The sequence below is a fragment of the Sodiomyces alcalophilus genome, assembly GCF_042370955.1.
Source record: "Sodiomyces alcalophilus JCM 7366 unplaced genomic scaffold ACRALscaffold_1, whole genome shotgun sequence".
Lineage (NCBI taxonomy): Eukaryota > Fungi > Ascomycota > Sordariomycetes > Glomerellales > Plectosphaerellaceae > Sodiomyces > Sodiomyces alcalophilus.
In genome coordinates this window covers 3947872-4013797 of record NW_027263532.1, presented here as the reverse complement: position 1 = coordinate 4013797, position 65926 = coordinate 3947872, and the positions used below count along the sequence as shown (strand labels likewise).

General features: G+C 53.9%; 18 protein-coding genes across 18 annotated transcripts in view; 8 read left to right on the top strand and 10 right to left on the bottom strand.

Annotated features, from left to right (window-relative positions):
* Positions 1-9847: 9847 nt before the first annotated feature.
* On the bottom strand, positions 9848-11440 carry ACRALDRAFT_1066839 (uncharacterized protein; the record flags this gene model as incomplete). The annotated part of the gene is made up of 3 exons (XM_071017395.1): positions 9848-11019; positions 11096-11179; positions 11248-11440. 3 exons carry the CDS (start codon positions 11438-11440, stop codon positions 9848-9850), a joined length of 1449 nt encoding a protein of 482 aa, XP_070879700.1.
* Positions 11441-12112: 672 nt separating this feature from the next.
* ACRALDRAFT_1053682 (uncharacterized protein) lies at positions 12113-12910 on the bottom strand (the record flags this gene model as incomplete). Its single annotated transcript, XM_071015787.1, has 3 exons — positions 12113-12196; positions 12279-12617; positions 12689-12910. The coding sequence occupies 3 exons, from the start codon at positions 12908-12910 to the stop codon at positions 12113-12115; spliced, it is 645 nt and encodes a 214-aa protein (XP_070879699.1).
* A 787-nt stretch (positions 12911-13697) lies between these two features.
* On the top strand, positions 13698-15261 carry ACRALDRAFT_2073091 (uncharacterized protein; the record flags this gene model as incomplete). Its single annotated transcript, XM_071022213.1, has 2 exons — positions 13698-15097; positions 15156-15261. Coding segments are annotated over 2 exons (1506 nt in total), but the record flags the coding sequence as incomplete, so codon positions are not given.
* Positions 15262-15294: 33 nt separating this feature from the next.
* ACRALDRAFT_1046169 (uncharacterized protein) lies at positions 15295-18961 on the bottom strand. Its single transcript, XM_071015438.1, has 2 exons — positions 18121-18961; positions 15295-18054 (listed from the first exon to the last, which is right to left on the bottom strand). The coding sequence occupies exons 1-2, from the start codon at positions 18749-18751 to the stop codon at positions 15863-15865; spliced, it is 2823 nt and encodes a 940-aa protein (XP_070879697.1). The 5' UTR covers positions 18752-18961; the 3' UTR covers positions 15295-15862.
* Positions 18962-19491: 530 nt separating this feature from the next.
* ACRALDRAFT_2031700 (uncharacterized protein) lies at positions 19492-19755 on the bottom strand. Its single transcript, XM_071020690.1, has one exon. It carries the CDS (start codon positions 19720-19722, stop codon positions 19516-19518), a length of 207 nt encoding a protein of 68 aa, XP_070879696.1. The 5' UTR covers positions 19723-19755; the 3' UTR covers positions 19492-19515.
* Positions 19756-21844: 2089 nt separating this feature from the next.
* ACRALDRAFT_2039270 (uncharacterized protein) lies at positions 21845-23435 on the top strand (the record flags this gene model as incomplete). Its single annotated transcript, XM_071020948.1, has 2 exons — positions 21845-22895; positions 23143-23435. 2 exons carry the CDS (start codon positions 21845-21847, stop codon positions 23433-23435), a joined length of 1344 nt encoding a protein of 447 aa, XP_070879695.1.
* Positions 23436-24279: 844 nt separating this feature from the next.
* Positions 24280-24791, bottom strand: ACRALDRAFT_2024611 (uncharacterized protein; the record flags this gene model as incomplete). Its single annotated transcript, XM_071020238.1, has 2 exons — positions 24280-24414; positions 24477-24791. 2 exons carry the CDS (start codon positions 24789-24791, stop codon positions 24280-24282), a joined length of 450 nt encoding a protein of 149 aa, XP_070879694.1.
* A 652-nt stretch (positions 24792-25443) lies between these two features.
* Positions 25444-27486, top strand: ACRALDRAFT_2024610 (uncharacterized protein; the record flags this gene model as incomplete). The annotated part of the gene is made up of 2 exons (XM_071020237.1): positions 25444-26480; positions 26586-27486. The coding sequence occupies 2 exons, from the start codon at positions 25444-25446 to the stop codon at positions 27484-27486; spliced, it is 1938 nt and encodes a 645-aa protein (XP_070879693.1).
* A 288-nt stretch (positions 27487-27774) lies between these two features.
* Positions 27775-30063, bottom strand: ACRALDRAFT_1059557 (uncharacterized protein). Its single transcript, XM_071016056.1, has 4 exons — positions 29824-30063; positions 29624-29671; positions 28926-29080; positions 27775-28854 (listed from the first exon to the last, which is right to left on the bottom strand). The coding sequence occupies exons 1-4, from the start codon at positions 29824-29826 to the stop codon at positions 27963-27965; spliced, it is 1098 nt and encodes a 365-aa protein (XP_070879692.1). The 5' UTR covers positions 29827-30063; the 3' UTR covers positions 27775-27962.
* A 1425-nt stretch (positions 30064-31488) lies between these two features.
* ACRALDRAFT_1059558 (uncharacterized protein) lies at positions 31489-36598 on the bottom strand. Its single transcript, XM_071016057.1, has 4 exons — positions 35275-36598; positions 34935-35173; positions 33686-34284; positions 31489-33587 (listed from the first exon to the last, which is right to left on the bottom strand). Exons 1-4 carry the CDS (start codon positions 35886-35888, stop codon positions 31935-31937), a joined length of 3105 nt encoding a protein of 1034 aa, XP_070879691.1. The 5' UTR covers positions 35889-36598; the 3' UTR covers positions 31489-31934.
* Positions 36599-37497: 899 nt separating this feature from the next.
* ACRALDRAFT_1090869 (uncharacterized protein) lies at positions 37498-40362 on the top strand (the record flags this gene model as incomplete). Its single annotated transcript, XM_071019540.1, has 16 exons — positions 37498-38240; positions 38290-38412; positions 38474-38532; positions 38601-38629; positions 38655-38684; positions 38820-38907; positions 38967-38980; positions 39070-39164; positions 39246-39356; positions 39424-39490; positions 39544-39556; positions 39598-39656; positions 39696-39743; positions 39767-39824; positions 39906-40274; positions 40338-40362. The coding sequence occupies exons 1-16, from the start codon at positions 38163-38165 to the stop codon at positions 40360-40362; spliced, it is 1266 nt and encodes a 421-aa protein (XP_070879690.1). The 5' UTR covers positions 37498-38162.
* Positions 40363-40806: 444 nt separating this feature from the next.
* Positions 40807-45323, bottom strand: ACRALDRAFT_2050861 (uncharacterized protein; the record flags this gene model as incomplete). The annotated part of the gene is made up of 2 exons (XM_071021594.1): positions 40807-44849; positions 44963-45323. 2 exons carry the CDS (start codon positions 45321-45323, stop codon positions 40807-40809), a joined length of 4404 nt encoding a protein of 1467 aa, XP_070879689.1.
* Positions 45324-45771: 448 nt separating this feature from the next.
* Positions 45772-47682, top strand: ACRALDRAFT_1073572 (uncharacterized protein). Its single transcript, XM_071018120.1, has 6 exons — positions 45772-46007; positions 46100-46531; positions 46600-46664; positions 46725-46791; positions 46850-47082; positions 47166-47682. Exons 1-6 carry the CDS (start codon positions 45887-45889, stop codon positions 47442-47444), a joined length of 1197 nt encoding a protein of 398 aa, XP_070879688.1. The 5' UTR covers positions 45772-45886; the 3' UTR covers positions 47445-47682.
* Positions 47683-47870: 188 nt separating this feature from the next.
* Positions 47871-49614, top strand: ACRALDRAFT_1059564 (uncharacterized protein). The gene has a single exon (XM_071016058.1). It carries the CDS (start codon positions 48083-48085, stop codon positions 49505-49507), a length of 1425 nt encoding a protein of 474 aa, XP_070879687.1. The 5' UTR covers positions 47871-48082; the 3' UTR covers positions 49508-49614.
* A 1244-nt stretch (positions 49615-50858) lies between these two features.
* ACRALDRAFT_2096058 (uncharacterized protein) lies at positions 50859-53810 on the top strand (the record flags this gene model as incomplete). Its single annotated transcript, XM_071022760.1, has 1 exon — positions 50859-53810. The coding sequence occupies one exon, from the start codon at positions 50859-50861 to the stop codon at positions 53808-53810; it is 2952 nt and encodes a 983-aa protein (XP_070879686.1).
* A 956-nt stretch (positions 53811-54766) lies between these two features.
* On the bottom strand, positions 54767-56900 carry ACRALDRAFT_2095126 (uncharacterized protein; the record flags this gene model as incomplete). Its single annotated transcript, XM_071022708.1, has 4 exons — positions 54767-55670; positions 55735-56060; positions 56133-56563; positions 56759-56900. 4 exons carry the CDS (start codon positions 56898-56900, stop codon positions 54767-54769), a joined length of 1803 nt encoding a protein of 600 aa, XP_070879685.1.
* Positions 56901-61600: 4700 nt separating this feature from the next.
* Positions 61601-64655, top strand: ACRALDRAFT_1046183 (uncharacterized protein). Its single transcript, XM_071015439.1, has 4 exons — positions 61601-61818; positions 61902-62414; positions 62510-63859; positions 63978-64655. Exons 1-4 carry the CDS (start codon positions 61708-61710, stop codon positions 64134-64136), a joined length of 2133 nt encoding a protein of 710 aa, XP_070879684.1. The 5' UTR covers positions 61601-61707; the 3' UTR covers positions 64137-64655.
* The window catches only part of ACRALDRAFT_205421 (uncharacterized protein), a gene marked incomplete at both ends in the record, with an annotated part of 3143 nt that continues 1581 nt past the window's right edge, over positions 64365-65926 (bottom strand). The window contains 3 exons of the mRNA XM_071021699.1: positions 64365-64449; positions 64508-64650; positions 64698-65926. The exon at positions 64698-65926 is cut by the window's right edge and continues 495 nt beyond it. Of these exons, the coding sequence (XP_070879683.1) occupies positions 64365-64449; positions 64508-64650; positions 64698-65926 (1457 nt within the window). The remainder of the gene's footprint in view (positions 64450-64507; positions 64651-64697) is intronic.

The following is a 65926-nucleotide window of genomic DNA, read 5'->3' as shown; positions in this document are numbered from 1 at the left end:
ACTATATACCGGGTAATAACTAGGGGGTTATTAGTTTTAGGGACTACCTCTCTTTTAACGATAATAAGGGCACTTAAGCTAGTATTATCCGGTTAGGCGAATAAGACGGTGTATCCCTTTAACGAAGGTGGAGGAGGGGGTATACTAGGGAGACCTTATCTATTAAGGAAGAAGGCTTTATTAGCGGTTAAACGAATAATCTTATACTATAGTTAACTAGTCTTAGCGGCGTATATCCTTTTATTATTTCTTAGCTTTATATCCGGGTCGGTAAGAAAATAGTACTAGACAGGAACCTTTATATAGAGGTCTCTGATTTGCCTATCTAGGTCTAATCAAGCTTACTTTATATTATAAGGCTAATCCGTAGAGTAGCTAGGCTTATATTTATTAATAGTTTTTAGTTGCTATTACTTATGCTATATTAGCGCTTCGTCTATATCTACTTTTTTATTAACGGTCTCCGCTATAAATAGAGTCGGGACCCGGTAGCCTAGACTAGGGTTTAACTTCTGCGGGCGTTATTTAATAACTTAATTAAGGAAACGGATAGCTTTAGGAGTGGCTTTAACGACTCTCCCGCTCCTAGTCGTGTAATAAGGTTACGAGGGGGGCTGCTTTTTCTAAGCATCCTTCGACGCGGTATAAATATCCGCCTATTAATAATCGGATATAATAGATATAAAATTAATACTAAAGCTTATTACGGGAGCCTTAGCCTTCGCTTTTTCCTCCTTTAGCCTAGTATAATATTCTAATATTACTTTTATAACGTCTTCTATCTTAACAGGGAGGCTTCCGGAATTAGTGCTAACATAGTAGGCTTTAGCTAGGTCTTTGTATTTCCCTTAAAGGCGCGTGCTAAGCTAGTAGAGGATAGACCGCCGGTACGGCTAGTCTTATTGCTTAAGGTATATATCCTGGGGGCAGGGCTATTACTCGTTATTCTGGTCTAAGGCGAGGTAGTCGGGATACCTAAACCTAACTAGGTGCTGGGTCTTATCTAGCTATAGTACCGCGCACTGCTTATAGCGGTAACGCTCTTATCTATAATAAAAGTAATAGAGGGGTAGTTTATTAATAGGGTGGTATTATAATAGGCCGCCGGAACGGGGGTAGGAATTCCTATTCTTATACCGCGGTGGCCCTCGCCTATACTATATATTATCCTTATATATACCGATATTAGTCTAATTAGGGGTAATATAATAAGCTACCGGAACGGTATCCTGCCTTTCCAAAGTAGATTACTTTACGGCGGCGTAGAATAGGGTCTTTAGGTAAGGGTTAGCAGTAAGGATCGCGTTAACCTTATCGGCTCCTACTCGACGCGAGAGGGCCACGACTTAGGGAACCGTGTTCCTAATAACGCCTATACCGTTATATACTATAAAGATAGCGTACTTCTTTAAAAGCTCCGTTAACTTATCTATATCGCTCCTTATCTATATAGCCGGCTTAGGTATTATAGTAGGCCTCCGTAAAATAGTCGGCGTATATATTATCGGGTTAGCCTAATTAGGCTAAGGCGTAACGGCTAGTACTAGTTTAGTGGTTAGCGTAGGAGTAGGAATATCTATAATATTTATTATTTTATTAATAGGCCGCCTATCGGCTACCTAGACGTCTTCTGCCTACTCTTTTAGTATATCCGATAGGTCGTAATACCTATATAGCCGGTTCTTTAGGTTAATAAACTTATACTTTATCCGATTTACGAGTTATATATTAATATCTTAGTATAGGATAGCGAGGAAGATATTATAAAGCTTATAGTCCTCGACGAAGGTGCTATTAACTTCGTTAGCTCTTAACTTCTATATCGTAACGCTTATTAATAGCCGTTTAATTTATTAGACTATCTTAACCTTTTTATACTTATAAGTAAGTTATAGTTAGTGTACTTTATCGGATAGGTCGAGCTGCTAGTCGGGGTCTAGGTAGGAGTATTTATTAATAAGCCGCTACTTTAGGTTTTTTTATTAGCCGCCGGATACTTTAATTAGTCGGATTATTTTATTAACCGTAGGATAGATATTAGCCTCCGTGAATAGGCTAATATAGGAGATTTTATCGGCCTCGCTAAGGCGGTTAAGCTTAGCGTAGTCTTAATAATCCCTAAGGAAGGTGGATAGGGCCGTCCTATTAAAGCGAGGGGCTCCCTTAGTAAAGGGGTTTAGGGGCGCGCGAGATATAATAGTAGCTTTATCCCTTTTATTATTATATAGGCTGATATACTAGTAGATAGCCGTGAGCGTCTTTATAGTAAGGTTCGCCTTAAAGTTCTTTAGGATATTATTAGGGGGCGCGACCTTTATACTAGGAGCGTAGGCTTACTAGGGAGCGCTTAGTCCGGGGGAAACGGGGGGAATTAGCCCGCCGCTAGGGTTCGGGTTACCCTGACTAGGCGAAGGGGAAGCCGATACGGCTCCGTAGCCGGACGCCGGGGCGCCCTAACCGTAAAAGATAGTCGTTAACGGGCCGATACCGGGGTCTATGTCCCCTTACCTAAGTAAGGCGGTCGCGAGAGGAGGGTTAGCCGTAGGAGCGGCGTTACCCTGATTAGGCGTAACTATAGTTACTAGGGTTAGGATAGCCGCGTATATGCTATTATTATTAGGCTTAGAGTCGCTATAGACTATAACCGTAAGGAGGGGGTTATAATAATCGGTCCACTATAAGGCCGTTATATTATTAAAAGGGGGGGGTTAATCTATTATAGTTACTGGTTTAAGTAGATTAGGGGAATTAGGGTCTTTAAGAAAGAAAGGGTTAAGAAATAAGAAGTAGTCGTGTATTAAGTCTATAAGTCTAAGGATAATTCTATTTAGTGATAGGGGGTAGGAGGAGCCCTTTTTTTAGGGGCCTTAAAGGATATAATATAAGTATTCTCCGCTAAGGCTTAGGAGGGAACCTACTATAGTTAGACTAACGGAGATACTTATAAGGAATAAGATAAGGTATCGCTAGCTATTATAAGAGATTAGTTTAAATCGTATCCGGGATCTATTAGCAGGTTTACTTAACCGCCGGGTCTATAAGGGCGCGGTATCTCGGGGCTCCTTAATAGGTTCTTTTAATTATCGGGGCCTTATATAACTAGATTTTCTTAAAATTCTTAGGGCTAAGGACTTACCGCCGTTTATATAGGCCTTTATTACCCTGATTATAGTAAGGTTAACCCTATACTATTATCGTTTTATACTTAGTGGGTTATAGTAAAAGATTTTTTTATATCTAGGCTCTATGGCCCCTAATAATCTATATCCGTAGCTTTTCTTATTCCGGTAAGGGAGCGCGCCCTCCGTATCTATATCTATACTATATCCGGAATCTGTTTTATAGTTAATCTATTCTTTATTCTATTTATTATACCTTTTTCTTAGCTATCTCTTGCTTTTCCGTTTACCTTTATTTTATCGGCGGTAAGGGCCTATCTCTCCGTCTATAGCTCTTATCTTATTTTTAGTAAGGAGGATCCGTCCCCGTTTTCTAGTTATTAGGTTTTATTAAGGCTACTTAGGGGGCAGGTTTCCTAGGCTATTATCGTAATCTCCGTTCTAATTTTAAATATTAATGCTTTATTTTTAATCTCGGCCTCCTAGCCGTATACTTCCCTCTTTACTTCCGTAATTAACGTGTAGTTTATTTAGGTAGGCCGGAACTCCCTTTAAGTGCTTTCGGTTACCCTAATTAAACGATTAGGACTTCCTAGGCACCGAATAGATCCGCCTCTAAGCACTAATTAAAGAAAGGCGAAGCCGTTACTATATAGAACGGCTCGGGCAGTATGATCTCGGATAAGTCTTCGATAACAGGAGTGCTTAAGACCACGAAGTGTATATAACTAAAACAATATATATAATAAGGAGACCTTTAGAAAAGGTTCCTAGGAGTGCGCGCTGCTCTGATTAGGGTAACGTAGCTTAAACGAAGTGAATATAATAAACATAGCAAAACTTAGGGTTAAAAGGATAATAATTATATAGGATAATAAGCATCCTCTGTGTCTGGGTGGCGTCGCCATGTATATATAATATATAAGATAAATAAAAAAGATGCGCGCGTCCTATAACGTTACGTGATGTCCTAACGATATAGCACTGGGTCTCCGATCCACCCCTCTATAATAACCGCCGCTTAACGCTTAGGAGGCTATATAGGGTGGTCTAGAACTTACTAGTAAATAAGGACCCTTAGTCCGAAATAATACTATTAGGTAGGCCGTAGATACTAAAAATATATACTTATAGGATACTAGTAAGACCCTTAGCTATTAAAGAGCTACTATAGGGGATATAGATCGCGTACTTAGTATATCGATACACTATAACTAGGATAGAATCCCTTTTCTTTCCTTATAAGGTTATAGGGGGGAGGCCTATCACGAAGTCTATTAAGATCTCTTAGAACGGCTATTCGGGTACGGGCAGAGGTGCTAGGTACCTAAAGGGCTTATACTAGCGCGGCTTAGTCCTTTAATAGATACTATATATAGGCATAAACTTCTTAATATCTCGCGAGAGGTATTCCTAGTAGTAGGACTCGGAAATCCTCTTAATTATCTGACCTAACCCATAGTGGCCCGTAGTAGGCGTATTATAAAATGCTTAGAGGACCTTATCGCGTAAACCTAACTAGTTTGGTATAAAGAGACGGTCCCTAAAGTAGACCGTACCCTAACCGTTATAGGACTATAGGTCCGCTAAGTTATCTTTTAATACTAAGGAGATATAAAAGGGATCGTCCTTCTAGGTAAAGATAATCTTATCCTTTAGGCTAGATAGACCCGAGGGCTTAGGTATACCTTAGGCCCTTATAAGGCTAATAATAAACTTCTTAGTAAATCCCTTAACGGGTTTCTGCCGCTCCGCTTCGAGATCTACCTAATCTATAGTAAGCTATGGCTTCCGTAAAAGCCTATCTACGGGGTTCTAAACGCCCGGGTAGTAACGGATCTTAAAATCAAAGCTTAATAGCTCCTTTAGCTAATAGGCGTATTAAGGTTTAATTCGAGGCTTATTTAGTAGATACCGGTGGTTTAAGTGGTTAGTTAGCACCTTTACTAAGGTCTAAGTATATACTAAATAATAACGCTATTACCGGAACACTTTAATAATCGCTATTAACTTAGTATTTAGCGTTAGATAGTTTAGTTCGGGTCCCCTTAGCTTCCTAGATAAGAACGCTATAGGTTACTAGGTTCGGTCCTTATACTAGCTAATTATAGCGCTTAGTACGAAGTTAGACGCGTCGGGTTCTACACGAATAGGCAGGGCTAGGTTAAAATACTATAGCATAGGTACCGACTAGAATAACAATCGTAACTTCTTAAAAGCGGCCCTCTCTATATCCCCTAACTAAAACATACTTAGTCTACCCCCTAACCTTAATAGGTCCGTAAAAGGGGTAGTAACCTTAGAGTAGCCTTTAATAAAACGTTAGTAGAAACCGGTAAAACGCAGGAAGACTTAAATCTTTTTAACGGAAATAGGTTCCTCCTAATCCTTAATAGCCTTAACCCTCTTCGGGTCTATAAAGACCCTATTAGGGCTATATATAAAGCCTAAGAACTCGACCTCTTATATCTTAAACACGCACTTCTAAGGGTTTACGGATAGGGACTATTCCCTTAGGCGTATAAGGATCTCCTTAATATATACGCGATAGGTATTAAGGTCCTTGCTATAGATTAGGATATCGTCTAGATATATAACGTAGATAGTATCGATAAGACCCTTTAAGGCTTTATTAATATAACGCTAAAAACTAGTAGGGGTATTATATAGACTAAAGGGTATTACTAAGTACTTAAAGTATCCGTACTTAGTTCTAAAAGCCGTCTTCTACTTATCCCCTTCTCGAATTCTTAAGCGATAATAGGCGTCCTTAAGGTCTAACTTAGTATAAACCATAGAGGATATAAGGCGGTTAAGGATCTTATATATTAGGGGGAGCGGGGTTCGGTCTTTACGGGTAACCTTATTAAGACCTTAATAGTCTATATATAGATATAGCTATCCACCCTTCTTTAATATAAACAGGATTAGGGCGCCCGCGGAGCTTATTAATAGTCGAATCCACCCTTTAGCTATAGCCTCCTTAATATATTCTCGTAGGATAGCTAGTTCTTACTCGGCTAGGGGGTAAATAGGGCCGAATAGGGGTAACTTACCTTCCTTTATCTCGATTATATAATCCTAACGCTAATAGGCGGGTAGACGGCCGGCCTTTATAATATCGAAAATATCTAAAAACTCTTAATAATACTTAGGGATAATATTCCCTAACTCGTCCTTATCTAGTAACTCTTAATACGGCCCGGGATTAAGATATTCCAGGATCCCTTTATTTAGTTAGGTCGGGTCAGGGGGTATAGGGGGTATAGGTTACAACGGGTTTAATTAGATAATAGGGATTAAAGGACTATTAGGTAATATATCCTCTTCTTCCTTAGTAGTATTCCACTTTATACCGATAACTTAGCTAATATAGGGGGCACCGGACCTTATAAGGCGGATAATAAGCTATATATACTCCTTCGCCTTCTTTAACTCTCTTTAACCCGGGATACCTTAAAGGTCCTCTCGCTAGAGTCGATATATCTATTCGCCGGACTAGAAAAAGGTAATAGGGTTATATTCCACTAACTAGGGTATACCGAGGATAACTTAGGACCTATCGGGGTCTATATCTAACACCTCGAACTTAATCGGATATATCCGGGTCCGGTTCTAACTATCCGTGACCTTAATATACGTCTTAAAGGACCCGATAGACTATATATTAACCCTAGGGATAACCTATCTAAATCGCTTTAATAGTCCTAGGGGACTATAGTCGGGAGGCAGGGCTTTTTAGTCGATTAAGTTAACCTCGGCGCCTCTATTAAGCTTAGCGCTCCGGCGGCCCTATCCGCTACTTAACCGTAACTCTAACTTCGCCTTAATCGCGCCCTTATTAGTAAAGAACGGCTAAGACGGCGGCCCTTCCTAGGCCTAAGCCTGCCTAATAACAGGGTGCCTTATATTAACCGGTAGGTTATTCGGGTTCTAACTAATAGAGTATCCTAACGACTAACCTGATTTAGGGGGTTCCTTCGGGTATTCGTTCCGGTAATAACCCTTTTTATTATAGCCAAAGTATATAACACCGCTATTATTATATTTATTAGGGGGCCCGGGGGCTTCTATATTATTTACTTTAATTAATTCCACGAAACCTTAGGGAGGTATAAAGGGCCGAATAGTTATAGTATAGGCCTTATTAGGGGCCTTATTATGCCCACGCTTCTCGCCGCGGGGCTGCCTTAGGCGATTATTCCGGGGCATCTCTTTTTATTTTTACGTAAAAGAGTAATCTCTGCCTATCGGGCTATAACACCTAACGCCTTATTATCGGTAAGGATACCGGCGGCTATAATCTAGTTACGTAGCGGTTTATTAAGCTTCGTTAAGATTAACTATATACGCTACTTATCGGGGAAGGGTAGGGATACCTTGTTAAATAACGAGTCTAGCCTATTAATAAACTTAGCGTAAGTCTAATTAGGTTTTTATATAATCTAGTCTAAGAATAGCTTCTTAGTTATAAATATTTTACGGGTTTTATTATTAACTAATTACTTAGTTAGGAAGGTCTTAAGGTCCTCCTAGGTAGCACCTCTAGTCTTCTTATAAACGCGCCTATAATAGGCACGCTATCGGGATTTTATAATCTTCGGTAATAGGGTAAAGGCAAGATAGATCTTCTCTGCTTTAGACGGCTTAACCTTATTAAGTATAAAGCGCTCCTCGATTTCTTCGATAAATATCTAGAACTAGTTATAGGACTGCCCGTCCTATTCGGGGAGCTTCTATAGGACCTTATACTAGCTTTTATAGGAGTCCCCTCTAGGGATACGCTCGGAGGTATCGGGGTCCTTCCCTTATTAAAGGGTAAGGAGGCGCTTCTCCTTCTTTTTATAGGCTCGGCGGTCCTTATAGTGCTTAATTAGGAAATCGAGTTCCGCTGATAATAAAGTGCCGGGGGGGCGGCTCTTAAGGTCTTTAATATCGAATTAGGGTCCTGTCCGGATAACTTAGGGGGTCCCTTAGTCGAGTAATAGTCCTATTATAGGATTATAAGTATCCGGGTTAGCTTATCCGCGAATTTCGAATTCGGGGTTACTATCTTTATCCTTTAACTCGGGTATAAGGGATTACTCGTAATCGGCGCCTAATAGCCCGGCTTTAGCTCCTTTAGTAGCGGGGGAAGTATCCCGGGTACGAATAGTAATAGTACGCTTAGGGGGTATCTTAGGTATTAGTTAGGGGTAATAGTAGGATTTAAAAAATAACTAGTCTTTCGAACTCTTAATAGTCGTTATACCTATAAACGGTTAGAACGAATAAAATATTATAGGTTTTATATAAGGAGTAAAGAGAGTCGTTAAGACTATAATAAGAATAGGTTATAAAGCTAACCTTAGGGGGGGAATAATTATAAGATTATTCGTTAAGCCCTTTTAACTCAGGACTTAATAGGAAACACCCTATTTAAGGACTAGTGACTATCCTCCCTAGGATCGGTATATAATAACCTAAGGCTCTAAGACCATAGGTCTTAGGCTAGCTTAATAATCCTAAACATAACTCGGTCCTAGATATCCCTAGGGTTAACCTTAGGACCGGTTCCGGGCTCTTAACGCATTCCTTAACGCCTCTAAGTCCTATCCGATTCCCTCGAATAGAATATCCCTGACATTATAATAGTCTTAATATATTAGGGGACGTAACCTAACTAGTCCTAATATTATATAGTTAGCCTAGGGGAAATACTATAGTAACTTATAGGACCGACTATAATAACTTCTAAATATAGTAATAGTCGACTACTATATATACGCCGACTATAAATTTAGTAACCCTTATATACTGTATTTTATAGTATTATAGAGAATAGTTAGTTAATGGTTTTAATCGAAACTGCTAGATGCATAGCGCCCACGTATCGTCGTTACGATTAATTAAGTGTATCGTCGCTACGATTAATTAAATGTATCGTCGCTACGATTAATTAAATGTATCGTCGCTACGATTAATTAAATGTATCGTCGCTACGATTAATTAAATGTATCGTCGCGTCGCTACGATTAATTAAGTGTATCGTCCCTATAATCAATTGAATATATCGTCGCTACGATTAATTGAATATATCGTCGCTACGATTAATTGAGTGTATCGTCGCTACGATTAATTGAATGTATCGTCGCTACGATCAATTGAATGTATCGTCGCTACGATTAATTGAGTGTATCGTCGCTACGATCAATTGAATGTATCGTCGCTACGATTAATTAAGTGTATCGTCGCTACGATTAATTGAGTGTATCGTCGCTACGATTAATTACAACGTAAGTGTATCGTATCGTCGTTATAATCAATTAAGTGTATCGTCGCTACGATCGATTAAGCGGATATCTTATACGTTATATAGATATAAGTGCGTATAATGCTGTTTAGGCGTATACTTTTAAATTCGACGGTGTGAATCTACTAAAATTTTATGGGTTTTGCTAAGTTGTTACAGTCGGTCCTGTGAGTTGCCGTAAATACTGTCCAGACCCCACCCCACCCCGGGTAGGTACCTATATTGGCTACCTAAGGTAGGTAGGTACCTAGAAGTCTCGATCGTCCCTATAAGCTGCCACCACAATGTCAGGAATAAATCTCGCTGTGACGCACCCAACCCGTCTTGAGAGAGTGCGTGTCTCCCTTGGTCTACTTCGGAGTGATCCTCAAAATCATCTCGTCCGACAAAATTGGCCGGGGGGCGCTAGCAAATCAAACAAAAGTCGGTCCAACCCTTAGGGAGTCGCATCAGAAGAAGGAACCGAAACAGAGGATCGGTCGCCATCATAGTCCGTGACCTCCGTAACCTCCGTGTCCTCATCGCACGTCGTGTCGGTCGCAGTGCTGTCGTCCCGCTGGACATTCTGAGTGTCGCAGCCCTGTTCCTCAGGGACCTGGACGGGCCCAACCTCCCGACAATGGACGGGAAGGTGAGCGACCTTGGAGTAAGCGTGGAGAGACATTGGCATTTGCGCCTCGCGCCACGGAGGAGGGCAGTGTGCCGGGTAGCCATGGTGCGATGGACCGCCGGCGTGCGGGATCTCGGGCGATTGGATCATGGCCCTTTCACGAGGAGCCTGGGAGGCGATCCTCAGGAGGTGACTGAGAGGAGGCAGACACAGTTCGGAGCGAGGTCCGTGGCGGCTTTCGACGCTGCAACTGTTCTCAAGGTACGCTCGGGGGTCTTGCTGACAAGACGATGGATAGTAGGGGACATGTTGTTGATATTCCCGGATATAAATGCGCGGCTGGGAGACTTCGTAGCCGTCATGCAGATGAGAAGGAGCGGGAAGAGCGCCACTCATTTCGTATCTCCCATCCAAATGGGGGGTTGCATAGGACGAGGCGCGATAAGTCTTGTCTGGACAGATTCCCTGGTAGTGCGTCGGGCCAAGGCCACGGCGATATGGAGGTCCGTAGTCCTCCTGGCCGGCGTGAAAGGGATGGTCGCTGGCACGGTGGGCAAGGCATTGCGTCTCGCCATGATGCGCGCCATTTCGGTCAAGATAATGGCGATGCGCAGCATCTTCGCTTCTGTCGCGAGAATAATAAGCCCGCCTTTCGCCGGGGTGCTTTCCGTCCCATTGTTGAGATGGGTGGTAGGGCTCCGAATCGGTCCTCTGCACGGGAGCGCGGCCACGGGGGTTTACCGGACGAAAGGGATGGTGTCGGCTCTCTCTGTTGCGAGCTGATGTGCGGACGACCCTGGCGACAGGAGTCTTGGGCGCGGTAGAGCCCTCGCGGCCTGGCGTAGCTTGGTCGTCGTCGACGGAGGGCGAATTGGTGGCATTGTCGGGAGAGACTGCGGGCTTCTTGTTATTGGCGGGAGCCGACTCCGGACCAGGGTCCACATCGTCGGGTCCGGTCTTCTCTACATTCTCACCCTTCTCATTATGTTTAACAAGGTCTTGGACATAGTTAGTATACACCTTGCTTCGCAGAAAACCATCATCGCCATCCACACTGGAGCGGTCTAAACTCACCACGCTGTCTCAGGTAGTGTTGCGCAAAGCGACGAGCATTGGGGGAAAAGCGGCGTTGGTCGACGTTGAGGAAGAAGTGCTCGACTATTCAGCGATCAGTAACGAAAACGGCGGGGAGGGCAGAGAGGCATTGGCAGGGGAATCGAGCGTACAGAGACTGAGACCAGTATACTGTCTCCGAGGGGGTTGGTTTCTGGCAGACATTTCGGCTTCCATGACGCCGACGAGCTTGTGCCAGCTCATCGGCGGAACGGATGGGTCGCTAACGATACGCTTGACGGACTGAGGAACGATGCATGTCCAGAAGATCTCCTCCTCTTGGAGGGACCAGTGTTTGCCCCCCATGTTGATCGGGAGATGGTGAGCGACGGCGGAAGATGAGGTTGGAAGACGAATGTAGGTAGGATGAGGATGCTACTGTGCAGTGAGGGAGAAGTAAATGCCCGTGGATGTAGCGAACTGAGCTGCGGATGTTGTGGTTTTCAACGGAGCCAGATATGCAAGTAGGATTTATAAATGTCGCAACGGGAAGAGGTCGCGTGAATCAGGAAAAAGGCTGCAGCGAAGCAGGTGATGCGATGTTGTGAGAGAGCCTGAGAGGTAGAGAGCAAATCATCTATCGTGTAGTTGTTTTGAGTGAATGAAGTTGGTAACAATAGGGTGGAAACACAAGAAAAGAAAACAATAGGTGGCATGAAAACAACAATGGTGAAGAGCACTTTCCCAATAGAAAGAAAACAATAAGCCATGAGATAGCATGTTCCGTGATTAGACGCCTGTTCAAGGATGCATTAACGCAGGTCCTTCCACCACGGCCTCGAGTAAGGCATGCATGGAGGGAAACCATGCACTTCGTCATAAGAATGAAGTTATTCAGGTTGGTTTCTGCAGAAGGTGCGTGATTCCCTGGCCACCAGCACAACGAACTGTATTACACGCTACCGAAGAGGGTGGATGATGCTGCGACTGGGTCGGCTGATCGGCATAGGTTTGCTAATCAGGTTGAAAAGTGGTGGCTTATTCGAACGGGCTCCTAGGGTCCTGAGACCGGTAACCCCAAGCCGTAAGGGACGCGGCGACCCTCCACTCCAACCTCGAGAACTGGTAATTCAATCAGTATGGCTGATACCAAAGAGAGGCAGACAGGCGACTGAATATGCAAAAGTCCAACACGTATACTCACGATACTCTTCTCATGAGGAGCCACCACTCCATCCTTCACCCAGAAGCCCCAGCTTCCCATCATGTTGGCCATCATCACGTCAGTGGCCAGTCGATCGCCCACAATGGCAATCTGCGAGGGATGCGATACACCCGTCTCTGGATGCTGCCGGAAGTACTCCATAATGTCCGACCCGCAGCCCGGCTTCTTCGTGGCGTGAGACAGAACCGTCAACCCAGTGGCCCCTTCGAGCTCCTGGGCGAGAGCGAGAGACTTGTCGTAGCTGGTGGCGCCAGCCGTGTTGGACACGATCAGGAGACGACGTCCCGGGTACGCAGCCCTGAGCTCCTCAAACCGCTCCTGTCACGGCATTAGTACTACTGTTGTGTTTTCCGCAAAGGGCCGAGAAGTTTGGAGACGTCAGGCGATACCTTGTACGGACGATGGACCTCGTTTGTGTGGGGTTTCGCGAAGCAGTCGTCCTTATCGAGCACGACAGCCCTGATGTCTGCCTTTCTGTTCTGGCCCTCAAAGGCCCTGTTCAGGGGGATGGGAAGGTCATTGAAGGTGGGGACGGTGTGGTGAGGGAGGCAGAGTGAAGGTCGGGCGATGAGTTTGAAGATGTTCAGGGTCCCTGACAGATTCAAGTTCATGGTACAGACGATTAAATGGTAGTGTAAAAAGAGGGGACGAGGGATTAATAAATTAATAAAAAATGAGACGAAACGACGGAAGAGATGAATGAAGCATGACATTCATGATCATGGTCCGGGTCTGCTTGATGCTACCGTCTCTGGAGAGTGACGTTGGTGAGAAAAGTAATCACGCGCTTCGTGGCGTTTAGCGGCGTCTCGGCGGCAATTACAATGTGCCTGTGCTCGGACCACCTTCAGGTACCAAGTACAAAACGAAGTAGCTAAGTATTACTAATCATTATTTTTTGAATTGACTGTCGCGTCTCCCGCGTCGAATTTACGTCTCTGGACCACCAGCCTACAGCCTACAGCCTACCACATCTCCTCGACTAGACGGATGCTGTCTTATGAGAGAACAGCTTCTTCAGTTTGATGCTACGTCGCTAGTATGGCGCGCAAATCCGAAATTGAAGAGACTACCGAGTCTCCAAGTGTCCAGTCCCGACGCAAACGAGCTCGCGACCCAGACGTCGAAGAAGCACAGCACGATACCCCTACCAAGAGGAAACGCACCTCGGCGCGGGCCCTGAATAACCAATGGGATCTATACGACGTACCAGAGGAAGACGAGTCGGCTACCGCCCTAGAGCCTAACCCCGTGACAGAGACGCCCAAGAGGAAACGAGGAAGACCGCCGAAGAACAAGACCGTACTACCGACAGCCTCTGCAGCTGCCCCGACTCGTGCCGTTGGAGATTCCAGCGGCGTGGCAGCCGATACTGCTTCTGCCACCGCTTCCGTGGTAGAGACACCCAAGAGGAAGCGAGGCAGACCGCCAAAGAACAAAGACGTGTCGACACCCACCGCCAGCGCCGCGACGCCGTCCAAGCTCCGATTCGAAACCCCTTCCAAGGCCACAGGTCCCAATGCCTTCACGCCGCGAAGACGAGCGGCCGTCGACCGATCCGCCAAGCGTAAAAGCGCAAGGGCCCTCATCGAGCGAGTTCTCAGGGACGACGTGAGCGACGACGAAGACGAGGACGGGCTCGTGCGACAAATCTACGAATCGAGCGAGGACGAGGACGAAAACGAAAGCGAAGGACAACTCACCGAAGCCCAAACCCCGTCCAAAACACCCTCGCGCCGTAGCAGGAAACCCAAGGCCCGATCGCCCACACCGCCCCGCGACCTACCCCCCCATGAGCTCTACTTCCTACACAACAAGCCCGGCCGTCCCAAAACGTCCAACAACACCCTGGGCTCCCTCGACCTCCTGACGCACGAGGAGTACTTCTCGCTGCTGCGGGCCCATCAGGACCACCACGACGATGACCTCGCCTTCCTCCAGTCCCTCCACGAGGCCTCCTTCCCGCAGTGGTCCTTCGAGCTCTCCCAGGGCTTCAGCCTCTGCCTCTACGGCCAAGGCTCCAAGCGAGCCCTCCTCACCCGCTTCGCCGAACACACCTACGCCTCCATCCACGACCGCGACCGGAACCGCCACAAGCTCGTCATCATCAACGGCTACGTCCGCTCCCTCACCCTCCGCGACATCCTCGTCACCATAGCCGCCGCCATCGATCCCGACCCGGAAGAAGCCTCCTCCGCCGCCCACCCCGACGCCGCCGTCCCCGCCGTGAAACTCCCCGCCCAACCCCACGCGCTGCTCCACGCCCTCTCCGCCCGCCTGACCGCCACCCGCACAACCCTCACCCTCATGGTCAACTCGATGGACGCGGCCCCCCTCCGCCGCCCGGCCCTCCAGCACGCCCTCGCCCACCTGGCCTCCCACCCCTCCGTCCGCCTCGTCTGCACCGTCGACACGCCCGATTTCCCGCTCCTGTGGGACGCCGCGCTCCGCGCCGCCTTCAACTTCCTCTTCCACGACGCCACCACCCTCCGCCCGCCCGACGTCGAGCTCGACCCCGTCGACGACGTCCACGACCTCCTCGGCCGCCGCGCCCGCACCGTCAACGGGAAAGACGGCGTCATCTTTGTGCTCCGCAGCTTACCCGAGAACGCGAAGAACTTGTTCCGCCTCCTCGTCACCGAGGTGCTCGTCGCCATGGACGATGATGGGGACGGGAACCCTTCTCACCTGCGCAGCGATGCGGAAAACCCCGGCGTGGAGTATAGGATGGTCTACAACAAGGCTGTTGAGGAGTTTATCTGCAGTTCCGAGATGGCTTTCCGGACGTTGCTGAAAGAGTGCGTTTTCCCTCGTCTTCTCGTTTGCGTAAGGACTGCCCCTGACCTTTCTGTATAGATTCCATGACCATCAGATCATCACGAGTAAGAAGGACGCCATTGGCACAGAGCTCCTTAGCGTTCCCCTGCGGAAGGAGGAGCTGGAGGCCATATTAGAAGAACTGATGGCTTGATGCCTGAAGGTTGAGTGTCAAGTCACCCGACTGTTGGAGTGTTTGATTTGCAAGTGGATTACTACCGTCCAGTCTGATGATGCTTTACACGGCTGACTGCGATCCTCGTCATAGCACTCGACATAGCGAAGGGGTATATATCTAGATGCCGAGTGAACATAGAGATAGACAAAACTTGCCTTGTATGTATGTCAACTACATATAACGGAGGAATGGAAGCCCACGGGCGTACAGACTGCAATCAACTTCAACTCGGCGGGAAGATAAGCGCAAGTTGATCACCGGGAGACAAACATACTAACCATACAATAAATCATGGTTCATCATGTTGATTCCCAATACGGATCATCTCTTCATGAGATATGTCTTAGCTGAGCCCTCTATATACTCAAGGATAACGCCCCCCTCAAGGTGAATTATATCACCGGATGTCCATTCATGCATTAAGCCATCCGTCTCTCGAGCTCTAAGTAAAGTAGCAAAAACAGCCAAAGATGATCGTTCCCTGGTAACTGACCCTGAACGCCGTTCCGTGTCATTGACTAGAAACCAACAAACCCTTCCAACCCAGCCAAAAGTCGACCACGAATTACTACACCCCCAAACTTTTGACGCACGTCCACAGAACAACAGGCACAACCACATTGTCATTCCCCCCCGTCAGGACCGTCTCCGTCAAGCTCGCCATACCAGCGCACAAGCCCGCGTTGCGCGCCGAAACCGGCCACGAGACGTCCTGGTCGGGCGACACAGCCCATCCGCCGACGCGCAACCACGCCGCGGCCGCCATCAAACCCGCAAAGACAGCGACCGCGAAAGCCGCGCTACCCTCGATGCTCTTCCCGCCGCCCCAGAGCCACTTCCGGTGCCCGTAGCGGCGGCCGATCAGCGAGGCAGCCGCGTCGCCGAGCCCGACGCAGACGACGCCCGAGACCATGCTCACCTCGCGCGTCGCCACTTCCCAGCCGTAGAGGGGGTCGTCGCGCTCGCCGCCCGGAACTGTCCTCGTCCCAGCCCCCGTCCCCGTCCCCGTCCGAGGCAGGGTGCCGAGGGTGAGCCACAGCGGGATGGCGCATCCGATGAGGAGAAAAATGTGCGAGATGACGACGGGGCCCTTGTAGTCGCGGCCGTCGACGTAGGGGGTGAGGAAGAAGGCAATGGGCCGCGAGAGCGGGGGCAGCTGGCTGGCGCGGAGGAGGTCGAGGGTGAGGAAGATGGCGAGGGCGAAGGAGAGCGCCAGGGCCGCGAAGATGGGGTCGACGTAGGTCGCCGGGAGGAACATGGCGACCATCATGAAATGGAACACCTTGCGCCGCGTGTCCACCTCGTACTTGGGGTCCAGCCGCACCACCACCACGAGGCCGAAGACGATGACGGCGAACCAGTAGGCGCTGATGAGGAGCCTGGTGTTGGCTTCCCCAAAGTCGGCGTGCCGGATGTGCTGGACCCATCCCAGGTGGCACGTCTCGCGGAGGTCCCCGTGGTTGGAGGGGAGGCAGATCCAGCGCTCCAAGTCGGCCCAGACCACCCGGAAGCGGAACCAAGGGATGTTACCAAACATGTACCCCAGGGCCCAGCCGACCGCCTCGTAATCATGCAAGGCATACCGGCCGATGGATCCCCGGACCAGTTTCAGGATGATGAAGACGATGGCAAGATGCACATAGGTCGAGTACAGCCACTTCCGAACTTTGGCCTCGGTCTCGGTGAACTTGAAGAACGAGCGCACGGTAATGGACGGCTCCCGTTTCCGCCTACCGGAGAAAGTATGGGTGGCAGATCGCCTGGGTCGGTTGACGGCGGCACGCGGGAACGTACTTGTCCTGGTGAAGGGCGAACCATTGGGAGACGGGGCCCAGTCGGCCTTGGCGGTAGAGGGTCGGCCGAGGGCGTCGTGCTCCGGGGATCGAATTCGGTCAGGGCCAAAGGTGTGCACCCTCGACGGCCGAGAGAAGGCACCGCGGGTGTCCATCTCGTCTTCCGAGTCCAGGAGTTCCGACGCGCTGTCGTCGGCGAAGGACCGGAGGGACCCGCTCCTCGACCGCCGTCGGAGTAACAACGCCTCACTGACCAAGGTGAACCAGGATTTCCTCGGCACGGGCATGGCCTGCTGGAAGCGCAGCCTTGGGACCCTAGCCAAGGCGATGCCCCACCGTATGACCGGGCCGCAGAGGACGAGGACGGACACGCCGCCGACCCAGAGCAGGACGCGCAAGACGACGGCTTGGGGGGAGTAGGTGAGGAGCAGCAGGTTTATGAGGCCAATGGAGAGCAGTTGGAGTTCTGCGGGGAGCAGGCTCGTCGTGGTGAGGTAGTGTAAAACGGCCAGGAGGGTCTGGTGGAGGGGATATAGAAGAACAGCCATCTCGGAGTTCAAGGCGGGCCTGCCGGTAGAGGGTGTCGGGGTGTACTGCGTCTGGGCCTGCGCCATGGCCGCGAACATCTTTGGTTGGGACGAGGCCCAGTACAGGGGCAAGCATGAGATGGCCCAATGGACGGTATTGATAAGCTCTGAGGAACGAGCGGTCGGGATGAGAAGCCTGGGGATGGAGCTAATGCTGAGAACGAGGTTTGGTAGAATGACGGCCGAGTTGTCGGCAGATAAGAGTAATGACACCAGCATTGTCACGGCGGGTGGATAGAGGACTGGTGCCGGGTCGAAGACGGTGGGGATGGTGATGGGTATCTTTTTGGAAGGCTTTCGGTGTCGGTACGTCCATGAGACGAGGCGGAGGGGGTAAAGGAGCATCAATGATGCGATCAAGGCGGCGACGAGTCGCAGTTCTACAACATATGAATCAGTACGTAAATACGGCGACGAGGGAGAAGAAACTCCCAAGAGCCGCTCACCTGTAGTCCAGGCTCTGACGATGGTCTTGACGGTGTGGTTCGACTGCAGAATCACAAACAAGGTCGCGACGATGGCAAACTCCAATATGCGGCGCATCAGCTCCTTGAACCGGCGGTAGTTGTGCTTCTCCCAGAAACTGTCCCTGAATTCCCAACGCCCATCCTCACGGAGAGACGAGCCGGGTTCTAGAGGCGACGGAGGATGTGTGGGCGACGAAGTCCCCGACAGAACCTCGTTCCGGCCGCGCAGGCCCTTGTGCAGGCGCGCCTTGGGGGCGGGGAGGCCCTTGAGGAAGTGTTCATCGTCGGCTTCGGTACCGCTGTCGCTAGGCGGGGTAGATTCTTTCGCGAACGAAGGAAAGGACGAGCGAATCTCGCCGCTCCCGTCCGACTTTGGCGCTGTCGTCGCGGTGTCTGTTTCTGTCGAGTCGAACGTGGCAGTCGGTGAGGTGGATGCGGCGGACGGGGTGGATGCGGATCGGTAGAGGGAGAGGCGATGGGCGGCGTGGGCCAGGTCGCGGTTGAGGTGGTGGTAGGGATGTGGCGAGCGGTTCAGAGACCTCAGTTGGCCGGCTTCATCGGCCTCGGGACCGGGGTCGGACACGGATTCGGGGCTCAGGTGGCTGGGCATGATTCGAAACTGGCATTGACGAAGGACGGGGAGAATGAATGGGTGGTTGTGTGGTTGTGAAAAGGGAGAGAAGGCGGGTTGACGAGTCACGCGTCATCAGGTCATGATCATGATCGGGATGACATGGGTAGCGTCTGTTGTCGAATGGCTGTTGTCGAGGGTTGAAGAAAGGCGTGGCAGAGAAAGGAAGACGGAGGTGTTTGCGAGGTGGTTTGTGAAGACGATGAATTGGCAAGAATTACGGAGTGGTGTTGACCGTGGCGTTGCGTTGGCGTTGACCGCATCACATGCATGGAGCTTGGTGGTACGTACTCTGTACATACACGTGCAGCAGTTGAGGCCACGATGATAAGGGATTGGGCCTTATTAGGGAAACTTGTGGGTCATCAAGTCGAGCTCACGTATCGTAAGCCAAGAATGACACCTGAGGCAAGTACAGTCTTGTTGTATCTCGATTCTCTCTTGGTCACTTTGTTTCGTACGAATAAACTTGAGATGCGCATTGGACGCAAGCTGTCGTCTTCCAATTGCACGATATGGTGCACATATATTTCCAATCTCATACTTCGTACGTCTGCCAAGTGGCTAAAATCTGCCTCTGCTATACACAATGGATAGTGCGGCGATACATATTATAAGTACTCAACACAGCAAGATACAATGGATCGCTGATCAATTGGTACCTGGTGGTTCGGTATCTTATTCAAGCGACCGAAAGACTTTGACAAATCATCCTAGGTACGATATTCATATGTATAACGTACCTACTTATTGACGGTCCATTGTGGTTGTCGGGAATAGCTACCAGCAACTCTTGTCAATCGAACACCAAATTCATCCACCGCGCACCTAATCTTCCACTCTCCCTTTCCAAGTCGACCGCGACACGACAACAATCCAGGATTCACCAAGGAACAACACTTCTGGCATGCTAAATGATTACTCGGAAGTGAAATGCATTCCATGGTCATCTTATTCTCAATAAGAGGCGCCAATAAGTGAATATATACGTTGTTAGGCGGGGTTCCTATTCGAGGTTCTTATCATTTCGTGGCTAATGGTCTCAGTACGTGTTCATTTGTCCTGGAATGAACATTTTTACCACGGAATCCATTGGGCGTTAACCCGTCGCATTACTCTACGAATACGTGACTAGATATTCCCTGATCCTTGAATGGCCACGGCGTAGTGTTGCAATGGAAAATGCTCATCTATCCCGAGGTAGAAGATGTGTGGTACAGGTCGATTTCTTATTTTATGCACCTTACCTCGAAGATATCGACATCAAGCCTTTTCCTTTCCGGTAGAGAGCGGCACCCATAGCTGCTTGGACAGGAAATGGTTCGTCGTTCCTAAAGGGCATCTCCGGTCAAAAGTAGATGTACCTCGGACAGTCCTACAACGTATCGACCTGCCTGGGACCATGAAACATGTATCAGGAAGACGCAAGAGTCTGAGGTCTGGGACTACGAGACGAAAGACGGAACACGGAACCTGAGGCAGCCGACACATGGTCTCTCACCAAGATGGCGTTTGCATACGAAGTACTATTACTTCGTAGTCTAGCCCAGTTCCAGCCCCAAAGTTCAGCTCCCTCCACGTCCAAGCCCCACCTTTCGTACCTCTAGTTGGTGGATCCAATGGGCCGGTTTACAGGGGCATCGGCGTCTGTAGCTAGCCGACATGAGGATGTGGCGCGCAAAGTCGCATTTCGCCCTCTCTCACTCTCACCCAGCAGCTCCGACAGCCGAACTCGAAATTCCAAAGAGAACAGAATATGACTATTCACGATTGATCATCCCCATAGTCTTGGTTCCTGGTCTTGACTTTGTACACTACGAGTACGGCAGAACCAAACAAGCCGGTTATGGGGCGAGGCATAAGGACCCACACTCTCAACAGGAACCCGGTTCAACGTCTGATCATGACGTCGTTAAATTTCTCATTAAAAATTCCCTTCCACCACAAGGAATGTTTCATAGAGTACCGTACCGTACCGGTACACTCAATACCTCAATATCATCGAACCGTGCCAGCTCGTATCAAGACTGCCACTTTAGTCCCACCCACCATCTCCCCCTTCCTCGAACAGCCGCGCGCCCTAACATGGTCGCCGTTGCGTTCCTAGTCTGGACACTAGTTGTACGTTGTAATCACCATTTTAGCTTGGGCTCAACTTGGCAGCATCGTGCGTATCGTTTCGGAGGACGGTCTACCTTCCGAACCGTGCACGATTGGCTGCGAGCGTCCCGCGGCGGTGTGACCTGCCGCCCATGTAACCCCCAGCCCCTTTCCAGCCCGCTGTCTCAGCCTCTCAGCCTCTCAGCCACTCAACCCTACTGTTGGCATTGGCAATGGCCTATGACTGCTTACCAGCGTGCCACGTCTGTCTACATATCATCTATTCTGCATCTATAGCGCGTCGCCATGATGAGTACCTACACACGTTATAGCGTACTTGCAACGTACTACCTTAGTGTTCCTAGGCTAACTTGGTGGTCAGATCATGCTAATACCGTTGGCTAGTTCTGGTACATTACCTAGTACATCTAGGCAGGTACAAGGTACGTTGTACTTCGCGTTCCAATCACCCCCACCCCCCACCCCGGCAAGCCACCAGCAAGCCCCACTTCTGATCATCGACATTCTGCAAGCAGAAATCGGACCTAGGACTTTTATACCTTCTATTTCCTTCTCCTCCGTACTCAGGTACATTCCAAACCTTTCTCCTCGTCCCTTTTTCCTCCGTCTAGCCTCATCCGACCATCCTCTCGGGCAATCCATTCATCTTTCCTTCGTTGCACTTGGGCCACTGACACCCAACCGCCAAGGGAAAAGAAAGGAACCACAGGCAGCGGGACTCTTACATACGCCCGTCTCTCGTCCTTTTGCCCCATCCTGAACACCACCATATGATGCAATACCGACGTTATCTCTAAAGACTCTCCTCCGCATCCTCCCACCCGACTCCGCTCCCTTAGCCAGGGGAGAAAACAAGCTTCGTTTGGCCTGTGGCCTTTTTTCGTCGTTTTCGTCTCAAAACACAAACGGGAGCTCCTCTCCTTGCTAGCTCGTGTTTCTTGGCCTCTCGCCATGGCTCTCCGAAACCTCGACCACGAGAACTCTCATCTAGAGAAGGGACTCGCCACCGGACCGACCGATGAGAAGGGGGCTCTGCTGACTGACGACACGAACACGACCCGGTCTGATCTCGAATACTCGCTTCCTTCACCCCGGAGATCCACCGCGGCAAAGATAGCGTCGGCCTGCCGCTTCGTCACTACCTTTCTGGTCTGCTTCCTCCTGGCCTTTGGCCTCACAACCGCAGCCCTACCCCCATACGCCGGCCGCGGGGGGCAGCATCACCCTCATGATGGGCGGGCCGGTGCCCAGCAACAAGACGACGTCGGCGTCCACCCGTTGATGGGTTCATGCCAGCCCAATCTCCTTCACAGACTGCTACATGCCTACCTCCCCGAGAGGTTCCGGGATGGCGCCTATCCTTCGGACGAGGATGCCCTCTCGGCCGTCGGTGCCCATGACCCGGAACTGGCCACCAAACTTGCCCAGCTAGCCAAACGGCAAGATGGCGGCGGTGGCGGCAACGAGACGGATGCTGCGTCTGACGTCTCTTCTCCCTCTGTCCCTGTCCCGTCACCTACCGACTCTGACCCTCCCGTCGTGACGGCGACATCCGAGGAGCCTACGTCTGCGTCTCCAACAGACGACGACGACTCTACGACTCCACAGCCTCCGTCTACACCAACAACCACTGCCACACCTGCACCTCCTCCTCCTCCTTCTTCTCCTCCGCCTCCTCCCTCGTCTATTTCATCCCCGCCGTCTCCGCCGCCGCCCTCTTCCTCGGATGACGATGATGACGAACCCACCACATCTACCACGACCGATGCACGGCCCTCGCCCACCTCAGCGTCGACATCAGCAGAGCCCTCTGAGTCCGGTACGTCTTCGTCGGAAGAGTCTTCTACCTCTTTTCCGTCTTCGTCCCCCCAGCCTTCCACTCCTTCCTCTCTTACATCGATTACGACGCGTACGTCCGAAATTTCTCCATTATCCCCCTCTCCTACGCCCTCTCCTCCTCCCACTACCACTACCACTCTAATCTCGAGTGAATCTACGTCACGTATGTATGGCCTGTCGTGGCATTATGTTTCGCGTGGATTTTGTGTTTCTGCACGTTTCTGAGCCGACCTGGCACCATTTTTCTTTTCGTGAGGGTCCAGTATCCGCAGCTGGGAGGGAGAAAAGAGGCCTGTCCTGCTGCGTGACGGAGGCTCGCCCTGAAACATTGGATATCCGGATGCATTTATTTCTTTTCATTATATATGGCATTTCCCGAACTTGGATTGCAGGCGCTGACTTAGATACAGAAGACTCAGAGACAAGCTCCAACGCCTCCGATCCGCCGACGACAACCTCTACCCCGAGAACGACGAGGACACCCACTTCCAGCAGCGAAGTCGTGTCCACCTCGACGTCGACCGATGCCGATGGCGGCCTCGTCTTGGTGACACACACGTCATATGTGGGCGTCGAGCCGTCAGCCGATGTCCCTGACGCGGCCCAGACGGCGGATGGGGACCTTCAAGACGACGCGTCGCGCCCGCGGGCCACCGTGCTGACCTGGCTGGTGGTTGCCGCGGTCGGAATGGCACTTCTTTGAGCCGATCGCTCTTTCAAAGGTGCGACTTGCGGCGCTCGGATGTCACGCGGCGTTGGCATTCGACGACGCAAGGCACGCACTTGTGTATCAGCAAAAGTTTTACGACATGACGACGTTTTTGGTTTATTTTGATTTTTTTCACTCCTTGCATCAAACAAATGGCGTCAAGCAACATAGAAGGCCGGGTTGGCTAGCGAGAAAAATATCGCCATACGCTTTGGGCGTATTCTGGACAAGACTGGAACGGGTTGGGTGGGAACATACATAAAGCAGCTCTGGCATGGTGGATAAATATTAGAAACGGAAAGTTGTGATATACGACGTGGCATGGTATGAATAGATGGGAAAAGATAATTATGACTCAATTCTATATAAACCCATCCTCAACTATGGCGATGCTGCATAAACTCGTAATGTTGGTCCAAAAAATGAGCGAAAGACGGGTAAAGAGTAAGAAGCCGCCTTCGCGTACCTACGGACCAGAGTTCCTCTTGGGCACGTTTTGCGTTCTCCCACATGCATGCGCTGCGGGTAACGCTTAAGTGATGCCCGTGTAGTCCAGGTGAGATCACCCGAAACCGCGTCAACAAGTTGTTTCGACGAGAGGTAGTGTGGCGTGCACACGTAGATGACCCGGGAAAACAGCACGGGAAATAACATGATGGAAAATGGAAAATAGAAGATATTCGGCCGATCAAACCTGAGGTATGTAACCACTGACGCCAATCCACCAACGCCCATGTTCCCCATCCCTTGTTGATATCCAACGTTGCGCCTGTCGATAAAGCAGAAGAGATGCTCGAAACCACCGGTGGCATACTCGTACAACGGCTCGAGCTGGAGCTCAACCGGGACCAATCTTGGGCATATCGTGGTGTTCACTCAACTTGGAGAGGTAGGTGTTGAGTTCCTCCACGCGCTCCTTGTGCGTCTTGAGCAGTTCGGGGCGCTTCGTTGGCGAGTGAGACAATTCGAGGAGCTGCCATTCTGAAGTTAGTTTGTGTCAAAGGTTGAAGCACAGAAAAGACAATTGGAACATACCCTCTTGCGCCTCCTCTCCTCAAACCGCTTCTCCGCCTCGGTCTTTCGCGAACCGCCATCCTCGTCCTCCTCAGCTTCCTCCGGGCCTTCTTTCCTCCTTGCCACGTCCACGTCCTTGTTTTCATCGTCCCCCGGGTCTTTCGAGGAACTGCGTCTGGTGAGAGAGGTGGACGAGGAGGTCGGTTCGCCGGTAGAAAGGTTCTTTTCCAAGTCTGACTGTCTGTCCTTTCTCTTCTTCTTTTTGGACTTTGTTACTTTGGCGCCTTTTAGCTTGAGGCCGCCGCCGCCCACGAATGCGTACTCGTCTGAGACCATGGTCGGCGTGTCAGGGACGGAATGTCATGAGGTACTCGTGGGAGATTGGTGTTGCTTTGAATTCGAGGTGCTAGGTGGTTATGTCGTGGTAAAAGAAGGTACCTACGAAGTACGCTGTATGAGGGATGACTAAGATGCTTATTTATTTATCCTGGTGACGTAGCCAGCCAATCCGAAATTAATCCGGCTTCTTGTGACAAGGCTGGAGGTGGCCCCTGCGGCCCAGCCATTTGACAAAGGCCAGAGACGATTGACCGCAAAGAGATTTCGACCAAACCAAACTCCCAACGCCTCCATCTGCTTCACTTGCTACTAGACTTCAAGACATAACACTTCTAATACACACACGGCGGACTCTTTTTTCACTTTCTTCGAGAGAATCCTGACTTAGACAACTTGTCATTACGAACGAAACTTGGTTACGAACCTCGATCCCACGACGTCGTCACATCAACCCCAAGACTCGAAGACAAAGAACGAGACTGAAAGAACAAACACGTGTGCTTTCATACCCAGCATCGAGTTTCATACAGTCGGGAGGCATTTGCACGCCCTGCAACATGAGATAACGCCGGCTTCTGAAAAATAATACACACTTTCTTTCGTCTGTCAAGAAAAGGGGCAAGAAAAGGGGGAATGCGCCCACTTGACCATGCCGTCCCAATACTATAACCACCCTTCCTCCTCCTTCGCCCAGACACGCGACTCCCTCGAGCTCGCCTCCCTCGCCTCCTCCTCCCACGGGCCCGACACCACTTTCAACTACGACGACGACGACGCCACCCCCTCCTCACGCCCCTCCCTCTCCTCCTCCCGCAAACTCTCCTTCGACAACGAAGACCCCTTCGACGAAGCCAACCCCGCCGCCTCAGCACGCAATGGAGCCCGCCCGCCAGGCCGCCACGCCCGCTCCTTCTCCGTCTCGTCCGCCTTCGACTTTGCCCCCAACCTCTTCCCCCTGAGCTCCACCGCCGGCGTGGCAGGCTACACCCCCCTCGGCGCGCCCCTCTCGTCGACCGCCCTCCACGCCGCCGGCGGCCTGGGCGGCGGCTCCCTCGAGAAGCACAAGTCGCTCACCTTCCTCAACGGCCTCAGCCTCATCATCGGCCTCATCATCGGCTCCGGCATCTTCAGCAGCCCCAGCCAGGTCAGCGCCAACGTCGGCTCCCCCGGCGCCGCCCTCATCGTCTGGGTCATCGCCGGCCTCCTCGCCTGGACCGGCGCCGCCAGCTACGCAGAGCTCGGCGGCGCCATCCCCCTCAACGGCGGCTCGCAGGTCTACCTCGCCAAGATCATGGGCGAGCTCGCCGGCTTCCTCTTCACCTGGGTCGCCGTCCTCGTCCTCAAGCCGGGCAGTGCCGCCATCATCGCCATCATCATGGGCGAGTACCTCGTCCGTGCCGTCTACGGCGCCGATGCCGCCGAGATCAACCCCTGGGTCAACAAGTCCGTCGCCCTCGTCGGCGTGGCCCTCGTCACCTTTCTCAACTGCGTCTCCACCAGGGTCGGCACCAAGGTCAACGACTTGCTCATGTTCCTCAAGTTTGTCGCCCTGATCGCCGTCACCGTCACGGGCGTCGTCGTCGCCACCACGGGCTACGCCTTTAATGGCGACCCCAGCACCGACTGGAAGACCAACGACTGGTTCGCCGACACCTCCACCGACCTCTCGGCCTGGGCCGTCGCTCTGTACGCCGGTCTCTGGGCCTATGATGGTTGGGATAACGTGAGTCCGCTTCACCCCCCTGTTCATACTCTCCCCCCCCCCCCCAGCACTTGATTAACTCCCGCTAGACCAACTACGTCGTGGGGGAGTTCCGCAACCCCCTCGCGTGACCTCCCCCGCGTCATCCACACCGCCATGCCCCTCGTCATCGTCTCCTACGTCCTCGCCAACGTAGCCTACTTCCTCGTCCTCCCCCTCGCCACCGTCTACGCATCCAATACCATCGCCGTCATGTTCGGCGCCAAGGTCTTCGGCCCCGTCGGCTCCCTCGTCTTCGCCCTCGTCGTCTCCGCCTCGTGCTTCGGCGCCCTCAACTCCTCCACCTTCACCTCCTCCCGCCTCATCTACGTCGCCGGAAAGGAGGGCTACATCCCCTCCCTCTTCGGCCGCCTCGGCCTCCGCTCCTCCGCCTCCCACCACGCCTCCTCCACCACCACCCTCTCCACCCACCTCCCCCTCCAGCGCTCCCGTGGTCGCGCCGCCTCCCTCGCCCGCCGCCTCCTCGCCGACCCGGAAACCGGCATCTTCTACACCCCCATCGCCGCCCTCCTCCTCAACGCCGCCCTGACCGCCGCCTACATCGCCGTCGGCGAGTTCGCCACCCTCATCACCTTTTACGGCGTCGCCGGCTACACCTTTTACTTCCTCACCGTCCTCGGCCTCATCATCCTCCGCGTCAAGGAACCCGCCCTCGAGCGCCCCTACCGCACCTGGATCACCACCCCCGTCATCTTCTGCTGCGTCTCCATCTTCCTCCTCTCCCGTGCCGTCTTCGCCCAGCCCTTCCAGACCCTCACCGTCATCCTCTTCGTCATCGCCGGCGTCCCCGTCTACTTTTGGCGCATCCGCGGCCGCGACCAAGTCGTCAAGCGCGAGCGCCCCGGCGGCCTGCCCGGCGGCGGGGATCTTGGCGCTGGTATCGACGAGCGGAAAAGGCCATGGTGGCGATTCTGGCGGCGTGAGGGTTGACATTAGCTCGTCTGGGTTTCGCTTCGCTTTCGTTGTCTTTTTATGTTATTGGAAAAGGCATGGCCGGCTGGATTTTTCTGTAACCCTTCTTTTTTATCGACAGGATCCCCAAGCGAAGCGAGGTTGCTACCGAAGTGAGACGATGCAGCTGAGGGGATACAGAGTAACTACCACTACCATGTCGGAGAGCCATAGAAGGAAACCGAGCCTACTACTCTTAGACTACTTTAATTACCTTGAACGACTCTAGCATGATAGTTATCACGAGGTCTGGACTCTTATGCTTGTGGACTTTATGCTTCTGATTCCATTTCGCTTGGATAAATCATTTCATGGAAGACCTAAGAAAACTACCGCATGTACTATCATGATGCATCAAGATGGCTAAACCTGTTACCCCGTTGGGGTGACCAAAGATAGGAATGACGACAAATCTCTCGTGCTACACCACAACGCCTAGCCCTAGACCAAACCCTTTACGCCTTGTTCCGCTCGCCGTACGCCTTGGTGGCGTAGTCGCCCTGGTGGACGATGAGGTCTTCCGGGCGGTAGTCTAGTTTGCCGCTGAAGTAGGTGGTCAGGATGGACTTGACACCGTCGGCATAGCGCTTTTGGGCATCGATGGAGGTTCCGGACACGTGAGGCACCATGGCGTTGCCGCCGCCAAAAGGGTTCTTGGCATAGCGAAGGACGTGATCCTTGGGGGCGGGCTGGGGGTACCACACGTCGCCGCCGTATCCGGCGAGGTGGCCCGACTTGAGGGCTTCGGCGACATCCTCCTTGACGACGATGGCACCGCGGGCCGTGTTGATGAGGTAGCTGCCCTTCTTCATCTTGGAGATGAGATCCTTGTTGAAGAGACCCCATGTCGACTCGTGCAGAGGGCAGTTGATGGTGACAATGTCGCACTGGGCGACCATCTCCTCGAGGTTCTCGACGCGACGGCAGCCAATCTCCTTCTCCTTCTCTGGGCTCAGGGGCTGGTAGTCGTAGTAGAGAAGTTCCTTGCAGTCAAAGGGCTTGAGGCGACGGAGCACACGCTCGCCGATGCGGCCGACGGCGACGGTACCGACGACTTTGCCCTCGAGGTCGTACTCCTGCTTGGCGGCGGCGGCAACGTCCCACTCGCCGCGCTCAATCATTTCGTGGGCGGGGTTGTAGTTGCGCACGAGGAGCAGAATGGTCATGATGACGTGCTCGGCGACGGAAACAACGTTGGAGCCCGTCACCTCGGCGACGGTGATGCCGCCATTGGTCTTGTTTGCCGCGTTTAGGTCGACGTGGTCCGAGCCGATGCCGGCGGTGACGGCGAGCTTGAGCTTCTTGGCCTTTGCCAATCGCTCGGCGGTGAGATAACCGGGGTGGAAGCTGTTCCGAGGCTGTCAGTTTACCTGGTTCAACCAAAGTGAGCTTCGAGGCTGAAACGGGAGGAGACGCACGGTGTGGTGATGATGACTTCAGCGTCCACGAGTTCTCGCTCAAAGGTAGAGTCCTCCCCCTCCTTATCGGATGTGGTCACAAGGGTGTGACCTTGGTCCTCGAGCCATTTCCGGAGGCCAAGCTCATTTTCGGTGGTTCCAAGAAGCTCCGGGACCTGGTCGCATGTCAGTCGACGATCTCATTCAAAACGGCAATAAAGCTCAAAATAGTCAAAAGGTGCTTCCAGAGAGCTCAGCCATGCATCTACCCCACTATAGCTGCAGCTCCAGGTCCCAGGGCATTGGGTGGGTGGGGATGCCGACTTATCTCCAGCACGGCACGGGCTTTTCCCGAGGCCCCGCTAGGACCGACCCACACAACAAGCAGGCCACCGCAAGCATAACTACCGCAAGCACAACCACAGCTGCACCGAATAGGATGAACACGAAGTTTGGACGGTGTGGTTGGCCAGGCCATGAATTCATGCATTAGTGCGATATCGAGCCAGGATAAGGGGGAAGAGAGGGAAAGGCCTGCCATCCTGAAAGGAACGATGCGAGATCTCATCATCGTTCACCCCAAAGGGTTGATAAGAGGACCGTGGCATACTGCCATGTGTATTCTTCCACTCTGGGGTGACTGGCAAACCCGGGAGCGGAACGACAGGTGACCATGGAGGCAGGAAACAACAATGAACAAACGCAAAAAGTCCACTTACATCTTTGGCATGCTGGCCACCGTCGTAGAGGACAGCGAGGACTTTGACCTTTTCGCGAGTGGTTAGCTATCGTACAGAATTGCCGAGTCTACCATGTCCTGACGCGAGCATGGGACGTTGAGGAGGGTCGCTCGAAAGTGCGGGTTCTTGACCGGACGCAAGGACAGCTCGAGGGATGGGGCAAGGGCAATGGGCAATACCATTTTGACGGGATATAAGAGTGGCTTTGCTTCAATGACTGACAAGAAGCCGACGGCGTTGACCTTTTGCTAGCTTGGTAGCAGCTAGGAGTAGTGGTGAGATGGAGGTCTTGGTCGAGTCGAGGGGCAGACTGGGAGAAGGGTATTGAAAGCGGAGTGAAGAGAAAGACCAGATGTTCAGATGAAAGGGGATCGGATTGTAGGGAAGACGGCGGCTTATGTAGCGATAACCTGTCGGCGACTCGCTGGGCAATTGGAGAAAGAGCAACCCTGGAGGAGCTCCTTCTGTTGTCCATCCTGTTCTTCCCCTCACCGTTGTACGAAGTAAGCTTGGGTACATGGTCACTACGATGATACATAGGCAGATACATGGGATACGATGGCTCCTGGTAGGCGAACCCCGCAAAACCAGCGGCCCGACCGAGTAGCTCGCTATCTCCTGTAGGTATCCTTGTTCATCGCAGCTGCCGAGTTGGGAGATGTTCTGATGTTCTGATGCAACAGACCGTCACTCAAGGTGGATACCTAGGTACGCTAGGGTAGCTTCGGCGGTAGAACCCCGCTCCCATGCATCCAGCATCGCGGTAGCGACTCCCCGCAACGATCTCCATGGGGAACGTACGGAGTAGCTCTACGTGTCTCACCTTGTGGGTGTCCCTTCCTTCCCTTTCTTCTTCTCTAAACAGTATAATTATACCTCAGGTACCTGTACTTAGGGCGGTTGGAGCTCGAGCTCCTGGACACACACGTACGAAGCCTCCAGTTTTCCTCACTCTCTCCACCTCCCCGAGATTCCGTTGTCGCCAGCCAATGTCAGTACGGCGTCTAGTCGCTCCATGACCACCAAACTGCTCCCCTCTGCGACGAACCACGCGTCTCGTCAGGGCCAATCGACCCCTGCGACTCGCCTCTTCCTTTACGCTTACCCTCCCGAACTCCGTCGAATCCCGAGACTTAGGTGACACCAACGGCACTTCTCGCCAGGATCGACAACGAGGGAATTTGAACCTAGTGTAATACGCCGCACCGTCTGTTCCGCAGAATCTACTTAAAGGGTGAGGCAACTTTCCTGTGAGAGCGGGGAAAGGAGGGGCATTGTGGCACGTTGTCGTTCGGGGATCTCTCGGCATATCATATCGGTGTCGTGTGAGACAAGCACCATCCCTAACTCCACACCGATGAACCAACCTACCTATCTACCTTGATACTCTCGATTCATCTCTGAAACTGAGTGCATAGGTCAGACAGGATCCATCATGTCTTAACCACGTGTGTCCACTCCAGCTGGCCAAATACGAATGGAGGAATACGGAGAGAGCCATCCCAGCTCCTTATACATACGACTGCATCTCACAAGTTCCTCGACGAGACTTGGAGACCAGCCTGGTTGAAGATGATCGACGACCCCCGCTCAAAGCTGTCCTTGTAGCTAGCATCGTCGATGCGCTGGATCTACCGAAGAATAGATCCTTCGAGTAAGCGTAGGACAGACCAGTCGCATTGGGAGGAGAAACATCAGCAGGATATTCATGTTCGACCGATTAATATGCGCACTGAGAGTCGGCGACAGTGACTGACGAGCATCCATTTCCTTCAAGCCAGGGACTACTGGATGCCCCGACAAACAAGCAAGACTCAACAAGGCACGTTCCACTGGCTTCAACTCAATGGCTTAGACCAGACGACTTGAAACAAACGGGCAAATCTCATTAATCTACTAATATCCTCGACGCATCATTCCGTCCATGTCCACATGAGCCACATACATCCACTCCATGACCGCCGAGCCGCGGTGGGTTCCCCCTTTCCCCCCACAAGACATGAAGCTTGACATCCATTTGACATAATCCCAAGAAAGACGTAGGTTCCAGGTTATATATAACTCAAAACGCCCCGAGGCGCGTAGGCCTCTTCCCACTAGTCAACTTTTCAAGTCCATAATATACCCCAACTCCGTCAACGATACATCGTCGTCTCGTTCCCATCCGAGACGTATCAAGGAAACACTGAATAAGTAGATGATCCATGGAAAAGAAAGGGGATAAAACCCCGTAGCCCCAGTAGGAAGGGACAAGAAAATGGTGGAAAAATAAAAAAGAGACGTCAGACAATCAAGCCGGCATAGCGAGCGTGGTCTGTCCGTCTCCCGTCAACCCCTGCGGCGCGGTCAAACCCATGCCGTCCGTCGCCCAATTGGCCGCCTCTTGCATCCCCTCGTCGCTGAACATGTTGGCCATGAGGCCCTCGTCCGTATTGTTCATGCCCTCGGGCGGGAACTGCAGCCACTGGTCCACGTCAAAGTCGGTCCCCGCCACGGCGTTCCAGTCGAGCTCCGGCTGGCCCTGCAGGAAATTCATATCCAGCGGCTCCGGCTCGGGCGCCTCGGATCCACCGCTGGTGCTGGGCGTCGGACCGCCCATCGCCGACTCGAGGTCCCTGTCCGTCGACGGCGGGCTGGCCGCGAGACCCGCCGGGCCCGTCACAGACAGGTCCAGCGCCGCCGCGTTGATGGTCTGCGGCAGATGGCTGGACGGATGGTGCATGGCGCCCGTCTTCGCGTTGAAGAGGGCTTCGGACGAGGTCATGTACGGCGCGTTCTCCGGCGGCGGCGTCTGCGCGCTGAGACTCGAGTCGGCAAACTTGAGGTTCTGCTGCGTGACGGCCACGGCCGGGGTGTTGTTGATGTCGATGGCCGCCTTGTTCAGCGCAGCCTCCAAAAAGCCCGTCGCGTAGTCGGCGGCGGCGTAAATCTCGCGGAGCTTCTGCATGACGCGCATGCACTGGCGGAAGCCACGCGTGGCGCGATCGCGGGACTGGGGGGCCGGGTTCTTCATCTCGAGGAGGTGGATGATCATGGCGGGGAGAATGACGGTGACGCCTGTGGTGGGAAGGTACTTCTCCAATCGCAGCTGGTGGAGCTCCGTCGCCATGCGAGTGATGTGCATGGCAGCATCCCGGACCCTCAGCCGCGACATCTCCTGGACCTGACGGGATGTCGTCGGGGCTTGGTGAGGAGACGACGGAAGGAAGAGCGGCCGGTGCAGAGCCGAAACGGTGGTGTAGTAGACCATGTGCAGCAGGGTGCGCTGGACCGCGAGCGTGGACCTCCCATTCTTGACATCGAGCGGCGTTAGGGGCCGGTACTGACACACGGGCGGCAGGGTTTCGGCCCAGTCCATCAGCTCGAGATCGACCGTCGTCACGCACTCAAAGTTGTCGAGCTTCTTGTTGGGGAAGAGCATCATGGTGCTGTTGACCGTATTATCCGGCCGCACCTTGTCTCGGACAAGGACCGAGTATTGCGCCTTGAGCATGCTGCTGATGCAGATACACAGCTTGGCCTTGGCCACACACATGGTGGCCAGCTCTTGCTGCATGGAGAGGTCGCGGACGAGGGTGCACTCGGGAGGCACAATCGTGTTATCATCGGGAAGCATCTCGATCTCAAAGTCGGCCTCGGTGAGCATGGGTACATCGTAATCCTCATCCTTGATGCGGGTCGGCCGGCGCATGCCCAGGGCGACGAGGCGGTCGCGCATGAAGCAAGACCACCAGATGCGCTTCCACAGCTTTTGCTTGCGAAGGGTCATGGTCGTACTCGCCGGATCGCGGTGGAGGCCAATGGTGTGGGCCAGGGAGATGGCGACGCCCATCCAGTGCCAGGTGTCCTTCTGATCATCGGGCGTCTCGTACCAATATGTCATGAGGAGGAGTGCCTGAACGAGGACGAGGCGGTCCGACTCGTAGTCGAAATCGTAGAGTAACTAGGAAGTCGACATGTGAATATTCCGGTTCTTTCCCTAGGCAACCCACTGCCAGACGACATTTGTCCATCAGAGGAAAAGAAAGAACCAAGACTTACCCTCGTCTTCTGGAAAAAGGATCTCCTGGCCACTTTCCGCGTAGCGTAGCCAGCGTCGCGGAGCGATTTCATATCGACAAAGGCCGTGGCAGCAAACATGACAGCCTGGTAGAGGAAAAGGCTGACCTGCCCACACAGGCCATCGCGGGAGTTGACGATGGAGAGGAACTCGGACAGGTCAATAAGTGGCATGTACGGGTGGACGTATTCGATGTAGGCCTGGATGAGGGCATTCTGGAGCGGCAGATCCGGGAGCGACAGCGCGCCCTTGACGTGAAGGAACTTGACGTCCTCCGAGGCGATGCGCGCCGGAAGCGGCCTGACAAAGGCGGGCAGCTGAGCATGAGCATGCAGATCTGGGTCCTCGAGGGACGCGAGGAACTGAGTGGTGCGCAGGTTGCCGAAGGAGGAGGCCGGCGCTGACGCGGGAGCAGGCGGGTTCGTCGTAGCGGCATTGGTGCCGGGGGGCGCGCCCTGGGCCTGAGCGAGGAGGTTGGCAAGCAGGCGACGGGCGTTCGAGTCGGGGGAGGCCGAGGCGGCGGCCTGCAGCCTGTTCAAGAAGGAGGCTGAGGCGTCCTGTTGATAACCAGAGCGTTGGTCTGCACATGATAATCGGGTGGTCAGTCACATGCACTATTTTTCTCAACAAAAAGAAACAAACTAGTGACATGAACCCTGGCGACGATGACACGCGCCGAGCGGCAGCGCGGGGGAGGGTCGTGTGGGGGATAGCAGGAAGGTTGAGTGTCTCTGCTATTGACATGTGAAAGTGGAACACGTGCTTGTTCTTGTTCCCCAGAGCCACACCGGCGGTGAAGGGGATCGCGACTTTCGGGAGATTGCCCAAAGCGGACAGCTCCGTCAAGAGGTACGTACCCCCTCACCCCTCCTTTTTTCTCCCCAACTTTTCCCCACAACGGCACCACACAAATGTGCACCAAAATAGTAAGTGTAGCGAATGAACCCGTTCGCATGAGGGGTTCAATTAAACAAAAAAGGAAAATTGGAGAAGCTTGCGACAAAACAAGCCGAGGTCGAAATAACGGGGAGGAAAACGCTCGGCTATTTTTGAACTGTGGCGCTTGGCTGATTGTTTCGATAGAATAGAATAGCGCAATGAAAAAGACAAGTGGGGAGCGTGCAAATGGCTAAAATGTGAAAGTAGAGTACGAGGCAATTCAAAGAAAAGCAAAATGAGAGGTAACACGGGGATGCATCCAAGAAGAGAGAAATAAAAATAAAAACTTACACAGCATATGAGGCACGTGGCCATCGATTGTCCCATCTGGCTGAAAGGCATCGTTGCCATTTACAGCCATGGAAGGGGCAGCAGAGCTCTGGGCAGGACGCAAAAGGTCGGCGCTGCTCTGGATATGCACTGGATTGTTGCCTCCATTCATGCCAGGACCCTTGGCACGTAGCTGCTGCTGTTGCTGTTGCGCATCCGATGCAGCGGCCGAGGCATTGCTCGCCGTCAACAGTGCTTTTCTGTAGATTGCGTGTACTCGGTCAGTGTCTGCCCTTAAAGGCGGCGAAGCGAAATGCGACGGAGGGATAAAAGCCAACTCGATGGGGGCAAAATGACGTACTTCCTTCGCCGACTCTCTTGCACGATGCATTGGACGTTATCCCATCGGCAGTTCCCGCACGGCGCGCCCTCGACCACGTCGCACCGGACCTTGCGTGCCCGGCAGCTCACGCACGCCCGGGCCGCCCGCCTCTTCAATACCTTGGATGGGGGCCCGTTGCTGTCGTCGGCCTTTTTTGTGCCGGATGCAGGAGCCGGGCGCTTCTTGTTGTTCGATCTCTGTGGCGGCGACTCTTGTTGTTGCGGGTTGGTTGCAGGGCCTGGGGTAGTTGTTGAATTTGAATTGCCGTTGCTGTTTGCGCTGGCGGTCGCGTTATTCTCGGACTGCTCCCTGCTGGCAGCCTCGTCGTCCGTGTTGCTCTGCGAGGCCGAGCTGCCGTTCCGCGGCTCCACGGCAGCGACGGCTGGTTCGGTATTAGTAGTGGTGGCCATGGTGGCGGGAGTATCGGTGGTGTTGGTGCTGGTAGATACGATGCTATCATCGGCGGCGAGACTGTCGGCAACAGCCCGCAGCGCCGATGCATCTGCGGACGAGTCGAGCTGTAGGTCTAGATCCATGTTCAAATCGAGCTCCGGATCGGAACCCGGCGACATGCTGATGGAGGCGGCGCTCATGGTTTCTAGCTTCTAATCCAATTGGGTTCAAAGAAACTCTGTAGTTCTTGCTGCCGCTGAAACTCTTAAACCTATTCGTGCTTCGCGCAAGTTGATCATGCAATTAACGATGACTGATAAAGATGTGAAAGAGCCGATAGAGCAGGTCGAATCGATCAATCGGGACAGTCCTGACGTATTGCTGTCGACGTCGTTTCGATTCGAACAAGACCGGGTGTTCCTGACCGGCGATGGTAACTGAGATGTACGTTGCTCAATGGCGACGGGCTCAAGGGAGGGTTCCTTGAGTGTTTTGTGTGGATAGGACCACAAACAGCTAGTCGAATGCGTCAAAGTAGTCTGTTTCTCTTTACGGTATGAGGGGCATCCACCCTCGTGTCTCAGCTGACAACAGACGCAAACAGGAGAGGGAAGCCTGTGACGTGGGCATTGGACGTGTCTCGGTCTAACTAGGAGAATCTCGCCAATGCTGTTCAGCTGGGATGAGTCTTGTCGGGGGGAATGCTAAACCTGTTCCCAACGTAGTGGAGAGGCTGAAGTGAGGGCTCAAGTGAGGTGGGCGTCGTTGAGCCCGTCTCTATTCAAGAGGGATGAATGACTTTGTTGTGGTATGGTATCGTTCAGGTTGATCCGATATCCAGACGAGGAGACAACTGACCCAGACTGATGGTTATGGGGATGAAAAAAAGTATTGAGTAGAGGGGCTCCTTGTGTGCTTTGAATGTGGGGAGTCACCAAGTGTTATATTCGACCTTGTTGACCAACGTTGCATTAATTGTATCCGCACCTACCTTCCCTATCCAGTCCGTAGTATCCGTCTCGTGGAGCCGGCGCTATTAGCCCCATGTAAGGTACCTAAGTACCGAAGCTGATAGGAGGTTGAAAGCTTCCTTGGAAGGTGTGACGCTATTATCTTTTGCAAGACTGGGGACAGACGAGACCTCGTGTGGCATTGGCAGAGGTTAGCAAGGGGTGAAATCGAGAAGGTGGGTCCCAGAAAAGAGTACAACGAGTGTACATTACGAAGGCGGCGGCGAAAAAGGAGACAGGGGTCCACCAAGTGGAGTCTTGGCTGGTAGGTACAATGTACAAAGTAGGATTCGAGGTTGTTTCCGTGCGTCCCTGACGCGCATGTGATGTGATTGGACTGGAGATTGAATGCATACGAAGTACACACAAAGAATCAAAGAATTCGCATCATCTGGCACGAGTACTGAAGCTTGAGATTGTACTTACTAAATGCTCAATATCTGCGATTGACCTGTCTGGGGAAGCTCAAGAAGAGAAATGCCATACCAGAATAGCATTCCTCGAAGAATTCAGATAAAATGGTATAATAAAGGTAAACCCGTGCTATGTCCATTCCCATACCTAAGCCTCAAATCAAATGGCAAGCCCACGTTTATTTTTCAGTACTAGTGACTAGCCAAGACGAAGGTCTGGCCACATTTCTCGACGATCAGCCACGGGATATCTCCGTCACCAGGTAGCTATGATGTTTTGTTCAACGCCACTATTCTATTTGATATACCATCTACGTAGTGTATTATTGAAAGGTTATTTGGCGGGTTTCGTTTCTTCTTCTTCGCTCCGAGAGTACGGACAAAACATTCAAATATGCGAGTGTGTCGAAGGTTCGTTGCCCACAAACCTTCCCTTCAAGCTTCCCCGGTTCGCCCGGAATGAGGTCTGACGTCGACGTTGGCTCTCCCCACAACTCAGAAAATCGAGGGGTGAAGGGGGTGTGGCGTTGAGTGAACAGGGGGTGCACGAATAAATACATACAACGTACATGTACGTTGTACAACGGTATGGACAAGATTGGAAATGCGCGCGAATCCAAATGGCTGCCGTTTTCACATGCCGCTTCATCATATCATTGCGGAACAGTCCCCAGACCCTCGTGACAAGATCAAGTTGGCCAAACCAACAATGACCTGAAGTGCATGAAATTGGCATTTCATGGGACGGAAGAGGTGTGGTCACTAATATCACGAGGGAGGCATTGCCTGCAGGCAATATCTCTCGCACTATTTATTCCATCTCATATGCAAGGTCAGCGAAAAAAAAGTCAATAACGCTTTTCTTTCTAGTCCGTGATATAGTGGCACACAGAACCCCAAAATGCCACTGCTGGTCCGCTGAGTAACCAATCAGAGGTGTCTAGAGGTACATGTTACGAGTCAGTGGGGACTATCGGCCGGCCGGGTTCAGGGATAATGATGATCCTCATGATGGACAGGTGTCTTGGGATTGTACTTCGTACTACAACGTATGAAGGTTGATGTTGTTGGGCAAGGTAAAGTTCATGTGCTTACGAAGTTACGTTGTATGCAAGGCATCAAGACGATTGTCATGGTTTAAGGTAGGCCCGAGTAATATCGATCCGACACATCTCAAGTCTTTTACAATTACGATCACGGCGTTGGCTGTGTTTGACGTCTCCATCGAGAACCAAAAGCAACAGACAGAACAGGAGACGGGCATAATGCAGGATTCCGGTGCCTTCCTTCGCTGCCTTGCAGTGCTTTACAACGTAATGAATTGTATAAAATCCGAAAAGGCCACCTGAACTCAACGTGCAGAATGCTCTCCACTCCTATCCACAGCCACTACGCCCACCAGCCATGGCGCAACAAGTTTGGTCGTCCCTCACCGCGACACGGACCAATTAAATGATTCTCCGCAAGGTGAATGACCCACAACGGTCAGTCAGCAGGTCCAGCAAGGGCAGCAAGGGGGTCTGTTGATTCATCATGTGTTCAGTGAGCATCGAGGTCAGGACGGACGATGGGCGTCGGTAAGAGTCGCGGATGTTTTCTAGGGTGTTGATTAGGGTTCACTTGTTGGGCAGCTAATATTTCTTTTCCGCGATTTTTTTTTTGTTTCCTTTCTTTCTTCTTTTCCGTCTTTCCCTTGAACAAACGGCAGCTCATCAAAAGGCGGTATTTTTCTCAGCCTTGCATCCTTATTCCGTCCATGCCGCGAAACCTGCTGGTTGGCCTCAAAAAAATCAAAAGTGACGGCGGTTGGATTTTTTTCTTGGCCTAGGGGGCCGCCTCCATTGTCAAATGTCAGGGTGTCGCAGCCGCGTGAGTCAGAATGCAGGATGAAATTACGAACATTTCCTGCCGCCGGGGAGTTTCATCTACGTTGTAGTGCGAACTGATAAACTCTTCAGTCATCGACTTTGATTCGTGTCGATTGCATGGTCTTTTGGCCCTGGTTCCTGTCGCATCCGAGAACTTGGAACAAGTCCTGTCTAACAGCAGTTTTGTTCTCTTACCTCTCCAAGAATTCATCATCATAAAACCGCCTTTTATTACTGCTGGTGTACAATGTACAATTCAATGAAAGAAGGATCGTGTGCATTTCCACTTTAGGCCTGGCTCCGTTCACCCGGCAAATCGACTAAAAGGCCTGGACCGAGGTCAGCCGGCCCTTGGCAGCAGGTACAAGTGGTACAACGTACTGTGTAGTAATCCAAAACAGTCCAATGCCGCGGCTCCATGCCGTCCTTACTGACTAAGGAAAGTACACCGACCTGCTGGTGACGATCAAGCCGTGCGCATCGAACCGCGTGCGGGGATTGACACCCCCTCGTGGCCTAAAGGGTTTTATAGTCCGACCCCTTGCCTCTCACTGGCTGTTTGAGCCTCGTACGCTGAGTAGCTTCCTTTAATTGAACCCCGCATTACTTGCGTGACAGGGACATGACAGCGGACACGAGTCAAGATTCCAACGCGTTTCCGTCTGCGTTTAGAACCTGTCCATCTAAATAAGCGTCGATCACGATGGCAGAAACAGTCAACTGGGTCTCGCCCCCCGTGAAAGACAAGAAACTTGCCGTCTACAGTAACTGCCGCCCAACCACTCAGCGCTTCCCCATATTCTCCCCATATTCTTCCCCGTATTTGAATTCACCATGACACCGACGTAAACGGCAAAGAGGCAAGAGATGCGGATACATCGTCACCATACGGACCTTTAGCTTCATGTAGTTCATTCCCCTGGCAGGACTTCTTCATATACAGACTCCACCGCCATCCCTAGCACTATGAACACACCAAAAAAAATGCAATATCTACCTAGTCCACATTGGTCTCCCAGTATCACAACACATGCAACGTACCAAGCCATTCAACTACACGCACATTTACTCTCCAATAAGCAACCATCCCCTTGCACGATCGTTCCGTGTAATCCTCGTGTCATCTTGATTCACGGATATGCCCCGCTTCTGTCCGTCTTCTCCCTTCAGGCCCCCAATCTCGGGTCCGCCTGTCAGTCACTCGTGCGAGAAGAGATGGGAGGGAAATCAAATCATGTGAAACCCACTCTGCGGTCCCAACTTCTTGGACCCGACTCAGCAGTGACGGCGGCTTGGTACTTAACCTGCCCCGCTAGCTGCCCGCAATCTCTCGTCCCGTGTCAGATCACACTTTTTAGCACCAAAGCTATCGAGACGAGCTAATTGGAATGTCATACGAAGTACACTAATAAAATAGGGGAGGAAGGGTACATGATAAACGGGCGACTCATCGGAAAATTAACCTACAAGGTATTACTTAATGTGTTACTAAATTCCCCGGTCTACTCCGTTAACCCCAGATTCAGCTCCGAGAATCTCGTCTCGGTGCTCCGAGCCCGTCCGAGAATTCGTACTCAGTACCATGCCCTTGTCACGTTCTTAGGTAAGCAGACTGTCACCGGACTCTCCCCTTTTTTCCCTCGTGATTCTCCGAGAAATTCCGGGTCTCCATGGCTTGACACCGTTCGTCCACTTTGACGGAGAAGAAACACATGCTCGGACACCTCACCTCGGTGTGCATTGTACGTGTGTATCAACAGTAAATAATTCAACAAATACCCAAAACAACCAATAGCTCGCTCTGCATAGAACAACAATCCTGGCCCATCACGCCCTTTCTCCCTCTGCCGTGCCAGCTCCCGTCGTCCCCTGAACCTTCTCATTCACCTTCCTCAGCTTGGCCATGCTCGCCTCGTCCAAGTTCTCGTACCACGTCCTGAGCAGCGCCCCGAACGTCTTCTCGCCCTTGGAGAGCTCCATCGGCGGGCCCCGGATCTGCGGCGGCATCTCCTCCTCCTCCCCGCTCTCAAACACGGCCCAGCTCGACCCGTCGTTAGCCCGGAGCCCGAAGCCCCGGCCCTGCATGGCCGCCACCGTGAACTGCCGGAGGAGCACGGCATCGCCCGGGTGCACGATCGGCAGGGCCGTCTTATCCGCCCGGAAGATGTGCACCAGCGTGACCTGCGTCGGCGCCACCGAGTGGTCGGTGATGTTGAACGCCAACATCATCCCCCGCGGGCCTCCCTTGGCGCGTTTCGGCTCCGGCGGTTCCGTCGTCACGATGCCCATCACGTCCACCGTTCGGCCCGGATTGTACCGCAGCATCCTCAACGTGACGCAGTCGGGCACATCAACCCGCATGGATTTCACCAGCTGGACCTTGCTCGCGGCCGATGACGACGAACTCTCCTCGGACGCTTTCCCCCGCTTCGCCCGTGACGGCGACTTCAATGCCTCTTTTGCTAGCTGAACGCTCGTGTCCTCGTCCAGGTCCGCAGATATGCTCCGGTGATGGTTGTGTGATGCCGCGCGCGTAATGCGAACGTTCTCCGGCGGGGTCTGGTCGGGGACATGGGTCGATCGTCGGGATGCGATGGACGCCCGTGCCAATTGAACACTGGGATCTAGCTCCTTCGACCCAGCCCGGCTTTTTCCCTGTCCTCGCCTCCTTGTCGAGCGGGGTTTGGCCGCAGCTGTTTCATCAATGCCTCGGTCGTCACGGGAGAATGACGTCGTCGCTTCTGATAGAGGTGGTGATGAGCCGTTAGACTTGCGTCCCTCACGTTGCGAAGGAGGTGGACTGGGAGTGTTCGCGCGCCGGTCAATGTCTCGCTCGGGGGTCTTCGCCTCCTGAATCTCTTCGGGCGCAGGAGGCTTCGGCACATCAGCTCGTGCAGCCTCGGGGTTCTGCGAGTTGCCATCACTGCGATTGGGCAGATCATCTTCGGCTGCTTTGCCCGAATCTTGCCCGTCGGTGCCATTACTGACATCAGCTTCGCCGTGAGAGATCGTGCTCTCGTGTACTGGCTGAGTGGCCACAGGAGTAGGCAAGTGCGCTTTCTCGTCCTTGTCGCTGACTTTGCTTTTCTCTTCCACTTCCCGCGTCGATTTGTCTGTAGTAGTATCCATTGCCGCATCTTGCTTATGCTGGGATGGTGGCGGTGTGGCATGCTCCGTTGGAGAGTTGCTTCGGCTCTTGGTCTGGTCGCCCTCGTCGGCATCTTTCATCTCAATGTCCTCCTGGGTCGCCTCCCCTTCTCGCACTTGAAGACCAGGCATGTCCCTGGAGTAGACCGTGTCGCTTTCCGCAAGTAGTTGGGCATTAACAGCGTCCATCTCATCGACTTGCGATGCTGCGGAGGCCTCAGAAGCCATGCGAGTCTCCTTTACCACGACCTCCGAGGCCTCCTCCACCACAGAGACTGCCGCTATGGCGTCGGTGTAACGTGTCGTAACAGTATGGCTGGACTGTCTCATCGAGACATCAGAATCTGTTGCTGGTGCGCTAGTGGTTGATGCCACAGTCAGATGCTCTTCCGTTCGGATCAACTTCAAGGCTTGCGAGGGCTGGATGGGGCTCATGATTTCGAGGTGCTCGTCCTGCCGCGGTGAACTTTCGGCGGTATGAAACGCCGTCGTCTCTGGGCGCGGGCTGGGCTCTCGCGGTTGAGCTGGCGACGGACTTTGGTCCACATTTTCGCTGCTCCCTTGTCTGGCCCTCTCAATTGAAGCCTCTGAGGTGACAACCGTAGGTTCGTCCGGTTTATCCGCAGAGCCGGCATCTTCTACAGCCTCGCCGACTTGGTGTTCGTCGGCTCTCTGCTCGTCGGTTCTCTGCTCGTCGGTTCTCTGCTCGTCGGCTCTCTGCTCGTCGGCTCTCTGCTCGTCGGCTCTTTTCTCGTCGACTGCTCTCTGCTCCCTGGTTTCCTCAGCCGGGAGTCCCTCTTTTCTGCCACTCACTTCTTCCGCCTCAAGTTCTTCCTCGTCGACTTGCTCCCCACCGTGATCTGCTTCACCCTCTTCGACTTCTTCACCCTCTGTCCCCTCAGACTCCCCAGCTCTTTCGGGGACGGAGTCTCGAATGTCGTCGGACGACCCGTCAAACTGGGAAAAGCGGGGGTCTCTCGTCGGTGCAGCTACCCTCGGAGCTGGAGGCTCTTCGTCTTCATCCTCCGAATCGGACAAGAGACTGATAACCTGAGGAGGTCCCCTGGCTGCGGGCGCCGGAGCAGCGGCAGCGCCATCTTCCTCCTCGCTCTCGTCCTCATAATAGCTCTCGTAGTCTTCGTAACCACCCTCGTCCTCTCCAGACCCGTCCCCAAACTGCTCCACGTCCTCGTCAATCTGGTCGTCTTCATTGCCCCGGCCATAGGGGTCAAAAATGTGTCCCTCATCCTGTTGGCTGTAATCACTCTCAACGTCGGAGCCGTCGTCGTCATCCTGGACATTGCTCAGATTAGAGTAGTGTGTGATATCGTAATCTCCGCCGGCGTCACGCCTGGCATCCTCCACGAACACGTCGGCTCCGGCGGGCACAGTCATGTGCTCGCCATCGCCGGACACAGTCTGATTGATGTCGCCGGTCAGGAAACGCTTCTCGGCATAGGTCTGAGAGCCAAAATTTTCTTCTGGGCCGCCTCGGTCCTCGGGTATCTCGTCGCCTTCAAGTGCCGCATCAGCTGGTTCGGAAACGCTTTCATCATGTTCGCTGGAGGATTGTTCGTCCACGACTTCTGGAATGTCCCCTTCATTCACGGGCAAAGCGCCATCTTCCTGGGGTGATCGGATTGGTGTCTCAATAGGCTTGGCTTCTTTGGGGATGTTTGAGTCTGCAAATGAAGCCGAGACCTGGCCCCAAGACGGCTGTTCCGGTTCAGCGATGTGATCAACCAATATCGTATGTCGGCGTCCGTGTTGGATGTTCTGCTCGCTTTGGGGTTGCCGGTCCGCCAATGACATGTCCTCGGATAGCGGTAGCTGGTTGGAGGGCGTAAAGGCTTGCGAGCTGAAATGAGAAGTGCCAAAACCAATGGAAGGAGAGTGGCCAGTATGTTGAGGCTCATGATGCGGCATCGACGCCAAGTGATTCTGGGCCTCGTTGGTGGAGCGAGGGGCCTGTGGCGACTGCTCAGAGTGGACCGACGAAAGCCGACTCGAAGGCTTCGCGAACGCTGGTACCAGGAAAGATTGCGAAGCTGCCGACTCAACCGGCGCCTCGTTCGGCGCTCTCCCGCTAAAGACTTGAGGAGAATCGAATGGCGTCACAGCATGCCGAGACGTGAAAGCATCGTTGGACGGTTGCTTGCTTGGTGTATGGAAGACGGAAAGTGAAGGGTGAGAAAATCGCGCCTCGGCAGCTACTGACACCTGCCTGGGGGGCGTGAAATCGAGTTCATCGGTCTGACAGCCGCCGTCAACCATGGCAGGTCGCAGTCGTGGCGAAGGCACGGAAGTGCCATCATCGACCATGGACACGTCACCTCCGTCGCGGGTGGACGGTCTTTCAGGGCTAGGACTCGGTGACCGGCTCGTATACCTCCAAGATGTGCTGAATCGTGGGCGTTTTCTCTCTCTACCCGTACCCGCCATGTCCTCCTCGAACGTATCCATGCCACCTTCAAACAGCGACCCGTAGGACACGCGTGCTCTTTTCAGAAAGGCGGGCGAGGCGTACTCTGACGATTCTAGAAGGGTGTCGTTGGCCGGCCTCTTCGCCGGCGTGAGCCCAACGGACAAAAAGTCCCCATTGGTGGCAGCGGTGGTTTCGGGCAAGGGAGTAGTATCCTTGGGGTCGGAGGCTGGTGTTGGAGGTGCAGGCGTGGGTTCGGGTTCTGGGAGCGCTGGGGGATCCGAGTCGCTGACGTCAATGTCTATGAGTTTCGTTTCGCTCGAGTCCAGCTTCACCTGCACGAGAATTAGCCATGGCGAGTCAATGTAAGTGACCGTGTCAGGGTACATGCTGCTTGAAACAGGAGCTTGTTACGAAACTTGAGCTGCCAGTCGAGTTGTTCACCCGACAGGGGCGCTCGCGGATCCTTGTCGGCCCATTCAACACCATTGAGGCTCAGGGTAATCTCGTCGCCACTGTTCAGCCCGGCATCGGCTATAGCCTTTGCGGCCGGGCCGCTGAATTCGACTCGAACTTGGCCCTTGTCGCGCCGAAGCTTAAAGTCGATCTCGGCAAGGACAAAGGCGGCAACATTGCGGTAGGAGCTAAACGGCCAAGTGATTGTGATTGCGCCGCGAATGACGCGCGAATTGATATCGCTCAATTCAGGATTCAGCTGTGCGATGGAGGTGGTCACCCCGGATTGGAGCTGGGAGCTTGGACCTTGCGCAGACATTGCGCCATGGGTTCCGGGAAGTGTCAAGCTCGAGCAGTTCCGTGGTCGCCCTGAATGAAATAGCCGTCTCTAAGCCAACATGTATTTGTTTTGGGAAGACAAGTCGAAGGGAAGGCCGGATAACTTCGCGAGGTAGCCAGAGAGGATGGCGCTGAGCAGGAGAGTCGAGAGCTGGAGACGTCGGCGCTCTCACATTTGACTCGCGTAATTACAAAGTAATAATTAGACCACAGCTTCTTTCAAGTGACGGAATCCTGGACGCTAACTCTATCACGTGAAAAGTCCAAACCTTGTCTCCGATAAGATAAGAGATATCCAAGTCACGTGACTCGCGCGATTCCGATAAGAACTGCAATGTGGAGACCCGGCGGATGGTGGGGTCGCGGGGCAGGAACTCCGTTGCCCATATTATGGTCGACGGAAACCCCGCGGTCCTGAAATGTGAGTCAGGGCAGTGATTCCAGGGGATTGAACCAGCGTAACGCGTCCACCGAGAGCGATTCTTTACAAAGTTTTACCAGCGTACACACGATTCTCGAGGACAACCGAGTCGCCCCTTCACCATGGCACCGCAGACCAAAGAGGAGAGGCTCGCTCTCATTAACGAGAACCTCGAGGAGGTCCTCGACCCGCAGATTATTGAAGAGGTCTTGGATTCGGGTCGCAACCCGAAAATCTACTGGGGTACGCTTCTCACGCTCTTCCCTCTTTTTACTCTTTCGTTTTTATCTTTTTTTTCGGCGTCATAATACTTACTAGAAACGTCAACCCTGCAGGAACCGCCACGACGGGAAGACCTCACTGCGGATACTTCGTCCCTGCCACCAAGATTGCGCAATTCCTTGCAGCGGGGTGCGAAGTCACGATCCTGCTCGCCGACATTCACGCGTTCCTCGACAACCTCAAGGCGCCGATCGAGCTCGTGAACCAGCGTGCCAAGTACTATGAATTCGTCATTACGGAGATGCTCAAGGCCGTGGGCGTGGCGACAGAACAGCTCAAGTTCATCCATGGAAGCTCGTTCCAGAAGAGCCCCGAATACGTGATGGACGTCTACCGGCTGAGCTCGGTGGTGTCAGAGCATGACGCGAAACGCGCCGGCGCCGAGACGGTCAAACAGTCGAACAATGCGCCGCTGAGCGGTCTTCTCTACCCGATTCTCCAGATCCTGGATGAGGAATACCTGGATGTCGATATTCAGTTTGGAGGTGGGTGTGCACTCGTGTCTCTCGCTAGAAGTGGCCTTGGACGCTAAAAAGAAGAAACCTCTGGCTAGGTCGCGATCAAAGGAAGCTGTTTGTAGCAGCCAAGGATTGGCTTCCCAAGCTGGGATACCGCGAGGTGTGTAGTCTCGAGGCGCGCGCCGTGTCCAGGAAGCGACTGCTAACATCAGTGTCCCAGCGTGCTCATTTGATCAACCCGATGGTGCCAGGCCTCCAGGGGGGCAAGATGAGCTCAAGTGACGAGGGTAAGTTCCTTTTTGTTTTCCCTTTGTCCTCACAACAGTAAACTTACAACGGCGACAGACAGCAAGATTGATCTCCTCGATTCCCCCGAAACCATCACCAAAAAGGTCCGCAAAGCCGAAGCAGCGCCCCGGGTCACCGAAGGCAACGGGCTTTTGGCCTTTGTCGAATACGTGCTACTACCCACGTCGGCGCTTCTCGGCCAAAAAGAGTTCCGTGTAGAGCGACATGAGCAAGAGCCGCTCGTTTACACAGAACCGAAGCAGATGTACGAGGACTACGCGAACGAAGTGGTAAGTTGGGTCGAAAATAGAATTTTTCTCTCATCATTTGCCCGTGCTGACGCTCTCTTCTCTTCTCTTTTCCCCTTTTTCAGCTCACGCCCCAACTGCTCAAGCCGGCCCTGTCCAAGGCACTCATCGCGTTGACCGCGCCGATCCGAGCGGCGTTCGAGGCCTCGCCCGAGTGGCAAGAGGTGACAACAAAGGCGTACCCGCCACCTGAGGAGAAGAAGAAGAAGGTCAAGAAGGTCAAGAATAAGGGCACACACTACCCCGTTCGGAAGAAGGATGGCCAGGGCCAGGATGGGGTACCGGCGGCAGAACAGCAAGCAGCGCAGAATCAAGAGGCAGGGTCGGAAACGCAGGCTGCATGATCTTGTATGTGATCGTAAGAATAGAAAAGGCGTCAAGGTAGAGAATTCGCTTTATGGTCTGGGTCGAGGTCAGGGAAATGTAAAGGTGGACGCTCCACTGCATATGCCGTGCTTGTTGGTCCGGGATGATGTTCTGTTCCTTGATACCTTGTGCCTCCGTTGGGGTTAGTGTCACCAGAAACAATACCAATGGACATGATGTTAACGGCACGAATTGATTTGGGAGACCGATTTTCCGTAATTTGCTTGACTCGTCAATCACCAAGGGATCGACTCATGGTATTACTTCGTACCTACCTATTCGTACACGTGTACCTACGAAGTACTTCGCAGAGTACATCATTGCCTTCCTTAGTCAGCAGGCCGAATTTCAAGTCCCGGTCACCAAGGGCGGGGATCACCGTGTCCAGCTCATCACACGACTAACAGCCTGAGAATTCGTGGAATTTCGCCGTTAGACTAATTCATCATCACATTGAATAGATATTAGACAGGCGAGAAGGAGAATATCGGGCGACTGGTTCTATATATTTGCCTTGACTGAAGCGCGAGACACGTCACCCATTTCTGGGCTCAGGCGACTCATTCTTCACCCCTCACGGCCTCACCGGGGCATATGGCGCTCATATCGCCCGAAAATGGGATCGTCTATCGGTAGAGATGTCGCTGTCAAGACCATCGCCATCATCGGAGCCGGGCCCTGTGGCCTCTCGACAGCCAAGTACCTGTTAGCTCGGGGCTGCTTCCAGTCCATCGTCATCTTCGAACAACAGGCCGAAGTGGGCGGCACATGGCGCTATAGCCGGGAGACTCCCAGGCCGTCCCCGGTCCCCCAGACCGACCCGTTCTACGCCCCAGATCCACCTCTGCCGCCGGAGAACGACGGGAAAGCGCCCAGGTACACGACGTCCATGTACGAGAGACTGCACGCCAACATCCCCAAGACGCTGATGCAGTACCACGACCAACCGTTCCCGGAGGATTCGTGGATATTTCCATCCCGGCAAGACATATTGCAGTACGTGGTGAGGTACGCCGAGGACATCCGACACCTCGTCAAGTTTTGTTTCCGAGTCGACAAGGTCTCCCTGCGGCAGGAAGACGGACGAGACCAATGGGACGTCCAGGCCGCCTCGACCATGACGGACGAGACGTTTACGGGGACCTTTGACGCCGTTGTGGTCGCCAACGGGCACTACTCCACCCCGTTCATCCCCGAGGTCGAGGGCATCGAGGCCTTCAATGCTGCCCACCCGGGCGTCATCATGCACTCGAAGAATTACAGGGTCGCCGACCAGTTTGCAGGGAAGAAGGTGGTAGTGGTGGGCAACGGGCCGTCTGGGCTCGATGTGGCGCGGCAGATCAGCGAAGTGGCGGCACGGACCCTATTGTCGGTCCGGAGCCCGACGCCGGCCGAGAAGCTAGCGCACGTCCGAGCGGGCGAGGTGGCGGAGATTGACGCGTTCTTGCCCGACAAAGACGGCGACGGCGACAGCGACAGGCGGGCCATCCGGCTCAAGGACGGAAAGGTGGAGGAAGGGGTGGACGCGGTGGTCTACTGCACGGGGTTCCTCTTCAGCTACCCTTTCCTGCCGGATCTCGCGCCGGGGTTGCTGACGAGCGGCCGCGGCGTGCACGGGCTCTACCAGCACGTGTTCCTGAGGCGGCACCCGACGCTGGCGTTCGTGGGGCTCCTGATCAAGGCGGTGCCGTTCCAGGTTTCCGAGGCGCAGGCGGCCGCGGTGGCGGCGGTGTGGGCTGGCGCGTTGCGGCTGCCTCCGGTGGAGGAGATGGAGGCGTGGGAGAGGCGGCTGGCGGAGGTAAAGGGGGAAGCGCTGCATACGTTTGCGAAACAAGGGGATGATGGGTTCTACATCAATGAGCTGCACGATTGGGTGATGACGGCGTCGTCGCGGGGGCGGAAGCCTCCGTATTGGGGGGAAGAGACCATGTGGCAACGGAGCATCATAGCAGATGCCAAGATGCGATTCGAACGGGAAGGGGTTACAGCGAGGACTCTGGCGGAGCTTGGATATGTGTTTCCAGGGCGTTCTCCGACTTGATGGGCTGATAGACGAGACAGATATTCGGACATCTAGACGTATAGACTCCATTGAATCAGGTGTTTTGTAGATATCTTCCCAGTGGATATTGTCTAATGAGAGGCGACGTACCTTGGAACTCCGTACTTCGTACCTCACCAAGAAGAGCTACGAATATGTACCTAGGTACGTGCTTCTAGATCCACGATACCATCATGCACGTCGTTGTACCTGAATGACGTACCTATACACCCGAGGTCTATCCAGCTCTTGTTGCGTACCGAGTTGGTAATCGAACAGGGGCCCCTGGTAAAGCCGAACCGATAGGCCAACCAGAGTTCTTCCCCAAGAAGATCCCGCCCGGTTTCTATGGCGGCGCAATATTAACTACAAGTATATGTACATGGCAACCGCCATTTCAGATTAATAACACAGCAAAACACCATTCGCTGCCGCTGGGTAGCAACTTCCCACCTTTGACCTACCACCTCGTTTCTTCTTACCTACTCTTCCATTCCTTCACCAGCTATTTTTTCCGATTCTTTTCCCCTCCCCCTCCCGTTTATCGTGTCTTAATTTTGTCTTGCCCTTGTCTTGCTCTTTGTCTCCCTTTTGTTTGAAATCTTGTTTGAAATCAGAGACGCCGCATCGTCATTCATTCGCTCGTTCGTCAAGGATCCCCCTCTTTCTATCCTTCCATCGCGTACCATTTCGCATTCGAGCTCTTTCAACCTCATCGTCATCGTCATCGCATCCTCATTCTTGTTGCGGCCTTGGATCACAGACCGGCTCAAACAGGATCGTCTCTTTGGTAGCCGTTACCTCCCGACCAAACAGTCTATTCTTCCACCTCGGCGAGATCCGCGTCAATCGACACAGCCAAAGCTATCGACCTGGGTCCTGCGACTACCCGACATCGCCGGATCGTTCCTTGTCCTTTCATCTCTTGCCCTTGCTCAACCAAGGGTCCGTCATCACCTTGGTCACACGACGTCGGGGACCTGCATATGCACAACACCACTTCAAAGTCGGAATCTTGACAATCCGACCTCTTCATTTTCTACGTCCTCTCCTCGTTGTGCCCGGGCATCCATATAGAGCGTCATCCCCGTCAGCAAATCGCAAACCCTACCATAATGACGGCCACTCCAGACCTGTCACCTCCGTTTGTAACTTGAACGTCTGCGTCTGTGACAGCCAGCGGTCGTTGTTGCCCGCTCGCATCTCCACTTGAGCTCGACACAGAAGAAGCATGGCTCTGGTCCCGTTCACGCCTTGACAAGCCTCTTCATCGGCCGAATCATGCCTCCTCATTCTTCCGCAGAGACCATCAATCAGCCTTACTAACGTACAGCAAAAAGAAAATCTCGCCATGTCCGATCACGCATCTACCTCTATCCTCCCCGGCCCGGGGCACAAGCTTAAGCCTTCCTCCAAACGCCAATACCGCCTCTCCAGCGAGCACTCCCCCACACGAACCCGCATCCACGACGACCTCCTAAGCCACCTGACCCCCATGTCTTCAGTCGATATTCTGCAATACCCCACCCCGTCACTCAAGGCTTGCCTCGACGCATCCACCGCCAACGAACAAGAATTTGCTATGCGGACGGCCGTAGCCAGCCAAAAGATATATGAGTGGCTCGACGAGATCTCCGAGTGGCCTTGGCCCGCCATCGGTGGCGCGGCCGGCTTCGAGACGCCTGTGGCCAGGAAATTGAAGCTGTCACTGAAGAGGCACGACCCGGAGCCAGTCGACGGAGACCAGGACCAGGAATACTCGGGTTGTCTCCCCACCCGGGACGTCATGCAATACAAGCGCAGGCTGGACGAGATCTCCCAGGGCCTGGAAGAGCTGGAAGTCGACGAGATCAAGACCCACATCCTGCACAATCATATCCTCCCGCTTTCCAGGCCCGGCACCCCCATGTCCGACTGCAATCGCTCCGTCGTATCGCTCTCCGCATACAACCACCTAGACGACCTGACTGCCGTCATCACCGCTATCATCGTCCAGGCCCTGCCTAACCTTGCCCGGATCACCCGGCTATTGTCCGTCTGGCAAATCCGTCTTGACGTCCTGCAAGGAATTCCGTCGCTACTCTCCGCCCTATCCGACGCCGAGGTCGCACTGCAGTCGGGATGGAACGTCATTTCTGCGCCCGCAAAGAGGCACTCCATAGCAGTAACCGGAGGTCCAGGCGCCTCTGGGCACCCGGGGACCCCTGCCGCTTTGACCGAGAAAGACTTTGCAGTCATGAAGGCTGTGCTACAAAAGACCATCGCCACGGCCGCTCGGATCATGGATGCCATGCTTGACAGCCTCGAAGGCGTGCCAGACACTCTCCCGGACTCATGGGTAACCCGCATGGACAACCTAGAGCATGGTTACGCTGCTTGGCATGCCGCTTGCGAGGCGAAGATCCGTGGCACGGTGTGGCTTACTACCGCGCAAATCGAAGAGGTGAAGAAGACGAGGCCCATTGCGCCTGTTCCCATCTCCATCGCACCGCCAGCCGAAGACACAGCCGAAGGCCAAAGCGATGGCGCGCCGCTACCGAAGACGCCTGTCAGGAATCGCGAGCTCGGTACCGATACTGATACTGACGCCGTTGTCGAGTCGGGAGCCCACACGCGGACACATTCGCTCTCCATCCCAGCGCCGTCAGAGTCGCGGCCGGCACATTCCCGTCTCCATACCCCGGTGTCTTTCCACAGGGGGGAAGCCTCTGCATCCGAGGACATGGATCCCGTCAAAGGCCATGTGCCGGCACCGGCGGTGGTTACCGACTCAGACGCCGATCCCCCGATCCAACCTGGCTCGTCGCCTGTCGACGACTTCGATGATGATAGCCCTCACAGCGGAGCAGACTCTGATGATGAACCCGAACTCCCACCTCTGATACACGGGAGTCGCCGGTTTAGCGGATCGTCATACTCCTCGACCGTCATTCACGGTCAGACAAGCCCGATCGCCACCAGTGATATGCCGGAAATCTCAGCATCCCCGCCTCTACCACGCGACAAGTTCGACCCCACTAGGGCTGCCGGCGTCTCTCTCCTGCCTCGACTGCGCATCGCATTAGGCCAGGACGAAGTAGAAGCCGAGCCCGAACTCGCCCGCCGCAAAAACGACTCGGAGATGGGGAGCCCTGCCAGCCCTGGGAGCTCACCCCCTACGTCGTTCCGATTCCGGGAGGATAGTGCCCACCCACCAGACGATTCTGCCCTAGAAGCAGATGACCTGACCTTCAACTCCCTCCTAGACCCGCCATCGTTCATCGAAGAGGACCTGGGCGAGTCGTCTACCATTCTGGAGGGCTCGTCCATGATGGAGGGTTCATCCATGGTTTCGGACATGGACGGGGATGATCAGTTCCAACAGCAGATTAGCCACGTTCTGGATTCCATCCCAGCCAACATCAAGCTGGCCGCATCGCCAGCCAAAGTCAACCTCAACCCCCCGCCTCCCGACTTGCCTGCCCTCAGGATCAAGAAGGGGCCCAAGGAACCCGCCCGCCGTAGTGCGTCTGGGCTCTCGTCCCGTTCTTCCACCCGCGCGTCCACCCCGGCCTTTCTTCTCGCCCCTGCGTACGGCAGGAGCCGGCGGCCTCGGCGCAAGGGCCAACAGGAAACCAAAGTCTACCACCTGTCCCGCACCACCGGCGAAGCGCCCATCAAGCTCCTCATCCGCTGCGTCGGCGAACACGGCGAACGTGTCATGGTCCGCGTCGGGGGCGGCTGGGCCGACTTGGGCGAGTACCTGAAAGAGTACGCCTCCCACCACGGTCGCCGGTCGGCCAACTTGGACTCGGCCAAGATCGAAGTCCGCGACCTACCCCGCGTAGCCAACTCGGGCCGCGCCGCCACGGCCAGCCCGCCCGCTCGTCCCGCCTCGGCCTTGGACCGCTCGCCCATGACGCCGCTCAACGTCCGGAAGACTAGGAGGTCGTTCGGTACCACCGGCCCCGGGGAAGATTCCGCTCTCGCCGGCACTTCGGCCTTGCGGCCTTCGGCTTTCCCCCGGACGCCCGCCTGGCCGCAGCCGCGGCACGATGGCAAGGGCAACGAGGCGCCCCTGTCGGACGAGCAGGGCAGGTCCATGTCCAGTTCCCGCATCAGCTGGGGCGAGGACGACGACAGCTTGCTGGGCCTGGCGGGGCCGACGGGCCGCAAGGTGGAGATGAGCGAGGAGAGCCGCGCCTGGGTCGAGAGCGTCAAGGAGAAGGTGCGGCTCGCCAGCGGGGAGCGCAAGCCCGAGGAGGCGAGGTTTGGCGAATTGGGCCGCGTGGGCGCCACCAAGCGGCTGTTCCGAAAGAGCTGATGAATACGACCACCATGACCGTCAGGGACTCGTCCCCCCTCCAACGAACCCGTTACGGATACCCGGATTCCGCGAACATGCCCTCTGATTTTATCCATTCATTCACTCTTTTACCGACAATCCGCGACAACACCCGGATTTGGAGTCTCAGACGACTCGTAACATACACTCACTCACTCATTGAAGGACATAACATTGTTTCCTCTTTTCTTTCCTTGTTGTTTCTTTTCTGTTTTTCTGTTTTCACTGGATTCATCGCACTCGAGCCATAGGCACGGCACAGGCCCTTGGCGGCGGCGGCGGATTTTGTTGGCATTGGCATCCAAATACCCACAGGTTTTTCATTATTTCCATGTAGTCCATCTTGCCAGTCTACCTGTCGAGAGGGGACAAAGTGGTCGGCGAAACAAGGCTTTTACGACAGTCAAAGTGGAAAAAGTAATGCACTCAAGAGGCAGAATCGGCGTCGGAGTAGCTAGGTCAGAATGAGTAACAGAACATTCCAAATTACGCCGCTACATCTTTGCAACCCATGTCTTTTGTCACGATAGCAGAGAGAGCAACTGTAGGGAGGTAACGTAGAAGACCCATTCATTAGCGGTCCAAGAATTCCAAGAAACTATGCATGGTATATCTGTGAGACACATCGAGGACATCGAGGACTGAAGCGCCCATAACCCTCCGTAGCAGGACGCACGGAACCCAGTCTTGACCTGTAAATGACAAGGAAGAAAAAGAAAAGGACGAAAAACAATCCAGTCGTTGAGCCCCTTTTGGGATTCATCACAGCCAAAAAACGCCGACATCTTCCCAAGAGACGTCAATCCCGGTCGGTCCTTTCCCTCGCTAGTGTATAAGCATCACGTGACCGAGTTGGGGGCTTTGGCCCATCGCTCCAACTTTTTCTTCACATCTAAGCGCAGCCAAAACAGCAAAAACCGACACACACCACATGTCTAGAAGCGAGCCCTCTCGGTGGGAAAGGAGACGGGGTCATACATGCGCTCCTTGATGTAGGCCGTCAAGGAAACGTCGCCCCACTCCTCCCACTCATGCCACTGACTGTCGGGAAGCTTGGAGACGCCATCCCTCCGCGCGGCCTTCATGACCTCGCGGGCGACGATCAGGCTGGCGTCGCGGACGCGCTCTATCCTGGGGTAGATCAAGCCCTTGCGGAGCTCGTCGGCGTTCAGCGACTCGGCTAGTGCGGCAGCCGAAGTGTACACCATGTTATCGGTAACCTTGGTGGCCTTGGCCAGGATGGTACCGAGGCCGAGACCGGGGAAGACGTAGACGTTGTTGCCCTGGTTGGGATGGTAGTCAACGACATTGCCGTCCGGGGTCTTCATGGCGAAGGACGAGAAGGGAGATCCCGAGGCGAAAAGGACAGTGCCGTCGGTCCATTGCACAGCTTGCTCAAAGGTGCACTCGGCCTTGGTCAGAGGGTTGCTGAGGGGGAACAGGATGGGGCGGCGACCGAGACCACCAGCGTCCACCGAGGCCTTGAGAGCGCGCACGACGGATTCGGTGAAGACGCCAAAGGTAGCCGTTAGACCGATCAAGGCGGACGGCTTGACATACTCAATGACCTCTTCGAGGGTGCGGAATTGATGGCCGTTATTGTCGGTGCGGGCAAAGTACTTCTTGTGCTCGGCGAGGTCATCACCACGGTCCTGAGTGACCAGGCCCTTGGTGTCTACCAGCCAAAATTTCCGCTTCGCTTCTTCTTCGGTGAGGCCTCTCCGGGTGTAGTACTCGACAAGCTGCTTCGCAACACCAACACCAGCAGAGCCGGCGCCCATGAAAACCAGGCGCTGCTCGTCCATTGGCACGCCGGACAGGTTCACAGCACCGATGTAGCTGGTACTCTGTTAGCAAACAGGCGGCCCCAATTATGCATCGCCTTTGGAGACTGTAAACGTACCCTCCCAGGATAACAGCGCCGGTTCCCTGCACATCGTCGTTGAAGCACTTGTACTTATTCCGATAGCGGTCAAGGTAATTGAATGCCTTCTCGGTGTCAAAGTCCTCGAACTGGACAACCATGTTGGGGTGGACGTCGGCCACAGCCTCCATGAACTCGTCCATGAACGCCTGTTGGTCCTCCATAGGCACGCGCTTGGAGCGGAGGCCGAGGTAGAAGGGATCCTTCAAATTGTTCTCGTTGTTGGTCCCGGTGTCGAGGACGATGGGAAGAGTCTTCGCAGGGTTGATACCGGCGGCTCCCGTGTAAAGGGCCAGCTTTCCGATCTGGATGGGGTTTAGGGTTAGTTGATCGTTCCGAAGTGTCAGCGTTTCTTTCTGTCAGGTATTGGAACTCACAGAAATGCCCACGCCGTTGATACCCAAATCGCCAAGTCCCAGGATGCGGGAACCGTCTGTCACGACGCAGATCTCGGGGTCGGGATAGGGCCAGTTCCGCAACATTGTGCGGATGGATTTTCGCTGCTTGATGGAAATGTACAGGGCCTCCGGGCGAGTGTAGAGGCTGGAGTACTGGAGACAGACATCGCCAATGGTAGGAGTGTAGACGAGGGGCATCAATTCGCGGATGTTGTCGATGAGAACGCGGTAGAACAGGTCAATGTTCTGGGCCTTGAGGTTTGACAGGTAGAGGTACTTGTCGATGTTGGTCTGGCGCGTCTGGATCATTTTCATGACCCGAGCCGCCTGGGTATCGAGGCTCTCGATAACATGGGGGACGAGGCCGGTGAGATTTTTGGACACGCGCTCCTCCGGGGTGAACGAAAGGCCTGGGGGGGAAGGCATGTTAGCGGAGGGAATGGATGGACAATCGGAAGCCATTGACATGCAGGTGGGATGAGAACGGTGAAAAGGCGAGAGAGAGAAGAGGGAAGAAAGGATTCGAGAGGAAGGTGGGAGGTGAAAAGAAGAGAGAGACAAAGAGAGAGAGAGAGAGAGAGAGAGAGGAGGGGAGTAAACTATACCCTTATTCCAGACGGGTTCGCGCAAGACCTGGTGACCACAAGCCGACGACTTGGGGATGGTCTCGGTGGGACGGTATTGCTGGACTTCGGGGTAGTGGTTCTGGGTATAGCCCCGGTGCTGGTCGAGACTGGCGGTCCTCATCTTTTCCTCGAGCTCAGCGACGTTGACGGAGGACATGGGGTTGAAGTCTGTCATCCTTCGACTGGATATGGACGTGCGCTTGGTAGATATAGAAGAATGAGAGGAGCGAGCAGAGACGACGGACGAGGCGACAGGTGAGACAGAACGTGGGGTGGATATATCGGAGCTAGAAGTGCTGTGGGAGGAGGGCGCCATCGGCATTATTGGCCCGCGGCGCTGTGCGGAAAAAAAGAGAGAGGATGACCGCACAACAGGAGATGCGCGGGTGAGGGTGGTATTAGTCTTGGTAGTATGACGATGGCTAGCGGCCGAGGTAGTGCGGGAAGGGATTGTGGCAGTAGAAGAACAGCCGAGGCGAAGGTGGGCGGGGACGCGAGTAGTAGACGCAGAGCAGCCGGGACCAGCACCAGCTGCGTCGAGATGAGGGCGGGCGATTAGCGGTAGAGAGGAGAAGCAAGAATAAGAAAGCGGCACGATGGGCACGTGAAAGAGGCTTGCTGAAAGGGAAAACCGAGTCGAACGCAAAGAAGGGATTTGAAGTCGTTGAGAGAGAACGAGTCGGTTTAAGAGATGCGATCCAGACCGGACAGGGGAAGAGGCGGCGAGCCAAGTACCGTTACTTTGGTCCATCCGGGAGCTCCAGTACCTAGGTATTAGTGTCGTCCCAGGTGTGGCACAGGGGGAGGGGGGCGCTATTCGTCGCAGAGCTAGCGGGGGTGCAGTTTCACGAAAGGATGTGGACCCCTGGTGGGGGACGTTCGAAGCGGAGTGGTGGCGGAAGCTGTACCGGTACTTTTACCCAGATGCTGATTGGGGGGTTTGACAGAGACACGAGGTCAAACGAGACCCATCCCAGGCGGGAATCTAGAACGGTACGCTAGGCTGACGGATTGCCTTGTGGGAGGATGATTCGATTGACGCCTCCGTGTGGATTGCTGATTGCTGCCCGAAGAGAATGCCGGCTTTGATCGGTATGCTATGTGGGTGGCGGAGCGGGAAGACCAGGAAGCATGAACGAGGCGCGATGACGGATGGAAAAAGAGAGAAAGGGGGATAGTTGGCGACTTGAAGAGATTAAAAGAGGCAAGTCGGGCGTCATGTGAGGTCGATGTAAGATTTGCAAAAGAAAAGGATCAAAGGAATTTTGTTGGGAATGTTGTTGTATGACTCCGAGTTCAACATCAATCATGTCCGTGGCCGGGAAGCCACGGTCTGGGCTGTGTGAATTCCCTGTCCTGCGTTAGCGTGTCCGTAGGTCTGGGGAAGGGGGAAAGGGCAGGGAGGGAGTGGGTTGACCGAAGCTTAGGAGGACGCTAATGCAGGCGGAGCATACGAGGTAGAAAGTACGGAATATGTACTGTCTTGGTTCACTGGCACGGTTTGTCAGTAGTTGTGCTGTGGTCATGGACGAAGATGGTACTCCAGGGGTACAACGCCAGGACCGATGAGGATGAGTGCCTGCCTACCTATGTACTAATCCACCAGATCTATCGTACCTTCCCTAACAACTCAACAAGATGTTTGGAAGGCATACAACATACAATGATGACATGACCGTCTACAGTAGAAGGAAGGCTCAACCCCTGAGCTTTCCTTCGTCTTTCGTATTAGTCACCTCCCCATGGTTACGAAATACGTCCGGCCGAAGCGTGATTAAACAAGCTCGGACCCCAACCAAACACAGCAGAGTCGCTTGGGCATCATTCTCTCCTCGCGCTCACGCCATCCTATTCAACATCACGCGGTGTACAACGTAGCCCGTTACGTACGAAGTACACATAGCAACACAAAGTCGTCACCAGAAATTTGTTGGGAGATTGGAGAACGAACCAAAGGACTGGAAAGCTTGCCAGCCGCGTAAGTACATGTAACCTCCTTCCTTCCCTTACATGGCCCGCCTTGCACCCCTGTCCCTGCATGGCATGTCCGGCGGGTGGGCACAGTGACGGTTGTCGCTTCGGTGGTGTGCCACACCGATGCGGCCTGTCAACCACGGGGGCCTTCCTTCACCGATGGATGGCTTCCATCCATCCACCGTCCCGTGTCCGACGGGCTCCGGACGGAAGCCGTTGAGGGCGGGAAAATGACATTTCCAATCTTCGACTCCTTCGGAAAGACAATATGAATGGAATGACAGGAGAGGGCGTGAAAAGCCATACCGACCGAGTCACCGAACTCACCTACAACGTACTCAATATGTAGGCTGTACTTCGTAATTAGTTGGGTACACCGCCAACACGATGTGCAGGTGACACATTCTTCGCTTCGGAGAATTCGAGACGTTCTTGCCAATTGGCCAATCGGAAACAAAGGTTCCCTGCTTGGGGTTAGTCCCGAATCTCCCCGTGATGTGAGGAGTCACAGAAAAGTGACCTGAAAACGCACATGGCCATTGTCCAAATTATTCGGTTCGGATGACACGCGACCCCTGCGAATACGGACCCACTAGGAGACACATGATCAGCCCAGTAGCTCTGTCACCTACTCACTGTTTTCCCTCTTACCTACACATGTATTTCAATGTACGTTATACGTTGTATGTATAACGGGAAGAAAACGACTTGGATTTCTCAGTCATCGGAACAAAATAATACAATACGGAAAATCGAGGGACATCTTGCGTCAGACTAATCTTGCGTCCCGACTGGCGAAATCCGCCTCCGACTTCTTCCGATGCCGGTCGACAAGGTCTCACCCTACCGGCAACCCCGTCGGTAATTGCCCGGAGCCCAACCTGCAGGTTAATTAGCCAAGTACCCGTATCTACCCTACGCCAATCGCCCACTTTGAGATGTCTTCTTCTCCATGGTACCGTACCCAATCTCTAGGGCTCGTTTGGGTTCCAGACAGGCTGTGACACACGCAACGACATGGCGTTTGATGTGCAACGATGGGCCCCACCCATCTCAAACGCCATGTACAGAAACCACCGTCTGTGATCTTCTCGAAGCATGCTTCAGAAAGGCTATGATGACATGCCAAATGTTTCGTCTGTTTGGAGGTGCCTGGGCTTGTTGAATACCTGATTCCCTTGGCGCTCGGTTGAAACCCAAACCCTCTACTCCTTGCGATTGATCTACGGCTACGCGGCGCTGTGACACAAACGCAGAAGAAAACGAACAAATGGCTGGGTAGGTGATTCGTGTGGAGGTGATGTCTTCAATTCCAACTTTCTTGTGCTTTCTTTTTCCTCTGCATATTATTTCGTCGCTGCGCCTTGACCTCGGGGAGCGGGGAGGAGATGAGACGTGACGGTCGTCATGTCGTTGTATTGGATGAACGAGCGTTGCTGTGCTGCGCGTTCCCTGGAAGAGAAGCCCAGAGCTTTCTAAAGTCTTCCACTTCCCAACTCGCCCTGATCCATCCTAGGCCAAGCCCAATCAGTGAACTGGACTCGCCCGAGTGACGCCGATGAAGGTATGTACCGATGATCTTGCACGGTCGGTCAGCTTGAAGCTATTCCGCCAGCTCGCAATCGTCAATTCCAAGATGACGTGGGTCCGTCCAGTGGTTCCGGCTGCCAGTGTCTTCTAGTCTTCCCCGGATTTCTCGCCCTACCTTGGGGCTAATGAGTCAGACCTTGAGCTTTAGACCACGGGCCGCAGTCTCGCCTCGATAGTTCAGCTATATGCCCTACTAGCTATCATTGCATGGGAGTTTAACCACGAATTCCCTTCTGATTATTGACTCAGTATTGGACCGATTTGCCGCCTTGAAGTTGATTCTTGTAAAGCTTCGTTTATAAGCTCTCTGTACTGGTAAACGAGATAAAGAGGCTGATAATCAGAAACCTGTTTTTAGAGCCCCTCCACTCTGTGGGCAGGTCCTCCTACAGCCATCTCACTCAAAAGACATCTACTTATTGCTCTAAAGCCTCAAAACTTCGCTGTTAGTCGGGTAGCTTTGTGCTCAAACCAGGCGCGAGGTGGTAACCACGTGATAATGACCCTGTAGGTGGCATTTGTACCCAAGTCTTCGCCGGTACTCGGATGGTATCGGATACATGTGGACGGACACCGGGGCTCGGAATTAATGTCCGATGAGTAAACCAGACCGAGGAACTCTGGGAAGTCTAGTCTCTAGATGCCTCACACATGGAACAGTAAACATGTTAACAAGAAGAAAATTGCTAACCGAGGTCCCCACTCTCTCGGTCTCTAGGAAGAATGATCAAGATAATGCCAACGAACGTGCCATCGGGTCGACTGGCCCCAGACCCGGACGAACGGGCACTAGTATCGTCGACTAGATCAGCATCCTAACCATCTTGGCTGCCGGGAGAGTCAGTGGGGTGCAAGGCGATGAAGCATAAACTAGCGCTGCAGGACGATAGGAAGCAAGCTTATGGAACCGCCACCTGGCGCTTACGAGGCTAACGACCCTGATCGAAATCTAGACGTTCAAACGTCTTTACGGCCAAGGCGTCATTGTACCACTACACCGAAGTGAGGCCCTACGGGATAAGGTACGTTGTACTTTAATGCTTACATAATGTACCGTACGGGCTTCCTATTGTGCTCCGGCCCGCTCCCGATCTGGACCCCCACCCCTGCCGATCCCACCCCGCATCTACCCCGGAACCAAGAACCCAATGACGAAGCACAAACTCCCAACCTCTCGACGGCCTGAGCCGACGACCAGACTTTACACCTGTTGTCTTGTCATTTCTTCTACCGCTTGCGTCTAATATTTTTTCCTTTCTTGCTCCTTCTTTCCCGCGGGTTTCAATCCCGCAATTTACCGACCAGACGCCTTGTTACCTCGAAAACCCGTTCGGCCGTGTCGTGAACAGTCGCCGTAGCAAATCATGGCCACAACCGAGATGCCGAGGAAGCTCTGGGAGCACCCGGACCCCAAGAATACCGAAATGTACAGGTTCATGCACGACGTCAATAGGAACCATGGTCTGAATCTCGAGGTTGGCAACCGGTGCTCTACATCATTTCTACCTGTCCTACATACCCTCGGGAATATTGAGATTAATCGAACCCCGTCTCACAGACGTTCCACGACCTCTACCAATGGTCCTGCGAGCACCGGTCCCGGTTCTGGGCCCAAGTCTTCGACTACGCCAACATCATCCACACGGGGTCCTACACCACCGTGGTGGACGAGTCGGCCCCGATCGATAGCATCCCCCGCTGGTTCCAGGGCGTCCGCCTCAACTGGGCCGAAAACATCCTCTACTCCCGCTCGTCCGCCGACCCCAAGGACCACCATGGCACCGCCGGAAAGGAGGACGCCAAGACGGCCATCACCGAGGTCCGCGAGGGGAACAGCACCGTCCGGCACATTTCGTGGGCGGGCCTGCGGAGGGACGTGGCCAGGTTGGCGACGGCGATGCGAGCACGCGGCGTCGCCAAGGGTGACCGCATCGTGCTGGTCGGCGCCAACTCGATCGAGACGTGCCTCGTCTTCCTGGCGGCGACGTGGCTCGGTGCCCTGTTTAGCAGTTCTTCCACCGATATGGGAGTGAGCGGCATCCTGCAACGGGCCGTGCAGATTAATCCCAAGGTAAGTGGAAGTATTGACCTTCCAGCTCGTGCCTTGGTTCCCTTTTCATTCTCTTCGTCATTTCTTCCTCCCATATTCACCATATTCCTCTCCAGTTCATCTTCTTCGACGATGCGGCGCTGTACAATGGCAAAGTTATCGATCTGCGCGAAAAAATGGCAGCCGTCATCCGGGGCATGAAGGACTGCGACCAATTCAACGGCGTCATCTCCATCCCGCGCTTTGCGAAACCCCACGACATCTCCTCCGTCCCCCGGGCAGAAACATGGGAACACTTCCTCGCCTCGTCTGCACCGTCTGCCTCCCCTCCCCCGTTCGTGCAGTGCGACTTCCACGACCCGCTGCTCGTCTACTACTCCTCCGGGACGACCGGGATCCCCAAGGCCATCGTCCACTCCGTGGGGACCATCATGATCAGCATGTTCAAAGAAGGCCGCCTCCACGAGGACACCTCGCCCGATTCCGTCGGTCTGCAGTACACCACGACAGGATGGATCATGTACCTCGCCAACGTCGCGCAGCTCCTCTTCGGCGCCCGTGTCGTCATGTACGACGGCTCACCCTTCCAGCCGGACCTGGCCACCTTTGTCCACATCCTAGCCGAGCAGCGCGTCACCAAGCTGGGCACGAGTCCGCGCTGGATGTTCGAGATGGCCAAGAACAACCTCGCGCCGCGGGACATGGCCGACCTCAGCAGCCTCCGCATCGTAACCTCGACCGGCATGGTGCTTTCCGACCAGCTCTTCCACTGGTTCTACGACGTCGGTTTCCCGCGCCACGTCCACCTCGCCAACATCTCCGGAGGCACCGACATAGCCGGCTGTTTCGGCATCCAGAACCCGCTCACCCCGGTCTACGTCGGCGGCACCCAGGGCCCGTCGCTCGGCGTCCCCATCGCCATCTACGACGCCCAGCTCCCCGACGGGCCAGGTCGCCCCGTACCAGACGGCGAACCGGGCGAACTCGTCGCTACCGCCGCGTTTCCCAACATCCCGGCCTTCCTCTGGGGTGACGAGACGGAACCGGTGCCTCCCTCGGCGGCGAGGGCCCACACAGCGCCCCCGGGGTCCAAGTATCACGCGGCCTACTTTGCGCGGTTCGACCACGTGTGGGCACACGGCGATTTTTGCGTCGTCAACCCGGCCACGGGCGGCGTGACGTTCCTGGGCCGGGCCGACGGCGTGCTCAACCCGTCCGGCGTGCGGTTCGGTAGCGCCGAGGTCTACGCCGTCGTGGAGCGCCACTTTGCCGACCGCGTGGCTGATAGCCTTTGTGTCGGGCAGCGGCGGCCCGGCGATGAAGATGAGAGCGTCATGCTCTTCCTGCTCATGAAGCCCGGGCACGTATTCGACAGCAAATTGGTGGCGGAGATGCGGGAGGCCATTGCGAGGGAGCTGACCAAGAGGCATGTGCCCAGGTGGATTTTTGAGACGCCCGAGATTCCGGTACGTTTCTTTCTTTCGTTTCTCTTCTCACCTTACTTTTTGATTTTCTCCCCGACTTTTGACCCTCATGTGCTTGCTGGGAGCAAAGGACACTGACTTGACTCCTCCGCCACGCCAGACGACTGTGAATCTGAAAAAGGTCGAGTTGCCCGTCAAGCAGATTGTATCTGGCCGAACGATCAAGCCGAGCGGAACGCTTTTGAACCCCCAGAGTCTGGACTATTACTACCAGTTCGCCAGGGTAGAGGAGCTGGTTGCTGGAAAGGGGAAGCTGTAGCGTCGCCATGCAACAAATCACAAGTTATCCTCGACCCTCGTCATCAACCATGTCCGACAAAGGGGAGAGGGAGACAGGTTGACCCCGAAGACTCATTTTCATCCAAGCCCGTTCGGACTTCCCACAAACTCCCCTAGATGATTTGGGATAAAACGCAAACGATACCCTCCCTACCCATACCTATAAGATGTATGCTACCCTGTATGACCTTCTTGACCTTCTTACTCCCTAAACCGTGACCATGTCCATACCCTCCCTCGGTGTTTGCGTCACCATCTGCACCGTACTGCGTATATACTCGTAGCCTTTCCGTCTTCCCAAGCAAAAACACAGACGCCGGCCATGGGGTATAAAAGAAGAAAAAAACAAACAGGACGATCCCCGCCAGTTCCCATGCTCGCTTGACCAAGGTAGGAGGCAATAGACGCAAGAGAAAAAGCGTAAACAGACAAAAGGAAAAGGAAAGCGAGCTCAGGGGAGGGGAGACGACGTGGAAAACATGGCATCGCCCCACCTCATACATTTTGGCCGGCCAGGTCAATCATAACCACTCGTCTCCACCGAGCTCTCGCCCCTGCCCTTCCCCTTGGCCTTCCAGTTCACAGGCTGGCCCCGCGCAGCGACCTTGTCCCGCGCCCGCGCCTTGCTGAGATCCAGCTCGCTCTCAAACGACTCGAGGTCCTCGTCATCGGCGATATCGATGCAGGCCGACTCATCCAAGGCCTTGTTGAGCAGCTCCGTCGCGATGCTGTCCTGCGGGTTGACGGCCAGCGCCTCGTGGAGCGGCACGATGGCCTTCTCCGGCTGGCCGTCCTCCAGGTAGATGAGCCCCTTGGCGCAGAGCACGGCGGCATCCTTACCGCCGAGGCGGAGCACCTCGTTGAACTCGGCCAGGGCCTCCCGGTGGCGGCGCAGCCGGCGGTAGGCGTGCGCCAGGTTCGTCCTCGCCGCCAGCCAGGCATCCGGGTCGGCGTCAATCTCGTCGGCGATTTCGAGCGCCCGCACGAAGAACTGCACCGCCTCGTCCGGCTTGCCCTGGTGGTACTTGACCACGCCCATCTCGTTGAGCAGCAGCGGGTCCGTCTTGCACAGGCCGTAGGCGGTCTTGAGGAACTCCTCGGCCAGGGTCATGTTGTTGAGGGCGTGGTTCTGCATGCCCAGGAAGACCTGCGGCAGGTGCGTGCCCATGAAGAGCCGGGCGGCGGTCGAGTAGGCCGAGATGGCCTGGTCGTGCTCCCCCTCGGCGGCGAAGGTGTGGGCGAAGCCGATCCAGGCGGGGCCGAAATGAGCGTCCATCATACTGGCTTTGCTGAAGTAGCGGCGGGCCTCGGCGATCTTGTCGATGGAGAAGTAGTAGATGCCAACGGCCAGCCACGAGCACGGCTCGCCCGGGTGGTTGTCGGCCAGGTCGTGGGCCACCAGGAAGAGCGCGTTCTTCCTACCGAGCTCGAAGAGGCAGGCCAGGTGCAGCGGGTAGACGGTAAAGTTGTACTTGTCGTCCTGCAGGATCGAGTCGGTGATGGCCAGGGCGTCCTGGTAGCGGCACTGGGTGTAGAGGAGGTCGGCGCGGGCCAGGAGCAGGTCCGGGTTGTCGGCGAGGCGGTAGTGGGTCGATAGGGAGTCGTAGGCGGTGGCAAAGGCCGACGGGTCGCGGTACTTGGAGAGCTGGGTGGTGTAGAGCATCTTGGTGAATTCGGCGGCCTCTTGGGAGGCCGAGGCGTTGCCCGACACGTTGATCGAGTCAAAGTCGAGGGCGTCGAGAAACTGCCACTCCTCGTCGGGGGACAGCA

Excerpts from the sequence above, each read along its gene's own strand:
- ACRALDRAFT_2031700 (XM_071020690.1), bottom strand. The coding sequence starts at position 19,722 with ATGACCATGGAATGCATTTCACTTCCGAGTAATCATTTAGCATGCCAG.
- ACRALDRAFT_1073572 (XM_071018120.1), top strand. The coding sequence starts at position 45,887 with ATGGCACCGCAGACCAAAGAGGAGAGGCTCGCTCTCATTAACGAGAAC. Across the intron at positions 46,008-46,099 it reads CAACCCGAAAATCTACTGGG|GAACCGCCACGACGGGAAGA; the intron begins GTACGCTTCTCA and ends TCAACCCTGCAG. Across the intron at positions 46,532-46,599 it reads TGTCGATATTCAGTTTGGAG|GTCGCGATCAAAGGAAGCTG; the intron begins GTGGGTGTGCAC and ends ACCTCTGGCTAG.
- ACRALDRAFT_1059564 (XM_071016058.1), top strand. The coding sequence starts at position 48,083 with ATGGGATCGTCTATCGGTAGAGATGTCGCTGTCAAGACCATCGCCATC.
- ACRALDRAFT_1046183 (XM_071015439.1), top strand. The coding sequence starts at position 61,708 with ATGGCCACAACCGAGATGCCGAGGAAGCTCTGGGAGCACCCGGACCCC. Across the intron at positions 62,415-62,509 it reads CCGTGCAGATTAATCCCAAG|TTCATCTTCTTCGACGATGC; the intron begins GTAAGTGGAAGT and ends ATTCCTCTCCAG. Across the intron at positions 63,860-63,977 it reads TTGAGACGCCCGAGATTCCG|ACGACTGTGAATCTGAAAAA; the intron begins GTACGTTTCTTT and ends CCGCCACGCCAG.
- ACRALDRAFT_1059558 (XM_071016057.1), bottom strand. The coding sequence starts at position 35,888 with ATGAGCGCCGCCTCCATCAGCATGTCGCCGGGTTCCGATCCGGAGCTC. Across the intron at positions 35,174-35,274 it reads CAAGAGAGTCGGCGAAGGAA|AAAAGCACTGTTGACGGCGA; the intron begins GTACGTCATTTT and ends CGCAATCTACAG. Across the intron at positions 34,285-34,934 it reads CCACGTGCCTCATATGCTGT|ACCAACGCTCTGGTTATCAA; the intron begins GTAAGTTTTTAT and ends TATCATGTGCAG.
- ACRALDRAFT_1059557 (XM_071016056.1), bottom strand. Across the intron at positions 29,081-29,623 it reads GTGGCCAGCATGCCAAAGAT|GTCCCGGAGCTTCTTGGAAC; the intron begins GTAAGTGGACTT and ends ACATGCGACCAG. Across the intron at positions 28,855-28,925 it reads GAAGTCATCATCACCACACC|CTTCCACCCCGGTTATCTCA; the intron begins GTGCGTCTCCTC and ends GCCTCGGAACAG.
- ACRALDRAFT_1046169 (XM_071015438.1), bottom strand. The coding sequence starts at position 18,751 with ATGCCCAGCCACCTGAGCCCCGAATCCGTGTCCGACCCCGGTCCCGAG. Across the intron at positions 18,055-18,120 it reads CGTCAGAGCCTGGACTACAG|AACTGCGACTCGTCGCCGCC; the intron begins GTGAGCGGCTCT and ends CATATGTTGTAG.